Source organism: Beta vulgaris, chromosome 3 (genome assembly GCF_026745355.1).
Source record: "Beta vulgaris subsp. vulgaris cultivar EL10 chromosome 3, EL10.2, whole genome shotgun sequence".
NCBI lineage: Eukaryota > Viridiplantae > Streptophyta > Magnoliopsida > Caryophyllales > Amaranthaceae > Beta > Beta vulgaris.
The window spans coordinates 2,767,603-2,823,208 of NC_079204.1; the positions used below are offsets into that span (position 1 = coordinate 2,767,603).

The following is a 55,606-nucleotide window of genomic DNA, read 5'->3' on the forward strand; positions in this document are numbered from 1 at the left end:
CTCGTGNAAGGTGACAGGCCTAAAAGTACGTTTCTCTGGAAACGTACTAAAAAGACCTTCTTCTGGCCCCAAAAATGTACTTAGGCCCAGCAAGTCTGATTTACACCTTTATATGAAAGTGAGGTGTACTGACCAGTTAACAGCTGCCACGTGTCCCAAAACTTTGATTAGCCAATCAGATGCTCCCAAATTAGGGTGACATCAAGGCACAGCAGTCATTTCAAACAGTATAAATAGTCCTTGATTTCAGGGTGAAAGGTACGTTTTTCAGAGCATAGCACTGTTACTCTGTCATAAATTCTTCTCTCTCTCTCTCTCTTTTCTCTCTCTAAGAGTTCCTTTACATCCCTGACATCTGACTTAAGCTTCGGAGGGGGAAATACCACCCAAACCTCCAGGGTGGGTCCCTTTTGTGCAGGTTGCCTGGTCAGGAGTTTGCTTCGGGATTTGGACCAATCATTGTTGCACAAGTCTCCAGTTCTAAGAACCCATCTTTGGGAGTTGTGATATAAATTGCTAGTTTTACACTACATAACAATATACATATTCACTTGTTAAACATTTGAAAGAAATTATCTTTTCGATTTTGTCAAGTAGAATATAAAAGAAACATAAACAAGAATCGAAGTTAATGAGTGAAAAATATGCAACTTAATTTATCTTTGAGCAGGGACGAAGCCAGGCTTGATTTGAGAGGGGTTCAAGTTCAATTTACCTATGAAACAAGATATAATCATTGATTATCATTGATTTTTTTTCAAAGCTATATTAAGGCTGCAGGATTCGTGGACCTCTTAGGCCCCAACATAACTTCGTCCCCGTTTTTGAGGACTAATAATATGTTACAATGTACACAACGAGAGGTTGGAATAAACAAGATATAACTATCCTAGAGAGCCTCATGTTACGTACTATATAGAACTATAGAAGTATGTTAGTCATGTAACGTTACTTAGACATTAGTGACAAGTTTTCTTTGTTAATATACATTGGTTCTAAATGTGCAATAAATCAATTACAGAGGTTGGAACCAAGGTGGTAGAAGCAAGAATATGTGAGTCGCCAAGTTACAGATTCAGGGGAATTTGTGTGAGCAGGAACAACTGTGCTAATGTCTGCAAAACTGAAGGTTTTCCCGGTGGCCGTTGCCGCGGTTTCCGCCGTCGTTGCTTCTGTTACAAACACTGTGCCTAATTGTAGTACTCCTAGTAGTACACTATGCAATTCATATGTGTGTTACATAAATGAAGTGCCTTCTTTATCTACTATGGTTTTTGTTATATTTAAGAATAAGTTCATCAGTTGTAATCGTTGTCATTTGCATATCATATGATAGATCAATTTAGTTATGGTTAATTTTGATGTATGATATTTAATTTGAGTTGGTACTTTCTTATTATTGGTTTCTAATACTATACTGAAGTTTTTATTTGATGGGTATTTAATTTGCTCATATTTGCAGACTTTTTGCTTGATTTTTTCACAATATACCTTACATTGAAGATATGAAACAAAAATTTCATCAATCTTCAGTACTTTTGACTTTTGAGTCAGATTTCCACTACTTTTTATTTCATCCAATGAAGTATTAAAAGATACTTCCAGAAAAAGTATATAGCTAACAATCATCAATTTTATCTTGTACACAAACACAATGCTAATGTCTCACACGTACTTCCTAGTTCCTAACCAATCTGATTATGTTTCTGTGAATAGGTTTTTGCCCTATTCTCTCCGTCTGAAATAAAGTGATTATGTCTAAATTGTTTAAGATCTAATTTAATCTGGTGTAATCTTGTTTGGTATGGTCTATTGTTAAGGCTAAACTTTAACCAAATGTTGATGCTAATTTACAAGAAAAATTAGATTCATATAAAATCTTATTAGATTCATTTAGTTGTGTATTTTCAAAATAATATGATTTCATAATTTTTTATTAATAATAACACGTAGTCTAATACTCCCTCCGTCCCATTATATAGTGCTTATTTCATTTTTTGTGGGTCAAACTTTAAAATCTTTGACCGAATATTCTCATTTGTATATATAAAAAAACATATTTATGTGGGATCTTAGGCCTTGTTTGGTTGTATATAGGAAGTTATTTTTTCCATGTATTTGAAATTCCTAGGAAGTGTAAAATTGTGTTTGGTTGATAATGGGAAGTAGAACTTCATATGGGAAGCTCTACTTACATAGGGGGACCTAGGTAAGTAACTTCCTCCATTTTGGAGGAAGTAGAACTTCGTAGGAAATGCAAATTCCGATGGTTTTGTCAACCAAACAACTTCATATACTTCTACTTCCTAGGAATTTGCACTTCCCATGATTTGTTTTGTCAACCAAACAAGGCCTTATTAGATTCGTCTCAATGTATAGTTTCATAATATTAACTTTTTATATTTTTTATTAATACGAAATTGAAAATATTAAAGGTCAAAGTTATGTCTTGGAGACCGTATAAAAAAGAAACAAACACTATATTATAGGATCGGGGGAGTAATAACTAAGTGAAAATATGAAGATTTGGTCTGATATAATATATTGACAAATTTAGTTCTACAACTTAGGTAATAGACTAATAGTAATACCCCCAAAACTTTGCCAATCAAACTAGCTCACATCCATAAATTTGGTGAATAATATTGCTATGTAAAGAACGTACAATAGGGTCATATTGGTATAAATATATGCATATAAAGCTAAGTCCACATGACTTACGAAAACTATGGCTCATATATTGATAATTGATTATATATTGTACAAATTGCTAAAGGCCTAGCATTTACAGTTATGAAAACCAGAAAATGTCAAGCGTACAATTCATATACTCCATTCGATCTTTATTAGTTTATCCGTATTCCTTTTTAGGATGTCCCTTATCAGTTTATCCATTTATCTTATTTCTATTTTTGGAATGAGACCATTAACTTTCCATCACATATACATTCAACTTTAATATAAAATAGTACTTTCTCTATTTTTTTTATGTCTCACAACATTATTTCTCCTAAAACACTGTGAAAAAAATGGATAAACTAATAATTAATAAAGACAGGAGAAAATATATGTTTAAATATTGTTTGATCATCGCATCCCCAGTACGTAGTTGATATCCACTTCCTCGCCTTACAAAGACTTGTCCTATTGGTATAAATATCACCCTTTATAATCAAAATTTGACTTATTATATACATATATACCTATCTCCTAATTTGGTATTCTTCCATTATCCTTTACTCCACCGATTTTTCTTGCATTTTTATTTGTTAGTTTTTTCCAATGTATCAGTATATCAAGTAATGGAGAAATCGAAGCTCACCAATGTATTCCTTTGAAGCTTTTGTACCAAGTGAGTTCTTTTGAAGATCAATCTACAATCTACTACATGATCAATTCTTTTTGGTAAACTCCATCTCTTTACAATTTTAAACGAGACTACGAAAAACAACTATATAATATTTGCTAACAAATGGTCAGGTTATTAGTTGGGACACTTTTAAAAGGTGGCGTCTAACTTGTCTTATGTCCGACATAAACCTGATCATGAATCATAAAGAAAAAGATTTCTAGAATCTTTTTTTCTCTTCTCTATATATCGGAAGGTTGTACCTAACTTAAAATTTTAAATTTCTAAACAAAGATGAACAAGGGCGATATGATCTTATTTTAGTAAATTACTTATCACATATTTTCACTTAAGAAAGCTACATAACATATGAATATGGTTTCCAAGAATGATATAATCATAATCTTAATATTAATTGCAATACCTGTATTTCTACTAATTGTCTCATTATATTGTTACTATGGGGATTTATGTGAGAGGAGAACTCCTCAAGATGAAGAAAATAACCTTCACAGAGCCCAAACTTCGGTAAATCCAAATATATCATTTCCTGGGCCGGGCCAAAACTTTGAGTATTGGGTTCAGCTAATTCCAAGAGTTCGTAATGAGCAAATGATCAGATCCAACAACACATTCATGGGCCTTGATCAGCCCACAATAGATTCTTATCCAACTAGCCCATTTGGAGGTAGGATATGTGAGGATAATTTTGACGCAACTTGTGCAATATGCTTGGAGAAATACTTTCCTAACGACGTCGTAAAGAGATTACCATGTACTCACCCATTTCATGTTGATTGTATCGACCCATGGCTCAGAACTAAGGCCCAATGTCCTCTTTGTAAAGAAACATTACTTGTATTAGGTACATGTACATCATAGTTCAGATAAACAAGATATATGTCTTATTATTCCTACTTAACTTGTAAAAAAGAAATTGACATAATTTGGAAAATCAAAGTGTAACATGATATTTAGATATGATATACTTCATTATAAGGCCATTAGATTTTTCTTTCTCCTTATCCATTTTGTACATACTAGGAGTCTAGGTAGTGCTAGCTGAATAATACAAGTGACATTGTGTAACTTTGATTCGGTCGTCATTTTTTTTTCGTATTATATACGTAGCTTATTTTGACTATATACGTAACAGAAAACGTAATTATGTAGAATCTGATTGTAATCATTACGGTATAAATTTTCGTTGTATTATATACGTACATAGCTCACTTTTGACATTATGCATGTAAGGAGATATTGAGGTATGACTTATGAGATTCCAATTCAAAGTAAAGTGTTGGCTTTGTCCAAAAGAAGAGGGCCTAAATACCCACGTGTTGTTGTCTAATTAATGTAACGTTACTTGAGAACATAAGGTGACATGTATATTCATCTCTCTTCTTCCCTCAGATACGAGGCCCCTTATTTTCCAATTGGTCTAGAGCAAATTAAAAATCCCAACTGTGATGATATGGCAATACAGAGTGTAGCCTCTTTTGATTATAAAGTAAACTCATCTCTCTTTTTTTATATCAATGTGAGACACTCACATGTGTTGTGCGCTATACATCATAGCTTCAACACAGATCAAGTTAATTTGTAAGTGTAAAGATGGACCTCAAAATCTAGCTAGCAACACCATCTAGTAGAGAGAGTAACCAGCCATTCACGTATAGTACACACTAGGTGAAATTAGGGTCGAAAATTAATTAATTACTTCGAATAAGAGAAGAGAACGTTTCAACTTTCAAATTTTGATCCCTGATATTTTTGGACAAGTTCTAGAAGATGAATACACAGATTTTAAAAAGAAGTCGTCAAGACTCAATTGGCCAAGTGTTTACATGCAAAATAAATTGTATAATGCATACATATGGAAGCCATCCACACATCTATAGACGTTAGTTCATTATAGTGTTTAACTTGGATTAATTCATCAGAACAAAGGCATTGATTCAGTAAAACCCAAATGAATTTTTCTTCTAGTAATTTTCCTTCCATAAGAAGAAAGGTATAATTAGATCTTGATAAAGACGCATATCAGAGACTTTGTTGACTAAGTGCAGAGATGAATATCTATCTAATTTTTATATTTTCCTTGTGTCAATCAAGCCATACATTTATAATTTGATGTAAATATATAATTAATTTATAGGAGAACAAATACAACGCACAAATAAATAACTTTTACTCGATTTTCTAAGTGAATATATAATCAACCTATACATCATGTTAAGTGCTTGTTTGATTAATATAAAACATAATTATGTAAATGTAAAACGAAAAATTGTGAAAGTTTATTTAATTTCTTGTCGTAAACACGAAAACTGACACATCATGAGAAGTTTAATTATTCGCAAAATAGATAAATTAACTTACTACATATTCCCCTAGGTACATTTTCCATGAGATTTCTATATCAACCCAACAACATTTTTTACTGTCCATTAAATTCACTTTATTACCATTGGAATCACATGACAGCATACACACACTTCCTAGTTTCTACATTCAAGCAAAAGACTACTGATTTGCTAACTAGTGTTGATTATGAATGTATTGAACAAATTGTCAATAATCCGTGTATTAATTTTATGTTGAAAATGATAGAGTATAAATCTATTTCTTAGACCTCAACCATCAGTTTAAATTTTTGGTTGAGTTGGTCCCTTGACATGGTATCAGAGCTAGCGTGACAAAAAGGTCACGTGTTCGAATCTCATCCGCCCCTCCTTTCTCAGTGGAATATTTAGCGTCAGGTATGACGGAAGTCTGTCTTGCATCCACACTTCAGCCCAATTCCTAGGGTCTCAACCAGTCAACCATCAGTTTAACCTTTTGGTTGAGTTGGTCCGTTGGCAGAGAACATGTCAAATTGTACATTATTGCAAAAAATTATCGTTTACTTGATCTGTCTTATTATATCCACTTCCATAGTTGGGATCCACTTTCTCTCCTTATAATTCTTAATAATTTTGTGTATTTATTTGTATGTGGAAGTTTTCTCTGATGTCTTCACTTACAAATTAACAAAGTCTCATTGCTAAAATTGTGTCCTTATATATAACGTAAAATGATTTGTTAGTTTAATTAGCACCAGCAAGAAGCACTATAGTAGCGCCTTTCTTTCTCCCACATAAGACCTCCAATTAGACATAGCTTGCTAATCTTTGGCACAAGTAAGTTTCTGACCTGTAACCTTTTTTCATTTTATATTTACACTTTGTTGGAGATTTAATTTAATTATTCCTTGATTATAATTTATATATTAAATGAGTTGGATTAGGATTGAACTTTCAAATAGGATCGTGATATGATAATCGTTTAATTGGCATGCCCTGATCAATATTATTAAGGTGACTTATAATTGTTAAAGATTTCGTTATTTAATAGTTGAATCTAGATCACTTTGACATGAAATTTACACATTAAAAAAATAAATTAAGAAAGTTACCAAATTAATATGTTTAATTTATACATATGTGCATGCTTAATAAACGAATAGTTGGATAGAGATGACCTATTTAATAAATATGTTGAGTTATGATTTAGGATTGTTCACTCTCGTTTACTAAACAATTTGAGTTATGATTACGCGAATTCAACTTATTTACTAAAGAACTCGATATAACTCGACATGACATACTTTGCAAGTTGTACTGACTAATTGTACACGTACTACTAGTTGTACATTTTTCTTTAAGCTTATAATCTTATATTTTGTCTTGTCAATTGTCATAATGTTTCTAGATTCTTGAAGCTCAATCCTTTATTAAAAAGATGGATAATGATGATTATGAACGAGATGATGAAGAGATCAACGTTAAACTTCTTGAACGTTGGGTGAGAATTACCAAAGATTACAGCCCACGTTACCGCCGTTTACCAAGTGTAAACATTCATCCTAGTGACCCGGCCCATAAATTTAAATTCTTTTATCCCCAGCCCAATCAGAGATCGGGTCCAAGTATTGACCCGGATTCGGAAACGAATAGTCAAACTCTTGAATCTGTCTCAATACGATCCATGAGCTTTCAGAGTTACTTCAGTGGGACAACATTTGAGAGTCTACATGTTCCATCTCATGGCCAAACTGCTGAGTATAGGTTTAATATTGAAACCTATCCAGGAGTTCGTAGAGAACTTGTTTTGGATTTGGAGGATAACGCTATGACCAACGGATCCGCCTAAGTGTAACTAGGTCGGATTAACCTGTGTGAGATTTTTGATTTAAAAGGATAGTTCTCCTTATCAATATGTAAAATAAATTTATAGTGGATTATTCTATAAATAATGTAAAAATACGAGTGTATTATGACATTGAAGTTGTCTTGTTAATATGTGTTCATTGTAATATTGTTTACTTGAACGGTAATCTATTTAGTTATACTTAGTAAAATCTATACAAATATATTTAAAGGCACGCGAAAGAAAGCCTATGTACCATACAAATATATTGAACACGTGACCTTTGAAATGAAAAGTAAGAGTTTAACCATCAATACACTATGACTTTGTTGTTCATTGTTTCAAATAAAATATGATAAAGTCTTGTAATAATTGTAATTAACTTAAAAAAACCTAACAAGTATATATACTCTATCCGTTTTTTTATTGTTACATTGTTGTATGCATAATAATTTATGCAATATTACTTTCAAGCTTTTTGGAGTATATTTTTTGATCCATTTAATGTAAAATAATGAAAAAAAGTGAAAAGGTAGTATTCTTGGATGGAAAAAAAGAAGAACAAATATAAAAGTATTACTTTATGATGGGCAAGTACCCCAAATAAATAAAAATATAGCAATTAAAAAGAAACAATCATTTAAGGAAAATGTAGCAATTTTTTTAAAAAAAAAACAGAGCGAGTACATCTTTAACACTCTTATTAAGTAACTTACAACAGAATATTGATGTCATTTTCTCTTACCACAATCACTTTTTAGGTATTGTTTTCAAACTCAAAGCTTTCAAATATTTTTTACTTATCACGCGTGATGTGAATTTTTCAATTTATTCTTAATGAACAAAAAATACGAAAAGTAGCAAAATAAATTATCAAATAATAAAAAATAACAACATATTTATTTATTGTAACTGACTCGGGGAATCTCCCGGGCAAAAAAACTAGTTTACTTTTAAACTTTTAAAAATAGTGTAAATGCAAGGTATTGAATACGTGACCTTTGAAATGAGAAGTAATGGTTTAACCATCAATACACTATGACTTTGTTGTCTAATGTATCAAATAAAATATGATGAAGTCTTGTTATTAATAATTATAATTAACTAAAAAGTCTTAAACAAGTATAAACATCTCAACACTCTTAAATGAGAATATTTATAGTACACCTGGATGTACCATGCTCATGGTACACCCAAGACTATTTTCTCCAAATGAGCAACATGAGCGAATGAGCAAATGAGCAAATGAGCAAAATGAACAAATGAGCAGATGAACAAAAATTTCTACTCATTTAAGAAAATGAGCAAACATTTTTATTACAAAATGAGTAAAATGAGCAAATGAGTAAATGAGCAAAATGCTCATATGAGCAAATTTGGTGTCAAATGAGCACATGAAGTTCTAATTTATTACAAAAATACCCTTGGGTGTACCATGTTCAGGGTACACCCGGGTGTACCATGAGTGAACTCCTCTTATTATGCTTACAAGAAAATATTAATGTTATATTCTCTTTCCGCAATTTCTTTAAATTATTCTGCATCGTATCTATTAAAAAAAATTAGTAACATTTTTAAGCCAACATATTATAGTATCCTTAGTCCTTTTCAATAACTATATTCGGACCATACCAATCAAATTCTGCTCTAAACCCAACGGGCCACAATATTCACACTAACCAACCCATAAATCAGCCATATTATAGGCCCATTTACACGCCGCACAAGGGCAAAAGCCTGTATACCCAACTCTCTCTGATATAAAAACAGTATTCATAAACTTCGCATTCTAGGGTTTTAACGAGCTTTTGCTTCTGCAGTTTTCTCCTTCCTCCATTCTCTCTACTCCACTTTCTCTCTCCTCAATCTCAACAATGGCGGCGGCGGATGTAGCACCAGTTCCATTGCCAGTTGAATCTTCTGATTCATTGCAGAATGAAGTCAAGCTTTTCGGCCGATGGGGTTTCGACGATGTCACTGTTAGTAAAATCTTCTTCTCTAGTTTTTCTTCGTTTATCTGTTAAATTAGGTCTTATTTTCTTGATTTTGATTTTTTTTTTCAGTGATTTATCTTGTTATCTCGTATTATTATTTACATGTTTGTGGATAAATGTGATTTGTGTTTGTTAATATTGAAAAAAAGAGATCTTTGAGTTTTAGTAGCTTTTTTTTTGCTAATTAATTTGAAGATGATAAATTAATAATGGATTTTGACATAAAAAATTATTGAACCTGTCGTTTTGATTTTATGTGTGTAGTAAGAGTTGCGAATCTTAATTTATAAGGTTGCTTCATCGAGGAAAAGTGTTATTTATGTGATTTAATCATTTTTTTTTTATCTTCGTTGTAGTTTTGGTGTAGTGATATTTTTGTCAAATTTAAATCTAATTGTCATGGTTATGTTATGTTCTACCTTTGTTTTTTTGGATGCAACAATTTTTCGAGTATATTTTTGTTGATTATTTAAGCGTGCTGCATAATGTTCATGAGTGTATTGATGTTTATATGGGTGTGAAAGTGGCTACAGATGACACGCAGGTTTGTGGGTTGCAGACTATTGAACTAGTTTATATGCTTCCTTTGAACTATTTGAGGTATTGTGTTGATGATATGCTGTCAATTTGACATTTAGGTGCACGACATTGCTTTGGCCGATTACATTGGAGTGACTGCTGTTAAGCATGCCACATATGTGCCTCACACTGCTGGAAGATATCAAATGAAGCGTTTCAGGAAAGCTCAATGCCCAATTGTCGAGAGGCTGACCAACTCACTCATGATGCACGGGCGCAACAACGGGAAAAAGTTGATGGCTGTTCGTATTGTCAAGCATGCCATGGAAATCATCCATCTCTTGACTGACTTGAACCCTATTCAAGTCGTTGTTGATGCAATTATCAACAGGTAGTGCCTTCGAAGTTTCTTGATCCTAATACTATTGTTTGGTTGCTCATGTTCTTGTTGTATGGATTTAATTATATGATTCTCATTGTTTCCTTGAAACCATATTGTCTTATGCAGTGGACCACGAGAAGATGCTACCAGAATTGGTTCTGCTGGTGTTGTGAGGCGTCAAGCCGTTGATATCTCTCCTTTAAGGCGTGTTAATCAGGCAATCTATCTTCTTACCACCGGGGCTCGTGAGAGTGCTTTCAGGAACATCAAGACTATTGCTGAGTGCCTTGCTGATGAACTCATCAATGCTGCTAAGGGTTCATCTAACAGGTAATTTTATTCTACTTGAATCTGTTAAGCCACTAATTGGTAAATTGCTCTTCTATATCTAGAATTTGACATAATAGCTACTGCTTCATGGTATTGTTTGTGATCTGTCATGAAATTGAGAAAGAGTTGGTACTTTAATCATAATGCTATTACCGATCCCCAGTAAGAATGTATAGTTGTGATGAAATTCTCTCTTTGTTTTGTTTATTATAATTGCCTGTCCATCATCGAATACCGCTCTTCATATCTTTGCATTACCACCCTAGAGGTAGTATTGAACTGTACCGAGATTGTGTGTAGGAAAATACATTGTTGGGGATGGAGTTCATTTATCCATTACCATTAACACAATGTAATACATTGTTGGGGATGGAGTTCGTTTATCTATTACCATTAACACAATGTATTATAGCTACCAAACGGGCGATAAAAACTTGCAACATACCTGATCTTTGTTTTCTTGTAGCTGATCCGATGCAGACTCCAGTGGTTGATATGTATTATGATTTTGATTGTTGAATGTACACAAGCTTTGAATTTTGAAATAACTTGTAGCTGCTTAAATGCATTAAATGTCCATACTACTTTCATGGTTTGAAAGATTCTAATAGCTGTTTCAAGATTTCTGTGACTTATTTTTGTTTTGTGCTCTGTAGCTATGCCATCAAGAAGAAGGATGAGATTGAAAGAGTTGCAAAGGCTAATCGTTGATTTTGGGATTATGTTGAGGCTAGAGTGTTTATGTTGCTTCCTTCTCTGATTTTGGGATTATATGTATTTCATATAAGAATCAATATGTATTAGATTTTTGTTTCCAGCAACTTGTGCTTTACAATTAGATTTATATATTTCTATGAGAAGGGTGCTTAGTGTTGAAAGAACCTTCACATCAGTTTTGAATCTATGCTCCATTTCTCTTTATGCAATCGTTCATTTGCCTGTTGCCACAAGCCAACAAGGCATATTCGGGCTAGCAGTTCAGTAGCCCGAACTGATGGCTATGTGCTTGAGTTTCCGTGTCTATGAATGTGTTGCTCCATCTCATTCGTATAGGAGTTTTCTCCAACATTATGAATTGAAGTAATTTCCCCACAAGAATCAACGTTTAATCATTACTGCAGCTCACTTGGAGCTTGAATAATATTTACATTCACATGTAAATTGTTTGATAATGTTGAAAATGCACACAAATTCATACTACAGCATCCTTTTAGTGAACAATCTTTGCTTTCCATACAATTTTCTTTAGGTCCTTTTCTTTAAGTTCTAGCCGAAGGGAGCACAAACATAGCCTCCACAAAGATGAGGTCCACTGTTGTATGGAAACAATACAATAGGTCGATTTGGTGGCAACTCGGGTAGGATGCAGTCCATGGTCAAGAACGTTACTATTTCCTCCATTTTAGGCCTTCCATTGTTCTCGGGCAAGGTACAAAGCAAGGCAATGTCAATAACGCGCAAAGCTTGATTAGTGTCAACAATGGATCCCATTAATCGATCAACCATCTTAATTTTCTCACCCCTTTCATGCATTATCCATGCATAATCCAGCAAGTCCATTTCATCCATGGCTAACTCACTTTGACTGGAACCCGACCCTCTAGAATCTGTCTCGAGCTTCTCAGCAACCCATCTTTTTCTCCCGGACACGACTTCTAGCACGAGAATGCCAAAGTTGAACACGTCAACACTTCGACTAGATGTCGAATCAATCCCAAATGGATCACTCAGTCCAAAATCACCAAGCACGGCCTTGAAGCTCACGTCGAGGAAAACACTGCTTACTTGAACGTTGTTATGAGCAATTTGACGTGAATGAAGATGGCTTAACCCATTAGCAACATTTTTTACCACCTTAAACCGGCGACTCCAAGGTAAAACCCCAACACCAAACAACCACTTATCAACACATCCATTAAACATATACTCATAAACCACCATATAAACCCGTGTTTCATAACACCAACCTCGGATAGGCACCAAACTCGGGTGCCTAACCCGACTCAAAGACACGACTCGCTTCAAGAATTTCCTCCTATCCATGCTTAAAGAGCCCAGGAACTGACTCAGGAACCGCTTGACAGCCACATGACACCCGTTGGGCAAGGTGCCCCTGTACAAAACTCCGCTTGAATCACTCCCTATAACCTCCAAATCACTAAATCCCCTTGTGGCCAATGATAATTCTGACCTTGTAAACCTCCGTGCCTTGTTAGGCGGCGTTGGTCTCAGCTTCTTTTCCGGCATGAACATAAATGCTGACCCAACATAAGATTTTTTGGCTTTCTTGCCATTGAAATAAAGGTTGATGAAAATCAGAAAACAGAGCACCACAACACAAATGAAGATCAGAAATGGGGTAGATGACCTTTCCTTCTTAATGGGTACCTTGTTATTCTCACTAACTCTATTTTTACCAACTAAAATCTTACTATCACATGTTTCACTTGTTGGGTAACGGAGAAATGCAGGTGTTGTGAAGGTAAAGTTCCAGGACAAAATGTTGTGTATCTGTGTTTTGTTTCCTGTTGAAGCAGAGAATCCTACAAACATATACTCATTAAGAAATGGTGTGAGATCAATGTCATCAGAAAACACTGATCTTAGTGGAGTCTTTGGGTTTGATTCGACCCATATCTCCATCCTTTGGGTAGATCCATCATAAGTAATCCGTGCTAGATGGATTGACCCATCTTCAAAGGATAAGCCATAATCTGAGGCATTAATGGTGGACTTTGATACAATGCTACCTAAGTTTATACCAATGTGATTGTCATTCGGGTCACCATATTCCGGGTTTTGTCGTGTGTCGAACTCGACAGCAATAAACTTGTAGTTGTCATTGCAGGCGTCGTTAAGCATTCCTAGCCAAGGTCCAGGTCGGCCTACTGTGAACTCATCCGGGGCGATTAGGAAGGTGAGTCCACTTCCTGCATATAATTATGTTCCTGATTGTTGTTAGTAATCAGTAACACATAATTGCACATTTGACTATCAGTCTATCAGTCCATAATCTACAAATATATTGCTCCTATTATTAAGTCAGTCATTATGATTTAGGAGTGAAATTTCCTGTAAAAGAGAGGCTGATCTAATCTCTAAATTAAGAACATTTCTTCTAAACAAATTTGTTTGAGACTGCTTCAGACTTTTGAGAGTAATGACTTTATGAAGTTCCTAATATCAGTGAACAATGATAGTATATAAAACTAATTAGATACATCAACTGTGCAAATTCCATTTGTACTTTGTAGTGCCTTCGTGGCTCATATGGATCAAAAAAAAAGAAACTGCGCAAATTCCAAAACAAGACCAGTGGATAAGCATGCAGCCTAGACTTTTGTCCATTTCACTGAATCACTCAGAATGCTTATCACAAGAAAGTTTCTTGGAATGCTGCCTAGGAAGCAAAATACTAGTTATAATTATAACTCAGACCTCTTAATTAATCAGAAATCATGAAAGTTTTAAAAATGTTGAACTATTTATATAGCTGTAAAGTTCTATATTATCAAGAAAAAAGAACCATATCCATGGCATTATAATCTTCTCAATTAGTCCTAGATAAAACCAAGTAGATAACGAAATTTTCTTACCTCCATGAGCTTCTTCTGAAGTACTATTAGAGGGTAAGGGTGAAGTATGGTTATTGAGTTGGAAGGAGAATGTAGTTTCAAATGAAGCCGGTGTTTGGCTATTAGGATCAAACACCCTGATAGGTGAAGAGTAGATTGCTCGGCCTGCTTGATGCCTAAGATCATCCAATTCTGAAATATCCGGGATTTGGATGCTTTGCTTGTCACTAGAGAGCTTAGCACTTCCTAGTAGCTTAATATCATGCTCAATCCTTGGGTTAATAGATGTGCTAAATTTTGGAAAAGAATGGGATTTGGTCATAGTAATCATATGAGTACTCTTTAGACCATCTTCGCCACCCAACACCACGCGTAAAACCAACACTAGAGCTAACCACACGAGAAACCTTCTAAAGAAGGCGGTGCAAGACATAGGACAGGGTAGCAAAACTCGGTTTTGGTGGTGGTAGTGGTGGAGGAACAATGATGAAAATGAAGCATATAGTAGTGTTTAATTTGCAAGTTTTGTCATGTAAGTTTAATTCAAGTAGAATATGTTAATGGACGTGGCACAATATAGAGCATTGGTGCAACATAAGTAGATTATCTAGGTTGGATTTTGTCTAGTTGTGTGTAAAATATGAAAAAGAAAGCCTATAAGTTGAGGGAGGAGGATGATAATATTGATAAGAACAAAAGCCACTATCGTTTCATAACAATGGATGGGGCACCAACTGGTGAAGGTTAACTAAGATTTGTGCTTTCTTTTGGTCGTTTTCTAAGGACCCTCTTTGTTTTTTGGCACTTTGTTTACTTGTATTAACACTTAACAGAATGTACATGCAATATCAATAATGCAATTAGGTGTAGTACACTAGTACTGAATACTGAATATTTTGAGGCCTTGTTTGGTTGTATATAGGAAGTCATACTTCCTAGGAAGTTATTTTTTTCATGTATTTGAAATTCCTAGGAAGTGTAAAATTGTGTTTGGTTGATAATGGGAAGTAGAACTTCCTATGGGAAGCTCTACTTACCTAGGGGGACCTAGGTAAGTAACTTCCTCCATTTTGGAGGAAGTAGAACTTCGTAGGAAGTGCAAATTCCCATGGTTTTGCCAACCAAACAACTTCATATACTTCTACTTCTTAGGAATTCGCACTTCTCATGATTTGTTTTGTCAACCAAACAAGACCTGAAATGTATCACATGATTAGTCTTTTGAACTCGTCCTAACTACTCAGCACGTAAAATTGTTCTGAGTTATCCCATGATTAGTCTATACTTCCTCTATTTTTTTTATCTTTCTCACTTTCCTGTGCATATCTCCTAATGCATATCAACTTAAATATCTTTCATTATATATTAGTAAAGATTATAATGATTGAATATTAATAATGTACTAATTGAGACAAATCAAACAAGATTCTACGTGACTATATTTTTTCCTTATAAATTGAAAAAAATTGAGAAGATTCTAAATGAGAACGATAAAAAAAAAAACAAAGAGAGTAATCCTTAATATCTAAAAATGATTTTCAGGGTGGGAAAGGAGGGTTTACAATGATTTAGGAAGTAATGAGTCAAATGATTAGGGGGTCTAAAAAGTAAAAACAAGGGCGATACATTTTAGGAGGAGTATATAGTTCCTAGTTTCTTTAATAATCAATAAAAAATTCCAACAATATAGATCTTTCCAGCATGTTGTTCTTTTTCGGAACTTGTATGGCTAACAATCAGTTTCATTATAATTATTGATATTTTTACAGGAATTATTGAAATTTTTTGATCAAGAAGAATGCTAAATATAGCTTTGTATTCAGTAGTGGAGCTTAGGGCCAGGTTTCAACTACATAACCTATAATCTATATATAGATTAACTAGGTTTTGACCCGTGCAAAATGCACGGAATTTTTTATATTTATAAATTTTATGATTTTATGATGTTTCTCCCAAAATCATGGGGTGAATATTAGATCATGATTTAAACTTTTTATAATCATATCATTTATGAGGAATATTTTAAAACTGACGCATAACCCGTGCGTTCAATGACTGATGTAATTAATATTATCGTGCGACGTTGACTGAAAAAGTATTTTCTTTACCCATTGCTTCACATTGAGGACCAAATAAAATCACAGTTCGCTCTATTGTTGGGATTCAATCATGCAACCACTTCTTTTCCCACTTTTTGCCATCCCTACTTTCCACTGCCCCTCTCACCCCCACTCTTTTGTCGTCTTGAGATCCCGTGATCTTTATCACATATAAAATTTCAAACCCTAATGCTGGTAACTCTTGATATGGCTAACTAACCCGTGCAACTTACAAACCAAAAATGGAGATTTAAAACATAGCTAGAATTGTTATATTTAATTGAACCTTTCTCCTGAATTTGGGCAATATCATATTTAAATAAAATGGAGATTTATTCGAAAAACTGCTACATTCGATCAATCGAATCTTATGTTATTAAAGAAAAAAGTTCTCATTCAATACCAGATTATTCGAAAAAAGTTATCCAAAAGTTTGACCACAGATTCATCGAACACATTTGATATTTTCGAAAATGGAGAAAAAATGAATTTGATTGTGTTTTTATTCATTGACGTTGGATGTGTGAGATTTAGATGTTATCTACATAAGTTTTTTATATGAAGATGATGATTCACTTTCTATATGTTCAAATTGAGATGGAAAAAGATAGAATTTGTATGGCAGTGAAAACTGAGAGTTCTAAGCAAGGGTTTGTTACAGTTTGGAACTTTATTAGCAAATTAACTTTTGTTGAGATTTTGTTATATTTTCTTATCTATTTATATATTGGCTAATCCGTTTTTTAGTTGATAGTTTAATATTAGGTGTTAGTACATAAGATGTTTATTCTTTTGTGCAAGCTAAGTGTTAGTACATAAGATGTTTATTCTTTTATGCAAGCTAAGTGTTAATACATAAGATGTTTCTTTTTTGTGTTATAGATGAGGTGTTAATATCAATTATTATTGATTTTATCGTGGATCGTGTTTTGTATTGCTAATCACATTGTAACTCACTAATAATAATCATCGTTTTATGGGATACACCGTAGTCTTCGTAATATGACGACCCACTATTTTATAGTTTGCAATGAACTTATAATTTTGATGGTATGGATATGTGGTCAATGATCTTATAATTTGAACTTTTTAAATAACCTATAATACAACTTATTGTATGATTAATACGTCCCTTGGTAAACTTTAAGTTTAATATTATAATATGTTAAGACTTTTATTTTAATTTGGGTTTAAGAGAGTACAACATGTTCATTTAAATAGTTGTAATACCTTAAGTAGTACCTAAAATATCAGCTTCTTTCTATAAATTTATTTCTTAATTAGTGCCAAAATATATGATTAATAACTAATATACGAATTTAGGGGATATGAATTTTTAATTAGTTTCTAAAATACTGTATTTAGGGAATATGATTTTTTTAATTAGTGCCTAAAATATCGGATTTAGGAGATATATTATTTTTGGTAGTTTTATGATGCATAAGTAATTACTAATTAATAGCAATCAATTCCTAAAATTTAGTTGATTTACATTCCATAACTGAAAACTTTCTTAAAAATTACCTGATATACCTAAAAAATATTTAGAGACAAATACACGTGGCAAAAAATTGTAAAGATATTACAAAGGATTGACACATCAACAATTCAATTTGCTCTTGACACATAAGCAAATCCTTATTGCTTTATAGTATTATATAGATAGTTGAACATTTGGGCTCCGATTGTTTTCTCGGAAAACGATTTGCTCTAATTTCCGTTGTTTGGTTCGACAAGAGTTTCAAAAGGAACAGTAAAGTGGAAAAGAGTTTACCATCTCTTTATAAACATTTTTCTCCAAAACTTGAAAGAAAAATTGTTGCTAAAAATAAGTCAACTTTTTGATTATTCTTGAATTAGTCGACCTTTAATACCAATCTGTTTATAACAAGTCGTTGCCTGTTATTAACTTATTTAACTGTGATATGTGTAACTTTTCAAAGGAATGAGACAAAAAAAAAACTACAAATTAAAAAAAAAAAGAAAAAAGTCAGATTATTTGTAATAATATTGATAACTACTAAAGATAGACTTATTCAGGAAATAATCAAAAGACTTATTTTTAGCAAATGGGACAAAGGTTAACTTATTATTGACAATTATTCCTTTCTTTTTTGTTGCACCATTTGATATTTGGGCACTATTAATCAACCAACTTTGACAAGCTTTCTTTCACCGTTACATAAGGAAAAATATAGTTGTTCCGGTTAAGAAACGGTGGCGGACCTAAGAGGCCAGTAATTGGGGGCTATCCGGGAGTGGTGATCTACACAAGAACAAACGTGAGCTACTCTCGGGGTGGTTGTGAGGAAACCCCCTTCGATGCTCAAGTCAGCTAATGTCCGATAAGGATTACAGAGAGAGATAAGCTATTTTAAGTATGAGAGAGAATGTACATGCAGAAATAGTACCATTGGACTATTTATAGATGAACTATTCATCTGACAGGAGAGGTAATCCTTTGACACGTGTATGACTGTGATGAATCTGTCAGAGGAAAGATTCCCTATCTTTTGTCCTTTTCGGTAGCCGTGACGGCAGTCCCGATTTCAGATTGAGGAACATTTATTTCCTTCTCATGAGTTCGCGTCCTGGACATTTCCTGTCGGACTTAATTCATGTCCGCCAGCAGACTTGGGTAGTACCCATACAATAGTCAACTGATGATCTTATTAAATTCGTCTCAATGCGAGAATTTCAAATATTAACTTTTTATAATTTTTACTTATACACAATTAAAAATATTAACGTTCAAATAAGAGTTTTTTTTTTTAAAAGTAGGTATTAGATGCAAATGCAATTACCTCATCTACGAATTAATTTCTTCTTCTAATAGCTAGGTTAGTCTGAGCTGACAACTAACTTGGGCTTTGGCAAAACTGTTCGGGTAGGGGAATTGGTATTTGGATGGACACTCAAACTCTACTTGGCTTTGGACCAGAAATATTCAGGCCCAGTGGAGGTCCAAGTTTATCTTGTAAAAGTACATTTATTACCTTGTTCTCAATATTCTCATGCTATCTGTAATATATTCTTTTCGGGCTTTTATGTTGTTCTCGACACATTTTTTCAGATGGAAAACTTATCACATATGGTTATGTGGATTGTAATCAAGTCAATGACCTAAGGATAAGGGCATGTAATCAAGTCATTTGGCTCATACTTTGGCAACGGAGAAACTGAAAAACATGGGAGAAAGATTGTCCACTACTTTGACGATAGGGCCTTTTGTAGGCAACACAAACAACCTTTTTACTACAAGGTGATCAGGATCGGGATTCTACTCAAGATCGATGAAGGGGTAGATGTAATATGTTTTTTAAAAGGAGATCTTATATTAGTGTTAATCTCTATTTGCTTTTTTTTTAATTTGATATATTTCTATTTTGGGAAATCAAACCACCAATTTTGATTGATTATATTGAATTTTTTATAAGTAAAAATATAGTCATGTATATTAAATTTACTTGAAAGGCGTCAGAGATGTTAAGAGTTAAAAAAACGTCTTGAAAACTGTCCAAAAACAATATAGCAAATTAAATAAAAGAAAGCGGAGGGAGTACATTAGATTCTATTAGCACTATGTTAGCAATTTACTATAAGCATTATATAGCTACGTAAAGATCTACAATGTTTGCATTGGATATTTCATACTTGTTAGAGAGGAGCCACAAACTAATCAATACAACAATCTTATGCAAATTGTTGAGTAAATCCAACACTAAATATTCTTTGTTTGACTGACTAGATTTGATTACAGTCTACAGACAAACCATTACCTTGTTTTATTGAGCAAACTCAAGTGACTAGTAATTGATCAAAAAGACTTCTTCTATGACAATGAAACCATAAGAGAAGGACTAGTAAAGTTTCCTATAGCTAACAGCTAATCTTTACGTATTTCTTACTTGAAAACGATGATATACAACTTAGCTTATATATACTAATTAATCTTATGAGTTAGTCTCCTACATCCCACAAACACAAATTGTCCAATCTTTTTCTAAATTTAACAATGACTAGAGTTTATTCACTAGCACTCTTTCTTACTTACATGCTCATGCTCATTGTGCAGCAAATGTGCTTCGTCGTAGGCTGCCATGAGGTCGAAAGAGAGGCTCTCATAAACTTCAAACGAAACGTTATCGAAAGAGAGCCTCTCTTTAACTTCAATCTAAGTGTTACTGAACCAACAAATCGTCTCTCTTCATGGAAGGGGGAGGATTGTTGTCAATGGCAAGGAGTAACTTGTCATAATGTTACTCGTTTCGTGCTTAAACTCGATTTACACACTGATATATCTCCATGTCTTGCACATAGTTTTAACACTGAGGAGAGTTTCATGTATGGTTCAATACAAGGTGAGGTCATGAAGTGTGAGATTGTTAGTGCTTCTAAGCTAATTTTCCCTCATTTTGATAGTTCTTTGCTCGAACTAAGACAGTTGAGGTACTTAGATTTGAGTGGGAATTCTTTCGGTTATAGCAGTATTCCAGAGTTTATAGGGTCAATGAAGCATTTAAGGTACCTTAACCTCTCGGATGCAGAGTTTAGTGGGGTTGTTCCTTCACAACTTGGCAATCTAACTAGCTTACAAGTCCTAGATCTTCATTGCTCTCAGTGTTTTGGTTTTGGTTCATCACTCAAAATACCTGATCTTCATTGGGTTTCTTCACTTGCTAATTTGCAGTATTTGGACATAAGCCACAATGTTCTGACTGGCAAAGCATTGCAAGCACTACGCGATCTTCCATTGTTACACCTCCGACTCTCAGGGGTTGGAATTGGTAATCCTCACTTATCTTACATATTCTCTAATTCAACTTTCCTTTCTATACTCGAACATCTCGATCTTTCGAGGAACCTCTTGGAAGGTCCAATCCCACATGTTTTAGCCAATATGAGTTCTCTAAGAGTCCTTGATCTTTCACTTAACTACTTGAATGGCTCTGTCCCTCTTTGGCTTAGGAACATTAGAGGACTTGAATTTCTTAGCCTTAGAGGAGGAGATTCTTATGATAGTATACATAAATCTAGATGGAATTCTTTTAGTCATATTGAGGGAGGGACAATTATAGGCATTGTGGGAAATCTATGCAATCTCAAAGTACTAGATTTGTCCCATAACTATGTTCTTGGAGGAGATGTACTAAGCTCTTATGAGAATTTTTCAAAGTGCATCACATATGATTTGGAAATATTTGACTTATCCTTCAATAATGTCACATCTACTTTGCCTTATTGGTTAGGAGAGTTCAAAAAATTAAAAGTTTTGGACCTTGATAGCAATAGGCTAGATGGTCCAATTCCCTCTTTTATTGGGAACTTACCATTATTACAAGAATTACATTTGAGAGATTGTGGTTTAAATGGTTCCATTCCCTCCTCCATAGGAAAATTATCTTCCTTGAAAATTCTAGATTTAGGAGATAACTCATTGCATGGATCCTTTCCCTTATCTTTAGGGGCACTATCATCCTTGACAAGCTTAGATCTTTCGTCGAATTTTCTTGATGGTGTAGTCTCTGATTCACATATTGGCAACCTCTCGAGTTTAGAGCTCTTAGACTTGAGCTTTAATCTACTAAACTTGAACCTTACCTTCAATAAGCTACCCATGTTTCAACTTAAGGAACTTCATATGAGGTCTTGTAGAATAAAAGGTCAATTTCCACAATGGATAAAGATGCAAAGTGAGCTCTTTGTGTTAGACCTTTCCAATAATGAGATCTCTGGGGAATTGGTGGGATGGTTTCCAAACATGAATTTACGCTACTTGAATCTCTCCAACAATCATATTATAGGTCCAATTCCGGATTTCCCTTCTTCTTCAATCCTTTTATCCTTAGACCTCTCAAACAACTCTTTTTCAGGGACTCTTCTACATGCTACATCCCCTAAAAATGAGCTAGTAAAAAAAGCTTCATTGTGCAATTTGAGGTACTTAGATATACTCCTCCTTAAGGGGAACGAACTCACCGGTACAATTCCTGATTGTTGGGGGGACTCAACATACTTAAGCTTTGTTGATCTCGCTTCCAATAAACTCTCAGGAACTATCCCCTTAAGTTTTGGATTACTTCCATGGTTAGTGAATCTTCAACTAAACAACAACTCTCTTGAAGGTGAAATACCTTCAACTTTTAAGGCTCGACGTTCAGGATTGGTGATCTTGGATCTTGGTGAAAATAAGTTAACAGGGAAGATACCTAGTTGGGGTAAAGAAAGCCTTCCTTCTCTTTCGATTCTAAGATTACGAGCAAATCAACTTGAAGGTGTTATTCCTACACAATTATGTTCGATTTCTTACCTTAAAATCATTGATCTCGCGAATAACAATTTGACAGGAAGCATCCCTCGTTGTTTTGGCCACTTTATCAACATGAAATCTCATGGTGAAACAGGGTACTTTGTTGGTGCACCTCCTAGTACAAGGGATAATGCAATGGTGGTTTTAAAAGGTGATGAACTAGAGTATACTACAACATTGAAGTTTGTAGTAAACTTAGACCTTTCGTCTAATAACTTAGTGGGATCAATACCTGATGAGCTTACAAATCTAACAGGACTCATCGGTATGAACTTGTCATACAATCATTTGACAGGAAGTATTCCAAAGAAGATAGGTGCAATGAGCTCACTTGAGTCTCTTGATTTATCTAATAATAATCTCTCAGGAACAATCCCATCTAGCTTGTCTGCCTTAACATCATTGATTGGCTTGAATTTGTCCTACAACAAACTTCATGGAGAAATACCTACAGGAAACCAACTCCAAACTCTCAATGATCCATCCATATATGGCAACAATGCAGGTTTATGTGGAGATCCATTGCCAAATAAATGCGAAAGCAAACAACGCAAACCACATGAAGAACAAGAACAAGAACAAGCTGCTGAAGAAGAGAATAATAGGGAAGATGACCTTGATATGATGGTGTTCTACATTGTTGTAGTGCTTGGCTTTGCTACTGGATTTTGGGGAGTTGTAGGAAGTTTAGTGATAAAGAAAACATGGAGACATGCTTTGTTTCGACGTGTGGATTGTGTCATGGATTACTTGAATGTGCAATTTGTGGGAAGGATCAAAGGGTTGAAGAAATAATAGTAGAAGTTTTAGATACCATGGAACAAATTAAAGATCATGAATGTGTAACATGGATTTTGGTAGATCACTATTAGTATTTTTTTCATACATGTTTTCTTTTCTTCATTTGACAGTCTTGGGTTTGCAGTATTGGTGTGTAGTTGTAAACTTGTAATATAGCTTACTTTGTATTCTAAGATGAAAGAAACCAAAAATTCCAAAGAAAGCATAGGTTTTTTCTTCCAATATAGATAATGTTGCATAGCCATAAAATAGTACTAGTAGTTTTTGCTATCTTATTCTTATGGATAAAACGAAGCATACTCTTACGCCCAATGTCCTTTTTATATTGCGAGTCACGAGCATCCCAGCAACAATTACCAAGTAGAGGAAACGCGAATGTGAGGGTAATGTGAAAATTATCGCATAGTGTGAAGTGTAAACTAGTAGTCCAAACTTTCGACAACAATCTATGATTACCATTTCAAAAATAAACAAGAATTTTTCTTTTCTTGATGACATGATTGACTCGTACTACTTGTCTACTTCAATTGCTTTTAGCTGTTGAGAGGGGAGACATCTAAACTTTTTCCCCGTAATATGTGCAACATCTTTTTCATATTAGTGAAATGTAAGTAGGGTGAAAGTTCGGTATACAATTTGGATTAGGGCCTAATCTAATCCTATCCGAATAAAATTTGAATCTCAATTTTACAATCCGAATCCAAACCAATTAGAGTTCGAATCTGATCCAATCCAATCCGAATTTTCATACTCTAGATTGGATCTGATCCGATCTGAAAATCCGATTTTTTAAAATTCTAGTTTTTCGATGAAATAAATTAAGTATAACAACAGCCTAGTAGGTTTAGAAAATGAGGAATTAAGTGATGTTAAGGTTTTAGGGGGATAGGTTGAAGTGCTACGCCTAACGAGCTATGGACTAGGCATTTTATATATAAAAAAAAATTCAGTAAAGCACTTAAGCCCAATCCAGCTCCATAATACAAGGCATATTACTATTCGGTTATATTGGACTTTTGGATCCAATTACCCTCAATCCAATCTGATTAGAAAATCCAATTTTTCAAAAAATCTCAATCCGAATCCAATCCAAACACATTTCGAATCCGATTCGACTTACTAATTCGGATATCGAATTGGATTTCGTATTTTATCCGAATAACTTCACCCCTAAATGTAAGAAAAACACTTTAGGATTTGCTCCTCACAACGAGTAGTATATATACCTAATGGTCCCGTGCATCGTATATGTGTCATCAAATTGTAGAAGTTAAAATATATATTTCCTCCATTTTTTTACATGTTACACTTTGACATTTTATATTATTTACAAATTTCACTTCGACCATTGTTTGTGATTTATATGTGAATAAAAAGTCATGTGGGAATTGGGATCCTGTTAGATTTGTCTCAATATGTACTTTTAATAATTTTTACAAATACAAAATTAGAGATATATGTTCTCAAAATTTTGCGTTGTCATACGTCAAAAGTTAAAGTGTAACATATATATAAAGACAGAGGAAGTAATAAAAATGAGGAAGTTGGCAGGAGAAAGCAAAAGAAACTGATTCATTACCTTAATACATTGCATAATAACATGAACTACAAGAATGTATAAGCACAAAAAAAAAAAACAATCTAAAGCCAAGAAAATAGGAACATGATCTTATTCTTATATTGTCTAACTGAACATGACCACTACTTCCTATCACTAACCTGTGCTAATAAAAAAAAAACTTAAATGAACCAAGTTCACAATAACTTATTGTGCATCGAAGATTATATGACCTAATCAATTTTCGTTTGAAACAACCATTTTTTGTTTGTTACAATCACCTTTTATGTAGTCTATTTTTGTATGATATAGTCAGTTTTCGTATAATATAATCAATTCATTACATTGCATAAAAACTTAAAAGAACTACAAGAATAAATAAGGAAATCAAATAACAACTAAAGTAAGACATAGACACATAATCCCATGATCTTATCTTGCCTAACTAATCATGACTACTATTTTATATCACTAATTAACCCATGCTAATATTTTTGACCAATTCAACTAACTTAATTTTACTGACATTCCATAACTATAGGACTTGAGTTGAACACTTATCATTCCACATAGTTTGAACTTTGAAGCATAACACCTAACACAAACCACAGTCCACAAGCCTTGTTTGTAGAATACCACATGGGCCATGGCTTCTTTAATAGTTCATATTTGCAACTCAACAACGTAACATCACATAAAAATTTCTGAACCAATTTGAGCGTGCTCTTAGTTTTACAACCCGTTAGTTTGGATTGTTACCAAAACGGTTTCACCAAATATCCCCGACAACGGACAAATTAAAAAATACACTATATACCCTCACGGCCCATTTGGTAGTCGTTAATAAATTGCGGTAATGAGAATGAATTTTAAGTGTAATTTTATTAGAAAAGCACCCCCTAAAATCTCTATGGGGAGGTATTTTTTCTCCATGGGCAAGCAATCTCACCCATAAACTTGTGTTTTTGTCTTCAAGGGGAAGCAATTTTCATTACCACTCATTACCACCTACAAGGTGGTATTGGATGGGAATGAAAATTCAAGAAGGAAAGTGGACACTTTAGGATAAATTAGCATTACCATGGAAATGGACAATGATATTTCTCACAAATTTACACACAAATTCATTCCCATTACCACCATTTATGGCCAACAACCAAACGGGCCGTCAATGTTTTAAAATTTCACCATATACCCTTGAGTTTTCGAAAATTTGCATCAGAAGCCCTTTTTCTAACTTCCGTTAACTCACCGTTAGCTTTACTTACCATTTTTCCATTATTAACCCTAAAAAAGTTGATAATCGTTAATCATTAAGGGCATATAGTGAATTATTAAGAAATTGAGGGGTATACGATGAATTTCGAAAACATCGAAGGTATATGGTGAATAAATTTTTTTATCAGGGATATATGGTGAAAGATCCGAAACATTTTTGTAAGCATATATGGAGATAGGATAGCACAATCAATCTTAAATTCGGGAAGGTATAATAAATTGTGATTATAACTAGTTAACTACTACCTTTGAAAATCTAGATATTCGGCTTTAATGACGGTCATAATGTGCCATGTATAAATAATCAATTGTCATACATAGTGTTTTAGGTTATCTCGAGTTATCTTATATATGAGGGGTAAGGACAATGTGACAACTATGTTCGGAAAATTTCCTATTCGAACAAACACGTTCCATCAGTAATGTTTCACTCTCATTTTAATTGCCTACTTCATTTTCAGTAATTGAATTCAGACTGTTATTTCTGAATTCTACTACAAGTCAGACTACCCTTTGCTTGAGGATAAGGGTACAGAATTACCTTTGAACTTTTACTTCTATATAACACACTATAAGTCTATAACCTACAACATCCATATTCATCCAAGATATACAATATAAAGAAACCTCCAAAAAGAGAACCTGGTTTAACAATGAAAAAATCATTTGTAATAGTTTGTCTACTTTTCATATCCCTACACTTTAGCAAAGTCTTGTGCTGCCATAAGCCAGAACAAGAGGCTCTCTCCATGTTCAAGCTGAGTTTTAGCGACCCTTCGAACCGTCTTTCTTCATGGATTGGTGAAGATTGCTGTCACTGGAAAGGAGTGATCTGTAACAATGTTACAGGTTACATAAACCAGCTTGATCTACGAGCTAAACCAGTGTGGAATTTCGCCGAACCATTAAGCTTTAAAGTGGCTTCATATCAATTACAAGCCAAAGAGCTAGACCCTTGTTTGGTTGAATTGAGGCACTTGAACTACTTGGATCTAAGTGGCAATGACTTTCAACGAACTCAAATCCCGGAGTTCATTGGCTCGTTCAAACACCTACGATATCTAAACTTGTCTATGGCATCATTTTGGGGGGTTTTACCTCCCCAACTAGGCAATCTTACAAGTCTTGAAGCACTCGATCTTGATAGCTCGAACCTTTATGGTTCGCGTATCAATAGTGATCTTGGATGGATTTCTCGACTTGTGAACTTGCAATCTCTTGATTTGAGTGGCATCTATCTGACTCCTGCAAACAAGGCTATGCCAACACTCGGAAGGCTTCCTTCTTTGGTGAAGTTGCGGCTTCAAGATTGTGGACTTGGTAAAACTCACTTGTCTAATGCTTTTTACAATTTAACATTGCTTTCGAAGATACAATTCCTCGATCTTTCGATGAATGTGCTAGAAAGCCCCATTCCGCGATTTTTCACCAACATGAGCTCCCTTAAATTCCTTGACCTCTCATTTAATATGTTCAACGGTTATATTCCTTTGTGGCTAAAAGATATAATAGTACTTGAATTTCTAAGTCTTAGGGGGAATTTCTTTAGCCGTATAGAGGGAAAGGAAGTCATGGGAATCATAGGAAATCCATGCAAATTCAAAGGATTGGATTTGTCATGGAATAATGTTCTTGAAGCAAAACTAGAAAACCCTCCTGAAAACTTCTCCAAATGCATTACATATGATTTGAAGATGTTGGATTTGAGCAATAACAAACTCGCGGGCGCTTTGCCTAGTTGGTTAGGGGACCTAAAAAATATAAGACGCTTGAACACTGGGGGTAATGGATTTGTTGGTCTGATTCCACCATCAATTGGAAGCTTACCATACTTGGAAGAGTTAAGCCTGTTTAGAAATGGTCTCAATGGAACCATACCATCTTCGTTACAAAAACTCTCATCTTTGGAAATACTAGACTTGTCACATAATTCATTGAATGGAACTGTCCCTTCCTTTCTCGGAAAGCTGCATTCTCTGGCTCATTTGGAACTGTCAAACAATCATTTGAAGGGAACGTTCCCAGAAGTCTTGGGTCAGCACAAGACACTGATGAGAATAAGCCTCTCATCGAATTTAATGGAAGGTGTAGTGTCTGACTTGCACCTCGCGAACCTCTCTAGTTTAAAGAGTTTAGACTTACGCTTCAACTCTTTGATCCTGAATCTTACTCCAGAGTGGAAGCCTCCCTTTCAGCTTGTGGAACTTCAGTTGAGTTTTTGTAGAATAGAAAGTCGGTTTCCTCAATGGATTCGAACACAAAAACAGCTCACTTTGATGGATCTTTCTAATACGGGGATTTCAGGGGAAGTGCCAGAATGGTTTTGGAAGAGAAATTTAGCTGGAGTAAATCTATCCCACAATCATCTTACAGGTCCAATCACAAACTTTTCCTTTGAAACCTCTTATGCAGATCTCTCATATAACTTATTTTCGGGTTCTCTTCCACAAGGTCAATTGCTTAGCAATGGTCTAGTTCGAACTTCTTTGTGCCATATGAAGAACCTGCATTTGTTGGACCTTCAGCAGAACAAGCTCTCCGGAACAATCCCGGACTGTTGGAGTGCAGATGGAATCTATGCTATCAACTTGTCCTCAAACAAGCTATCAGGGTTAATCCCCAACTCAATGGGATCACTTTCAAGTTTATCATTTCTAAATCTGAACAACAATTCTCTTGAAGGTAAAATTCCTCAGACTTTCAGCAGGTTAAGAGGGTTGATAATTCTAGATCTTGGGGAAAATAAGCTATCAGGCGAGATACCAAGTTATAGTGCACAAAGCCATCCTTCTCTGCAAATTCTCAGGCTACGAAGAAATCAACTCGATGGTGTTATTCCAACGGAACTATGCTCGCTACAATGCCTTCAAATCCTAGACCTTGCAAGCAACAATCTGAGTGGAAACATCCCACATTGTATTGGTCGCTTAAATGGCATGAAGTCGCTCCCTTCTGCTAAAAATACAAGTTCTACTGAGATCGCGTCACCTAAGCCTCCCCCATTTCCTATTGAACAAACTACCATGGAGTTATTGAAAGGGGTAGAACTACAATACACCACAACACTTATGTTTGTAGTGAATTTAGATGTTTCAAGCAACAGCTTAGTAGGCTCAATACCCGTGGATCTTGCAAATTTGTCAGGACTCATTGGGCTAAACTTGTCCAACAATCATTTGGCAGGAAGTATACCTAAGAAGATAGGTGAAATGAGATCATTAGAATCTCTTGACCTATCTAACAATATGCTCTCAGGGACTATACCTCCAAGCATATCCGAGTTAACTTTCTTAAGCCACTTGAACTTGTCCTACAACAAGCTTCATGGAGAAATACCCACAGGAAACCAACTCCAAACTCTCGAAGATCAATCGATGATATATGCAGGCAATTCGGGGTTGTGTGGAGATCCATTGCCACATAAATGCAGAAGCAACAACAGTAACGTTCAACAAGCGAAGGAAGACAAAGAGCAGGATGATAGCCGTGACAAGGTGGAGTTATATGTTGTCATAATACTCGGTTTAGCCACCGGATTTTGGGGAGTGGTCGGAAGTTTAGTGCTTTTGAAGAGGTGGAGACGTGCATTTTATCAGTCTGTAGATTCTGTCATGTATTTCTTGTATGATCATGTAGTGACAAGGATCAAGAGAACACTGAGAATATAACTAGTACTTACAAGCCTTACACCAGAAAAAGTATCTATATCCTTAGATAGCACTGCAGTTTCTACTTGTTAGGGGAAGTTTCTTTTTTCCTCAAAGTATCTATCTGTTAGCAGTGAACTTAGTAATGTCTTTTTAGTTGTGATGTTCATCAGAGATACGCCAGATATCTAATGTCAAATAAAGATGCTGGGAGTAAAATTACTAAAAAAAATAAAAATAAATATCTAGCAATTATATTTGTGGCCTTTCTTTATGCATTATAATAACTAGTTTTGCCAAAATAATTTATCAACTTAGACAAATAATTTTGCCGAACATCCAGTTACCCTGTCAATTTAAACATCTTATCAATTTCAGCTATACCTTATCAGTTTTAGGTAACTTATCTTTCAGTTTATTTTCAACCAGTCTTGCCATACAGAGTCATTTTATTAATATTTATTGTAAATTATGATGATCACATGGAAATATGAAGAAAAAAAATAGTCCATAATGATTTCAGATTCTAAAATGTGAGCTTAGATACATCTTAAATTACCAGAATAACACAGTCATATTATGGCCATTGGCCATCGAAAACATGTTCTTAATGTAATATTTAAGTTATTGTCAATGGAGAATATAAGCCACTTCAATGAGACAAAAAATTTCACTAGTTACTCTAGATCGACTTCAAAAACACGATTTAAGTGAGATCAAATAAAGCTCGACTCGAGATATCGACAACTTGACTTGAATTTCTATTATATATGGAAATTTTTGAGATAATTGGTTTCAAAAAAATTAAAAAAGCACTAACTTAACTTTTAGATTATTTTTTTGAGATAAGGTAACTTTCAGATTTGAAAAAAAAAAAAAAGAAACATGTAATTCTGAAATAAATAATTGAAATTTTCTACTCCCTCCATCTCATAAAATAATACTTGTTACTCTCTATTTAGATAAAATTTTAAAATCACAAATATATATATAATAAAACATATTCATGTGGTTAATAAAGAATTAAAAATATTAAAGGTCAAAGATCCATTTTGAAGACCTTGTCAAAAAACAAACACTATATTAGTTATATCTTACTAATAGGTTTTCACAAAAAATCATCACATAACAAGCACACATGTGATGCCATATACTAATTTAAAAGTTTATCAAGCTTTTATTTATACATATATAGTTATTCACTTATGTATAATTACATATATAGTTATTCACTAATTTATACATATATAGTTATTCACTTATGTATAATTACATATACGCAAATTTTTAACGCAAATAATGTAACGATTAAATTGAAAATTCCCACAAAATCACACGCGGTGTCACGCATCGTGTGCAAAAGCGATACTCTCAACCCAAAACTTGTAAAAAACTTGAATAGCAATTTTAAAGTACACCTAAAGTAAAATGCGTATGCTTAAATTTATGTTAAGTAAATATTGAAAACTACCCACAAAAATCACATACAAACGCAGAACACGACATTGTTATCGCAATAATGCGCGAACAGTAAACGTCTTCGAGCCAAATTATAACCTTACACAGATCACTAGATCTTTAACCATTGAACCTCCAAGAAATAGTTCGAAAAACAAATGACTAGAGTTATATAATCAACTTGCCAAAAGAAAATTTAAAACAATTTAAGTTCTTCAAAAAACAAAAAAAGTCAGAAGTTGCTTAACAATTAAATTGACAATCACAATATATGTGGGCGTGTGTGTGTTTAAGGACCATAACAATGCTTAGCCTCACGAAGAAACAAGCTAGTAAGTGGTACAAACATATATGAATAATTACCTAAAAACATATTCTTTCCATTTAGCATCCTCAACACAAAATTGTAATATAGAAACTTCAAACAATCTGTTGAATGTTGTACGACAAGTTGAGCGCAAAATCTTTGACACTAGGCGATACGAAGAAAAGTAAAAAAAACACCAGAGAGTTTTAAGAGAACAAAATCCTACACGCTCATTGAAGCTTTTACTCTTCCTCTGCGATCCTTCCCTTTTCACTGACATAGATACCGTCAAGGAACTTTCTGATATCCTTGTTCTTCACATGACATTTCTGCTCGATAGAAATGCAACAGTTAGGAAACATAATTACCACATAACAAGCACAGCAGCTAAAGCTAAAACGATGTAACATACCTGGTTAATCAGAGCAGCAGATCTAGAGACAAGTTCAATATCGTTGCCATCCAAGACAAGTTCATCTTTAACCTTCTCAGATCGCAAAATGCTTACCCCATCCAACATGTCAACTTTCCTCACCTGAAAAAACATAATATTATCATTGATCAGCTAACACAACACGCAGCATGTTTCATTTCCAATAAGATATATAATACAGGAATGGATACCAAACTGTACAACTGTTATGTCGTAAGACATGTTGTGAGATGCACAACCTAGCATGTTCTTGAACAGGATCGATAAGTTAAGGACGTACAAGATAAATACACAGACGGTTCTCTTCATGAGTTTCAATGATGAAACTAAAGCTCGGACAAGATAATAACAAAATTACAGTAAACAGAACCTCAAGTGAAGAGACTGCCAAGAAAAATCCAGAGAATCATACAACATATTCTTTAGATTCACTGAAAAGGAACACGAACTTTCTGAGAATACATTGTACAACATGCAAGTAAAACAAGAGCACAAGTGCCTTACATTCATTATACAAAGGTAACAACATTGCAACATTAAAACATAATAGAAAAGAAGTGCCTTCATAATTGATATGTATTACATTCTAGACAAACAACATGACATCAAGAATTACAATCAATCTCATAAGAACGACACCTCGTATCGAATGATACAACCACAAGCAGAAATAGTAACAAAAGATATAACAAATTCTATAATCAAGATCACCACAAATCAACAAACAAGTAATAACTCTCTACACCTCCCACAATACCCCTCTTCAAAAAATGCAATGCAAAACAAAAAAATTCCACTTTCTATTAATCAGAATACTACAATTACTACTCAATTAACCATCCAGGAAAACATCAAAAATCAAAATCTTAAACTTCACAAAACATTCAACAAGCTAGTGCCAAACTAAAATGCAACATTTCCACAATACAATAACCTCTTAGTGACCCATATAATTAAGTTAAATTAAAATAAGATACAATTGTAATGCTACGCCAAAAAACTATATGATACACTTCTACAATAATAACATAGCTTCTTCTATTTCCCCAGTAATATTAATATTCAACCAAGTGACACATATAAATTAAATTCAACATACAAATTAAACACTTCACAGAAAACTATATGATAAACTTTCACAAGAAAAACATAGCCTCTTCTATTTTCCAGTAATATTTTTACGCATTTCAATGACCCATTAAAATCAAACTTTACATACATATCAAACACTACAAAAATACTAGAAATGCAACATTATAAATTCCATATAAACAGAACATTACTAAAATCAAATAATATCACCCCAACAAAACAGATCCCAAAAATTAAATCAACAGCAAATCACATTCAACAAATAAAATCACAAAAAACATCATCACAACATAAAATCCAACAAAAACATAAAATTAAAGTGGAAGAAAAAACAGAAAGTTACCCTCTTTTCACCAAGGAAATTACGGATCTCAATACTTTTATTAGTATTAGTAATACTAGCATTGATAGGAAAATGAGCGTACACCATCCTCATTTTGTAACGATAACCTTTAGTAACACCAGTAATAAGATTCTCGATATGAGAAATAGCAGTACGAATAGCAGCAGAAGTTTTCCTTGTTCCAAACCATGAATCAATCTTCAAAATCTTCTTTCCATCTTCATTAGTTGTGATCTGGAAATCGAGATTGAGATGTTTGAAGTTACGAGTAAGAGTACCTCTTGGTCCAGAAACTACGATGATTTTGGCATCGACTTTAAGCTCAATTCCTTCTGGAATTTCCATGAAATCGGAAGATAAAACTTGCTTCATTGTTGATTGATTTGGATTTTCTCTCTCCTAGGGTTAGAATTGGGGGTTAGGGTTTTCAGGAGGAAGAAGAAGGGGCGATGAAAGAGAGTGAGAAATGATGGTTATATATTAAGGGTTTGGGGGCCGCGGAAAATGAGAAATTGGGTGTGTGCTAAAACCCTAGTGTGTTAGAGGAATTGTATGTAATTGGGTTTTTGGGTTTTTGGGCTTTTGTTTTATGGGGTTTTGGATTTTATTTAGATGTGTTATTTTCTTTTGGTTTCGAAGTTGGGTTTTGGTGGGAGTAAAATTGTGTTGCTAGTACAAACCCAAAAGACTTTTATATAAGTTTAAGTTTAAGTTTCATAAGAATATGTTGTTTTGGACTTATTTTCAGTTCAGTTTCTCTCATTTTAGTTCAATTCAGTTCAGTTTAAATTCTTTTAATACAAAAGAAACAGAGTATGAAGTGGAAGTGAAATCATCTAAGACTTTTATATAGATGCTAGATAGTCGATTGGTTAAACGTAGGAAGTATAATTTTTAAGAAGTTTTAGGCCCTAACGTTTGAGGTAGCGGTTAGCGGTTGGAGAAGATTAAAACGCTACGTAAGAAAATTATGAGTGGTTGTAGTAGCGGGTAGCAGTTGGAGTAGATTATGAGTAGCGGTTGTGGAACGTTACTACAAGTTACGTTTGAGATTTAGAGGTAGTGATCTAGCAAATATACAATATATATATAATAGCATAAGGTAAAATTATTAACCAATGTTTTTTATTTCTTTTTCCTTTTACTGTTTATTAATTAATTTCTTTTATCGCAATTCAGTGTTTATTTTAAAATAGTAGAGATGTAATTTAAATATATATTTCAATAATAAGATATTTTACAAGTATTTTAGTTAAAACTGGTAATATAATTTTTTTGAGGGTTGAATATTTTCTTAGATTTTATACATTTCTTTAAACAGCTAAAAAATCGTGTACTCCTTTTTGTGTAACTTCTTTGAAAAAATAAATATTGAATTTAATTATTGAACGAACATATGAAATTGTTGTAGTTCATTTCATATTAGAATAAATGTCATTTATTGTGTTTTACAATTTCAACATCTACTTTTGCCAAACACTTCTAATTAAACAACTAATCTAATAGTTGATCGCTGACAACTACAAATAGACAGCTAGCAACTTCCCAAAAACTACATCTACGACAACCGCTAACAACTACTAGAACGGCCTCCGATTTTCCTTTAACAGCCTCTGATTGCTATATTCAATATTTTGATAGACAAAGGATAATTGAGTGCATCTACGGTTTAAGATTTAAAATTTAATTTGTTCGTAGTGGTTTATCTCATTTAAATTTTAATTATTATATTAAAATCCTAATATGTACCTAATTTGTTCAAGTAGGCCTATTAAATGTATGTATATCATCTCTCTTTGTGCTGCACTAGAATTTTGGCGTTGGATCTTGGATGAGATGTTGTTGGAGTCAGATCATAAAAATAAATGAAGCAAGGCGGGTGATTAATGATAACACCAATTACTTGTTCATCTCATGTATCACAACTAACCAAGCCCAAATACAAGGCCCAAAATTTCGCTAAAGAGAAAGATTTGTTTGTTCTTTGGAGAAGACAATACAAAGAAAGCTTCGGACGTTCTTTGGAAAGACTGATGTATTTCTGGTATTGGTTATGTTTGGAGAAGCATTTTAAGTACCTTAGAATAAAGTGGCGGATCCAAAAGAATATATTAGCGTATGTAAAATATTTTTTTCATTATCTTTATGAGTGTAAATGGTCCAATTTTACAAAAATAATACTAAAATTTTGACAAAAAAAAAACTAAAGATCAAGATTGAAGTGGGGTCAAATGACCCCGCACCTCAAAGGGCAGCTCCGTCCTGCCTTAAACGATAAGATGTTTTTACGTGTTAAAATAATTAGTAGTATTTAGTGATTAAAGTGACTCTAATTTTAACTTATCAAAATCAGGTGACTGAAATTTTTGAAAATCTTCCTAGCTCTGGGCTCTAAGAACAGCCACGCCTCCTCTCTTCTTAGCCCTTTTGGGACATGAATAGCTCTTTAATCCTTGCATAAATGAAATATCCAGTTGAATAATAAATGTAGCTAATCCTCCTTTTCTTCCACCTTTCCTCTCCAATCCTCGATCAAACTTGCGTTCTCCAGGCGCTCTGAAATGACCTGTAATAGAAGAGAAGACTTCCTTAAACTCGAGATTATACGTTAATAAGAGGGTAAGTCAATCAAGAAGGATTTAGATCGACAACTTGAAGTTAACCCGCTCTGAAGTCTGAAGTAAAGGCTTTTCAGAAGCTGTCCTGCTAAAATTCCGACAGCTACTAATTTTGCCAAAGTAATTTAATCAACCTAAGCAATCAATTTTGCCAAATATTTAAGCTAATTAGCTATCTCATCCGTTTCAGCACCTCATTAGTTTTAGCTACTACCTTATCAATTTTAGCTTACTTATCGAGTTCATTTTCAACTAGTATCGCCAAACAGACATATTGTACGTTTTACCCGTTAGGCTTATTAGATGGCCGTTAAAATGAAAATTTTAAATTATGTAATTTCCCAAATATTTTCTTCATACACATATACATAATATATATACATATACATAATATATATACATAATATATATACATAATATATATACATAATATATATATATATATATATATATATATATAATATATATATATATATATATATATATATATATATATATATATTATATATATATATTATATATATATAGGGGCAATGTCACATGAGAATGCTCTTTACATGATAAATGAGATGAATGTCAACCACATGATTGGACTAGAGTTACAATACTTGTTCATTAGAGTCATGCACTCATACCCCCCCCCCCCCAAAAATAAAAAATTACTATAATTTCTTTTTTCTAATATAATATTTTTTGAGTTACATCACTTTTTCATTAGAGTTACATCACTTATTCATGAGAGTTATCGCGCGTAAAGTTTATTCTCATTTCTCATGTAAGTATACATTCTCATATTAACTCACTTCTCTCTCTCTCTCTCTCTAAATATATATATTTATAATACTATACATTGTGGTACTTTAATGAAAAATTCTAATAATAATATAATCAACTAATAGTAATATGAATAATAAAATAATAGGCAATAATACAAATATTTAATAAGATAATAGACACTAATACAAGTATAATACTATATAATCATTGTGGTACTTTAATTAAAATTTTAATAATAACATAATGGACAATAATACAAATGTTTATTGAACATTGACTATTTGGACCTTATTAGACCTTATTGGAACTCATTGGACCTTATTAGACCTGATTAGAACTTATTGTACTTAATTGGAACTTATTGCACCTGATTGAAACTTATTGGACCTTATTAGACCTGATTAGAACTTATTGCCCTTATTGGACCTTATTGGACCTTATTATAATTTATCTGAACTTATTGGACCTGAAACTTAATTTTTTAAGTTGAGGAGAACGCACCCTCAGGGGGTGGATTTTGATGAGAAAAAATAGACAGGGTTTTGGAAGATAATATATGAGCTATTGATTTTTTATTCAATGGTTGATATTGCTCAAACTCTACGTTGTAGAGTTCTTTTAATACTCTAGAGGATCCAAATATCAGGCTTACTCAACTGAACCAAAACAATTTTAGTATTCCAACAAAATTTATTAAGGAAATTTTGTAATCACAACAAAAATTAAAATATATAGCGATAAAGTTATATATATGAATTAGAGTTTTGAATGAAAAATAGAGTATGATTTTAAAAAACAACCCTAGAATATTATTGAGAGCTCCACCTAAGCATGACATGTCATTCTATTTAATTTTTTTTCAAAAAAATATTTAATATAGATAATAATACATATAAGGTGTTTCTGATAAGTGAAGATTACACTCTGATTTTAAATAAACAACCTAAATTATTCAATTATGTAAATTATATATAACTTGCTACATAATTCGCAACATTATATTTTTTTACCATGGGAGAATGCTCAAAATATGTTCCAAAAGTTTTCAATATACAATATAGTTTTACAGCTTATAAAACTATATCTCCTCCGTTTCACAATAAGTGAAACATAGAGAAAATGGGGAGTTATCAAGGAATTTAGAGAGAGAAATTTGGGACCACAATAAAGTAGAGTGAAGAAGTATTGAAGTTGTGGTCCCCTTTTACTTTTTGATGGTACTAGCCTTTGTGCACGCGATGCATGCGAGGATACATCCAAATGAATCATGATGGGTTGATTTGGGTTATTTTTATTTTGAGCAATAAAACTTGTGCACTGCCTGTCTGATTTAATTTAGGAGGATTTTTTTTAAAAAAAATCTTGCTTGTTAACCAGAAACAGTTGGTCCATATACTTATTTGCCACTTAAATCGGTGAAGATTAATCTTCTCCTTTTCTAAATGTTCACACTTTGAGTTTTAATTATATTTGAAATGATATTTAAATTTTACATATACAATCTGATTTTGCATGAAATGGTTTTTAATTTTTCTCCTTTTCTAAATTTTAACACTTTGAGTTTCAATTATAATTGAAATGAAATTTTAAGTTTTTCATACATAATCTGATTTCGCATGAAATGGGCATTTTTAATTTTCTCCTTTTCTAAATTTTAACACTTTGAGTTCAATTATATGTGAAATGAAATTTTAATATTTTCATACACAATCTGATTTCGCATGAAATGGTTTTCGCAAATTAATGTAATTTTTTTTTCTGAAAATGGATTGTTGCAAAAGTTGTTAAAAAGGTTTGATATTGTTTTGTTTTTCAAAATTTATTTCTGAACATGGATATTTTGCAAAAGTTTTGGGCAAAAATTTTATATTGGAAGTTTTAGAAAAAAAGAACTAAATGTGTCATAAATGATTCAAATTTCATACACATCTTGTTTCTGATTTTATATGAAAATGAATCAAATTTAATTTATATAAAAGCCCTCTTCAACCAATTGCTATTATCTCCATTTTTTCAACTACATAACAGTCGACTAATGTGAAATAACTTTGAAGATTAAAAGAATTATGTACCTGTTTGAAAGTTTGCAAATCGCCGATGGACGAATGTGTGATATCACTGTCAAAATCTTATGTTTTTCTCAGATTTGTGTTTATAGGTAATATTTATGAGTATGTAATTGTGAATGGTTATTGAGAACAATGATTTATAAGTGAATTTTGTGAATGTTTTTGTATGTATTGACATCCTAGTATATTTGTTTTGCTTGTAAGTTAATTTTTAGTTTTTGTAAAGTTTCCTGATCATTTGAGTGATTTGCGTGATTTTTACAACGTGATTTTCTCAATTCTATGAGTGATTTGTAAAGTTTCCTCATATAAGTGATTTCTGAGTAATTGTTGAAAATTAATTTCCGATATATATATATATATATATATATATACACACACTTTATACATCATGTTACATCTTTTAATGAGTTTGTGTAACACCTCAACCCATCCGGGGTCGAGTTAATCGTCACCAATGCACATCCAAGGCCAACAACTGTTCTCTATAAGTCTATAACACAAGTTTTTTCGACGTATTTTATCTCCACTCATGCGAACCCCAAGAAACTTCCCTAGAGGTCACCCATCCCCAGAATACTCCACAGTCAACCACGCTTAACTATGGAGTAACTAAGGAATCAAACTCCCTAAAAGAAAGATGCATATTGTTTGAATGAGTAACCTGTTAAATCCCTTAAAGCAATCATGATGGGGTATTACATACACCCCCACTTGAGAACAACAACTCCCTCGTTGTGCCTGAGGACTCCACATATTCGGCATACTGACTGTGGGGCACCCCATCCTAGAAGCTAATCACATATTCGACACGCATCCGGTGATATAGCGCTAGAATCCCCCCTCCCCCCACCAGGGGGCTAACCTTGGATTAATTATCCACACGATCAGCATGCTGTCGTAGAATTGCTCTAATACCATTTGTAACACCCTGACCCTTCCGGGGTCGAGTCTATCATCACCAATGTGCATTATGGGCCAACAACTGTCTTCAATAACCAATACAATGTTCTTTGACGCATTTTGTTCTCACTCATGCGCACCACGAGAATTCTCCCCCACTAAGGGGCTAACCTTGGATTAATTATCCATACAATCAGTACACGGTTGTATGATTGTTCTAATACCATTTGTAACACCCTGACCCTTACGGGGTTGAGCCTATCGTCACCAATGTGCATCCAGGGCCAACAACTGTCTTCAATAACCAACACAATATTTTCTGACGCATTTTGTTCTCACTCATGCGCACCACGAGAAACTTCCCAAAATCTCACCCATCCCTAGATTACTTCTAGTCAAGCACCCTTAACTCTAGAGTAACTAAGGAATTAAGCTCCCTAAAAGAAAGATTAATTTTGTTGGAATGAGTAGCTTGCTAAATCCCTTAAAGCAATTATGAGGGGTATTATAGTTACAATCGCATATATATTTTATAAAGTGGCTGACATCTAATTTAGTTAGTAAAATTTTACGAGGGTGGTTTTTAAAACTTGTGATCAAATTTCATATACTTCCTCCGTTTCTTTTTACTCGCTACACTTTCTATTATGGGAAGTTTCACATTACTTGCTACACTTCTTTTTTTGGCAATAAACTCTCTCTATCTCTCTCCTCCCACATGGGTCCCTTTTCTTTTTACTTCCAACTCTCTCTTCTCCAAAAATTACCTAGGAGTCCGTGAAATGAGAAGTGTAGCGAGTAAAAAGAAACGGAGGAAGTATATTACCATGTGTAGTCACTCATTTATACAAAAAAATAAAAATAATATTTGACAAAGAAAATATTAAAATTTCCATATTTAATTTTTTTTTCTTGAAACCCACCTCATATTTTTCTAAAAATTGGGAGAGGGTCGCATGTGATACTTTGCAGTTTGCACACTTGCTTAGTGACAGTAGACAGTACTCACAGTAGGTAGTGCAATACATATTACAGCCTTAGATTCTTAGAGGAGTGTGGAAGAGTTGCTATTCTAAACAACTCCAATCAAAACTGTGCTCAAAGGACAGAAAAACTAAACCTTTTAATTTTAGTATTTTTTTAAACATATATCTGAATTCTGAAACATGAAAAGCTCATGTTGGATTTGTTTAATCAAAGAAAGATAAAGACACAGACAATGGGCGGCTCTGCGCACACAATTTCCCTTTACAAATGTGCACTTAGAGTCTTAGACAGACCCAAGTAAATTGGTGCACTTCTCCAGTTCTCCTCATGTGTTTATAAATTTATATACATATACTAATATACCCATAATACACTACATTTACCACATTCACACATACAAACAATTATATGAGTGGAGCACACTACATTAAAAACTTTCCTTTTCTTAATGTAATCTAACTAGTTATTAGGTCCGAGCTATGCCCCGAGTAAGAAAATATTTCATTTATTAATATAATACTCCCTCTATTTTTTCTTATCTTTCTCACTTAGAATCTTGGCACTATTCATACTTAGAGAGAATCTTATCATTGTTTCACAATTTATAAGAAAAAAACATAGTCATGTGGGATCTTGTTTGATTCGTCTCAATTAGTACATTATTAATATTCAATCGTTATAATTTTTACTAATATATAATGAAAGATATTTAAGCTTAAAGAAGTGCATTGGGAGACGTGCATAGGAAAGTGGGAATGATAAAAAAAAAACAGAGGGAGTACTTTATAGTAACAACACTAAATACAACTTTGGTTAAAAGTTTAATATACAACCTCTGTTTTTATTTAGTTGCAACATTTTGACTTTCACGCTTGCCAATGTACAATTTCAAATCGTTTTATCTCTAATTGTATGTAAGTAAAAATTATAAAAATTTGTATTATGAAAGCTTACATCGAAACGAATCAAACAAGACCCCACATGACTATATTTTGTTTAACATATAAATCAATAAATGTGGTCAAATAAGAGAACATGAATAGTGCAATTTGTCAAACGTTGCAACTAAAAAAGAACGGAGGTAGTATGTACTTGAGGTCTTGTGATCAAACCCTATACTATGCAATTTACTAAAACTTTCTAGGGAGAGTGCCACGTGGAGAGTTTCTTGTTTTCGCACGCCTTTTAATATATTTGTATAAATAATCTTCTAATAGTTATTCATCTTCCTCCCCATTTTTTTAATATGTTCGCAACATCTGTTAATGCAACCCACCTATAACAGTCAGCTGACAAGTCTTCCCCACATTTTCTTATATTCTCTCTAATCAATTATTTTGATACTTTAATTCTCCACTTTATACCAGAATCCCTTTTCTTTATATGTATATATATAGTGAAGTTAATGATGCTACTTAGGGTAGTAAGTAAAATGCCCTTTTTCCTTGCGTTTCTTTCCTTCTTCCATTAGAATACAAAGAAAGAAAAAAAAGAGTGTGTGACAAAGAATTAAAGATGGAATGTAGAAAATTGCTCAAAGGTTCAGGTCCATTAGTAGGTATGATAATGGTGCAAGTAATATCAACTGGGTTGCAAATACTTTCAAGGGTTATTTTAACACAAGGAACCTTCATTTTTGCTCTCATGGCTTATCGCCATCTTCTTGCTGCTCTTTGCATTGCTCCTTTCGCATTTTTTCTTGAAAGGTACTCCCTCTGTTTTATTTTATCGTTCTCACTTAGAATCTTAACACTATTTATACTTAGAGACAATCTTCTTCTCAATTTTTTTCTATTAATTTCTTTTGTAATCTTCTATTTTTTCTTAAATTAATTTCTTTGTGTTTTCCGATTTTTTAAGAATTATCATTTTGTTACATTACCATTGATATAATTTATAGATTAGGCATATATAAAATTCTTCTAGGAAAAAATTATATTTGAAGAAAATATCTCTACAAAAAGGTACTTCGTATGATCTTGTGTTTTTTACTAGAATGATGAACATTGAACAATTACATTGTTTTGCTTTATGTTGTACATATATATTTTTTTAAGTTTTTTTGCTTTGTATATCATATTACATACCAAAATTGTTTAATACTTCCTCTGTTTAGAAATAGTTGCACCATTTCTACTTTTCACGCATGCCGATGTATGATTTCAACCATTAATATCTTTAATTATCAATAAGTAAAAATTATAAAAAGTTTATATTAAAAAAAATTATATCGAGACGAATCTAACAAGATCCCACATGACTATGTTTTTCCTAAAATATAAATCACTAAAGACAATCTAAGTGTAAGATGTGAATAGTGCACAAAATAGAAATGGTGCAACTATTTCTAAACGGAGGAAGTATTACTTATGTGACTTAAAAGATTACATGCAAACGTATTCAAACTTATTATTCCAACGTTGAACAGTTACATTTTTTGCTTCTTTGATTTTGTTATTAAAATGAGGATGTTGTAAATGGTTTACTTAAAGTACCCTCATTTTGGGGAACTTGATTTAGTTTACTAAACGTTTCAAAAAACATTATTCCAAGCTTTTGAACTTTTTTCCCCAATTTTAGTCTACAAGTTGAAACTAAATTTGTTTTTAATGTATTTTGATTAATTGGATCAAATTTACCATAGTAATACTAATGTGTTAGTAATAAAAACTAAAGTTTAATGAGTATTAACTATTAATATGTACGTTGGAAATATGCTAATCTTGGGTAAATATTCAGTTAATCTATTGACTTTAATTTACTATGTAATCTGAAAAGTGAGATTTTGTGAATGATATGATGGCTGCAGGGGAAATGGAACAAAGTTGACCTTAATGGTGGGAGTTTGGGTCTTTCTTAGCTCTTTATCCGGGTAAGTTAATTAAACTTTGTCTTTTACAGTATTTAAGATGTTTGATTATTAATATTTTAATTGAAAATCATCAATATATAGTAACCTTAAAAATCTAGATTAGTAATGTTCTCCCCAACTTATTTTCAGTTCAGTTCAATTCTGATTAATTCAGTTCAGTTCAATTCAGCTCTGAACAATACTTTTACTCTCACACATCACTATTCATTTCAGTTCAGTTTAATTCAGTTCAGCTGTTTTATGCCGGAGAAAACATGCCCTTATGGTAATTGATTAATCTAAATAAAGTTATTATATAAAATGACCTTTTAGTTATTCAGAAGGTTATTCATGACATTCATGAAATAATTTCCGTTAGGCCTAGGTGATTTTCGCTTAATAGGTAACTAACTTAGGTTAAATTTAACCTAAAGACTTAAACTTAACAAAAATTACAAATCAAGATAAATTATTGAAGTGGTACTATATATTGGTAAAAGAAAACACTGAGTATTTATTTTATATAAAAAAAAAGTTAATTATATTCTTTTTCACATAATAGTAAAAGAAAGAAAGTTAAAGTTTATACACTTTGAAAATAAAGAATAAATAATTACTCTTTTATGATAAAGGTAGTAATATTATTTTTTCACCACTAACTTGTTAACTGATTCATTGTACTAAATTGTCAGTGATTAAAAAGAAGCTAAATTATTTTGACTTTCTCTATTTGGAGCAGCCACTAACAAAACTTATAGGCAACCAACCTAAATGTTTTTTTTTGGGTATCAGTCTAAGATAACTGTATAAGGTACAAAAGTCCTTTACGTTAAAACTTAGGGCACTTGGCAATTGCTAAGGTCAAAAGAAAATTCTCAAAAAATCATATGCCACACGTTATATTTGTCTTTCCAACTAATTATGTTGATTTTCTTTTTGATTCTCAAACATAAAATGATGATTGATGACTTGGTTTCTTTGGACATATTCGTGCATCCCTTTAGTCCTTAGGTTAGCTTAGCTTTAGAAATTCTAGGGTGGTATATCAACGTTTATTTTCTTTGTATAGGGTACGGAATATGCACCTTTAGAAAATATGCATGATATTTTATTTGGATACTTCCTCTGTTTTTTTTTTTTTTTTTATCGTTGTCACTTAGAATTTTAACACTATTTATATCTGGAGAAAATCTTCTCAATTTATAAGAAAAAATATAGTCATGTGGGGTCTTATTTAATTCGTCTCATTAGTACATTATTAATATTCAATCGTTATAATTTGTACTAATATATAATAAAAAATATTTAAGTTCAAAGATGTGCATTAGAAGATGCGCATAAGAAAGTGAGAAAGATTAAAAAAAAAAACAGAGTTTTTTTTTTTTTTGACATCATAGGATAATACACGATTGAGAAGATAAACAAAATATTGAAAAACAGAGTGAGTACTTCATAATTGCTTGATGGAGTAAACATATTGCAATATACTACTTTGCTTGTATCCGGCCATCTTCTAGTAGATCTTAATTTTACCAAATAAATACTTTTGAAAAATACTATAACAAACATTTAATTTGTAGCCTGATAACTATACTTTTTGTGTGAAAAAAAAATTAAACCTAATTTTTTCGATATATCTAATCATTTTAGTTAAGTTTTGGCATGATATTGTTTGTTCAAGTTATACTATCAAAGGCGACACTAACTTCGTACGGATGGAACAAAACGTAATCCTTGAACAAAACAAGTTCAATTGTCACACTAAGTTGATAATTATTCTCCTCCTAATTTATCTGATCTTCTAGAGCTTGTTTTGGTCCAAGAAAAAGGGCAACGCGTACTCTTAATTACAATTTTCAAAAATTATTAAAAGAGATCGTCTAATTTTAATATAAAAGTAGATCTAGTCACTAAATGGATTAAACTACTCACTGAAAGAAATTAACCTAAGCTAGTCATCACAATTGAGCTAATAAATGTATTCTTTATTTGATTTCTCTTTGCAAAAATATTGATAATTAATGCTTTATATACACTGAACGAGTACAAAGTAAGTGAATATTATTTTCATTAAGCTACTCCCAATCACTCACAAAACCATTTCCCTTCTACATAATTTTAATAACTATAATCATCTTGTCAAAATATCTTAATTAACCATAAGTCTATAACCAAATTTTAAGTGTTTATTATTAAAACTCTTACAATCTTAGCCTTAAGAGTTAAGAGTAGTAAATCATTTTTGGGTGCAAGAGTAGTATGTACTTAGTACTCTTTTTAGAGATCTTAATATTTGTAATTACTTTACGCAAAAAAAGTGACGAATATTTTCTTATAAAATAAAATAAAATGGACAACCAAAATAATAGTTTTTGAACTACTTGGCAACCACACGATTCTTACTTGTGAAGTAATTATACTCCATTTGGTACACTCCTATCCTGGCTTAGCATTCATTCTTTAAGTAGCTTGTCCTAATTGCTAATTATTTTTTTAGAAAAAATTATTTTAAATAAATCAACATTTGCACGGTTTTTATATGTTAAGTCTACTTTTTGATTATTCCTGATTGAGTTAGGCTTGTATGTATGTTTTTTTCTATTGAGTTTTAACCTGTTTGTGACTTGTTTAGTAGGTTACTTATGATAAGTGTTACATACAATAATGTCCCTTCTTCTAAAGCAGGCGAGGGTGGAGGTGGGACATTGTAACACGTATCATAAATAACCTACTAAGCAAGTCACAAACATTTTAAAATTCAATAAAAGAAAATAGACATACAAACCTAACTCGATAAGAGATAATCAAAAGATAAACTTAAAATAGGAAGATCGCACAAAGATGGACTTATTTAAAACAATTTTTTCTTATCTTTAATTCGGTCAAAAATGTTGACTTAAGATTGATCGTTTATTTTAAACTTATTCATATTCTCTTACCAAATATGTTCATGCATGATTAGTTTGATTTGAAGTGCATCAATTTTCCTTTTAGAATATACCTCTTGCTGGCGTATACTCGTCTTTGAGGGCCTGCTACTTTGCTAGTAGTCGTAGCAAATAGACAAATATTATGCTTTCATACATAGCATAGCTTTTGTTTCTATTTAAATCATTAACAACAGCACGAACATTTTGCAATATTTTTGCTTTGGTCTCCCACTCATTGCAATTGATCTTGCCACCACTAAAGATCCAAAAGGAGGAAGAAAATATATTGCTTTGTTTGCTACATGCCTAAATGGTACTACTATGTAGTAGTATATTATTTTTGGGTTGAGTGCTGGCTTTTCTTGAAAATATATTAAATTTTGATGTGATGATCAAACACCTAAAAATAAAATGATTGTTTATTGAGCTGAAAATGGGGCTTTCTAGCTAAATATAGAAAGTAGTTTAGAGTAACATATATACTTTAATTAGTTTTTTGGCTCTTGGAATATAACAACTATTTTACTAAATATTTTTATCAACGACTACTATCGTTGGCTCAACCAGTACTATCGCTTGATTAAACAAGCCAAATAAAAAACTAATAGTTGATTCAAACATCCAATGCAAATCATTAGTATCGACAACTAGTTAATTAGACACAAAAAGCAGCCAATTAGCGAATGTCAAACAAGGTCTTTTTATGTAATAGCTTAATGTTGATCATACTAGTCGAAAGTCGCATATATTATGTTGATTTAGAGGTTCTGGCCTTGGTGTTAAAGGCCCTATCTATTATATATCTTATATAGGGATTTCTTAATTCTTATTATACTTATTTCATGGCCTGCTCCATATCTTGCCGCCCTTGCTTTCTGGCGGAAGGCGAGGAGCTTGCGATGTCCTACGTAAAAAGGGGCTTAACCAGAGGCAAAGAAAGAGTTTTCTTTCTTTGCTATTCAGTTTCTTATATATATATTGGCAGGATACTTTTATTATTATTTTCGAACTTGGTACATAGAGAAACTGTTAGTATACCCTTATTTCAAGAGAAAGATGCTTATATTCTATAATTACATATGGCAATATCTAAACATAAAGCAAGAGATGAAGCAAAGATGGTTGCTTCCATGTTCCATCTTTTCTCTAGACATTAGGTCTTACCGTCACGTCTTAGGAGTCCAATAAGTACATTACCAAACTTTCAAAATAAATATAGATAAATAAAGTAGGAATATATATATTTTTGGATTTTTTAACTTATATAAATTTCTGTCACTTCTCTCGCAATAATACAAATTTTCGATTATTTTTTAATAATAAAAACTTTACATTAAAATTCCTCCAATAGGTCAAGTTGACTTGTAACCGGTAAAACAGGTAAAAAAAATTTTACAAAATGATCTTTTTTCTTTCTCCCTCCTCCCTTAACCTCCACCCACCTGAACCACCTCAGCTTGTTATCTCATACAACAAGTTAACAACCGGCATTGCCCTACTGAAGGAATTTTGATCAAAAGTTTGTATTATTAAAAAATAATCAAAAGTTTGTATTATTGCGAGAGAACGAACAAAAATCTATATTATTCTTGTTAAAAAATCCTATATTCTTCATCTATTCATCCTTTTTATTATGTTTTGAGTGAAAAATAGACTATTTGAATCTGCTAATTGAGTTTTTAACAAACTAAATGCAGGATAACCATGGGTATGGGAATGTTCTATTATGGACTTCGCGACACCACAGCGACATATGCCACCAATTTCCTCAACTTAATTCCAATTGTTACCTTTATGTTTTCCATCATTACAAGGTAGGCAACTAGTCAAGCAGTCATACACCTTTATTTTAAATGCATGCATGACTTTTGCATGGATATACTATAAAACTAAGCATGCTTGTTGATACGTTATGTCAAGTAAATCATTAAGCACGTTTTGTCAAGGATTAAATTATATCTACATTTTATCAAGAGATCATAAATATGTTTTAAGGGTTGCAAGATTTGACTTCTCTCATTTGGTTTGTATTTTATTCTAAACAAACATTTGAAATCATATCTTGTAATTTGGTGCTTATTAGGTCAATGATGACTCCATATGTCATACCAATATTTTATCTATTTACTTTCATAATGACAAATTTTGTTAATGTTGACTATTTTTTTTACCATATTATTTTTACTAATAAGAAAAAAAAAATTATCGTGTGAGAGATTCTTTATTTCGTATTAATTTATATTTTTAAATTCTCAACTTTTATAAAAAAATTTATCTATATGTGAATGAAAATATTTGTAGTTAATATATTTGTCTGATAGTTTTCAGTAAATATAATCATAGTCTACAAATTTATCAATTATTTAGATTAAATTTAATATTTTTATCAAGATCTTTTATGGATTTGAATTGTATATTGTTGTTTCATGCAGTGCTTTTGAGCGTTTTTCTATCCGATTAATTATAAAAATATTATAATTATTTTGTACTGATTAGTATAAACTTCATTTTTGTAATTCAAAGAGAACATCGCTAAAGATGAGTACAATCTTACGAGGTACATCTAAGTTCTAACATTTTATATTATATATCTGTTGATCTCAATGATGATCACATGTGAGTGTTCCACATTAGAGAAAGAAGAGAGATTAATCCACTTTATAAGCTTTAAAGTTCCTCCTCTATCACCTATTGGTTTTAGGAGGGAACCTCCTCGAGCTTGCAAGTAGGGCTAAACTTTTTCTGTAATCTAAAAATTATTTTTTTTGGACGAAATGATGCTTAATCTTTGTAGTTAATATACTTATATACAAATATGTGCTTAGTTGAAACCTTTAGCTTTGATCATTTTCAATTGTTACATTAATGCATGCGAGTAGTTTTCTTGTTTGTTTTCATGAAATAATAACGATCAATAAGTGACTATGTATAACTAACTTGTTCCTATATTCTGTAGAATAGAGAAGTTAAATTTGAGGACAACCAAAGGAAAAGTAAGGGTGGCAGGAACAATCCTCTGCTTGGCTGGAGCTCTTATTATCAGTCTCTACGCAGGAAGTGTTGTTATTTCTGGATCTCATCATGCTCATCTCCCAACTTTGATGATTGCCAAAATCGTCAAGCCAGATTGGACACGTGGCACTATTATACTTGTTGCAAGTGTTTTATCCTATGCTACATGGTTCATAGTGCAGGTATATTACATCATCCGTTCTTTTTTAATTGCAATATCTTGACTTTTCCATAGTTTCAGAATATCAGTATTTACAATTTATTTTTTTGACGTTCGATAATGATTTATACATAAATAGAAATATAGTTATATGAGATCTTATTTGATTAGTATCAATGTGTATTTTTAAATATGTCATTTGCTTAATTTTTGCAAACATATAACTAAAGATATTAATGATTAAAGTTTTGTCTTAACAAGTATGAAAATACAAATATTGCAATTAAAAAAGAACAGAGGAAGTATCTAACTAGTAACCAATTAACCATGTTTAGAGGTGATCAAGGTTACCCCGGCCCGGCCTGATTTTGGGTATGTTTTTCCGGCCACCCGACCCGATTTTTTTTGAAAAAAATCCGGGCTACGGGAATCTAGATTTGGGAAAATAGGCCAAATGTCGTCCTGACTCGAAAATGGCCTGAAAATCCCGGCCCGAAATACCATGCTTTGGCGCGGATTTTTTTTTGCCCGGCCAGCGACTTTTGCCCGAAACAGGCCACTTTTTTGGGTCAAAGCCCGACATGGCCCATGATCACACACCTGACACCTCTAACCATGTTGTAAGCTCATACTTCATATAACATGATGGACCAAGGATTATGGCCCAGTGGGCCAATACTATACATATGAGCATTACTTCTTGAAAATTAAAGAAATTGATATGCATTTCAGGTGAAGTTGCTAAATGCATTTCCATCAAAGTACTGGGCAACAATGTTAACGTGTATATCAGCATCAATTCAAACAGCAGTTGTTGGCCTTTGCTTAGACAGAAGAAAGACTTCATGGCAGCTACGATGGAATCTTCAGCTAATTACCATTGTTTACTCGGTAACTCAAAACATCTCTTTCCTTCTATTCACAAACCTAACTTATGTCGTGTCCTCATGAATTGTCACTTATATGTCCAACCAACTAGGTTTTGGATACCTCGTCATCTATAATACTGTAAAGATATGTACAGACGAGTTATTAAAAATCAAAATTGACCTAGTGGTTGTAAGATCTCTTTCACCTTTATGACAGGGGTTCTCCTCACTCCTTGTGTAGACAAATAAGACAATCTATATATTCAATAGGCGGGAGACTAGGACTATTACATTGCCCCTTATTTTCTATCAACACCTCGAAAAATATCTCTTTACAATTTCACAAACTCAAAAGTCAATATAAGTGATAGTTGTTTGATAACAAACAGTTTGTCATCTGATCTTTTCTACATGTTGTTTGGTGAATATAATTTATAATTATACACCTTTTCAATCAAACTATCATAGTACATAGTTATATCATGGTCGGTGATGTGATTGTTGACTCCCTTGTCAATCATAGCTACTATGTTCAAACCTTTTGATTAGTAGCCAATATTGGCAAGAAAGTCCAAATGAAAGCACATTCAGCAATAATGATATTTTTGTGTTCCAATTCATGCACCAAATCTAATGCAAGAAAATGACTGTAACGTGGATTTCATTGCCAAATGTGAATAATGAACCTAATGTACAGTCGATTTTGTGGGCAGTGACCTAAATTTCAGTCTATAAATTAATTTTAACAAACATAAATATTGTTAATTATAGTCAATAAATTAATTTAAACAAACATAATCATTGTTTAATTTCAGGGAGTATTGGCATCAGCAGCATCATTTTACTTAATCTCATGGGCAGTTGCAAGCAGAGGTCCTACTTATCCAGCCATGTTTAATCCATTATCTCTCATATTTGTAGCCATCATAGAAGTCCTACTTCTTGGAGAAGATCTCAGAACTGGAAGGTAATTTGAACTTTTTTTTGTGTGAAACCATTACATGATCTATCTTTCATGTAGACGGGATTCAATTATAGGTTTCGGATATATTATATATAGTCGAGACAATTATAACATGATATATATGTTGAGTTGGTCTTGGGTATAATATGTTACACCATAACTTATCGTGTAACATGCATAATGACATGACCTGTACAAATAATGACATGAATCTCATTGCGAAAATGCAGTTTGCTTGGCATGCTGGCGATAATAGTGGGATTGTATTTCTTCCTATGGGGTAGTAGGAAAGAAAAGAAGATTGAATCACCCCTGCCTAAATCAGTAAAAGGTGAAATCCAAGTAATGAAAAGCTATGAACGAGAAGGGTCACAATTGTCAGCAACTGTTGTTCCAACTACATCGCCTGTTAGTCATAGCTCTGATGAACAACATGATGGGCTTTAGGCTAAACCAATAATTATTAAATCAGGGATTAGGATTATTACTTATTTATATAGCTACATTGTGCTTAGTTTGTTTTAGTATATATTGTATATTTTTCGTAATTATTTTAGAGTACATCTTGATGTACTTCAAGGAATTTTTACTATAGAAAGGGCATATATTTGAGCCTTTTGTGGTAGTCTAGCACATATGACGCCATTGTCTGAAAATAGTATAGCTCTACTTCAAATTATCTTCATTTACCTACCCTTCCTTGAGATAGTGGCTAAGGCACCTTCATTACTATGCGGGAAATTTTCTTGTACAATTGTTACGCCACGTAGATCTACGGCCTTTCAGGATCCTCGGCTAAGGATTTGGTTGTACCATGTATGATTTACAATAATGTACTGTTGAGGATATTTATGAAAACTATGGATTTTGTGCGTGACATAACTTGTATTTTCTTATAAACCTTGAGAAATGTATAAAAAGAAATAAAAAGGAAAAAAGTGAAAACAAAGTCACAAAGTTGCGTCTTCTTCATATTATTTTCATGTATATATTATTTTTTAAGTAATTTGATAGTACTATATGACTTTTTTTTGCATTGTCTATATATTTCTATCTTCAAGGTAGCAATTTTATATCTCTATATCGTGTCTATATCTGTTTATGTGTAATCTAGGTTGTATTGCTTCTACCTCTGACCCATATCATACAACTCTATGATTACTCTTAATACTCTACATTTTTGAGCTTTTACTGGGACTCATGATAAGATGAAAGGCCCTATCATATCGAAACTTCTCGTAGGTTAATCCAACTTGGGTTTGCGAGCAAACACTTTGAGAGTGGGTGATAGTAAATAAAGAACCTTCTTACCTCAAAATTGACGGTAATCATGGTACCTTAAGGCCCCACTTAGCCACTATCTTAAGGAAGGGTTTCCTTACTACTAGGCCTCAATGCTTTAGTGCTTTACCATAATACCATCTCCGCACAACGTAACATTAATAATTAATTGATTAACCTATAGTAAAAAGAATAAAAATTAAAGAAAAGAAGACATGAAGATCTGGTTTCTTTATTAATTCAGGCTGAATAATGTTAAGGGGAATGGGCCTCCATATTTCCTCAGTAGATCTAATAAGCCAATTGAAGATGAAAGGGGTCCATCTTGAACTTACATCCACGTTTATGTCCAAGAAAACGATTACTCTCCTAGTCTGTTAGCATCTTATGAAAAGAACGGCCCAACAAAGGCATGGAATTCACTTTTGACAGTTTGACTATTAAAAAAAGGCTTGTTAACAAGATTCTATTAGGTAGCACCAGTATATCATATACTTTCTCCCTTTTTTTATTGACTCTTTTCGACTTTTGACATTATTTATATGCATAACTTTGAATATCTTTTGTAATTTATACTTAAGGAAAAATATAGTCATGTGGGAGAATATTTATAGTACACCTGGGTGTACCATGAGCATGGTACACCCAAGACTATTTTCTCCAAATGAGCAAAATGAGCGAATGAGCAAATGAGCAAAATGAACAAATGAGCAAATGAGCTAACATTTCTACTCATTTAAGAAAATGAGAAAAGAATTTTATTACAAAATGAGCAAATGAATAAATGAGTACATGAGCAAAATGCCCATATGAGCAAATTTGGTGTCAAATGAGCACCTGAAGTTCTAATTTATTACAAAAATACCCCCGGGTGTACCATGCTCATGGTACACCCGGGTGTACCATGAGTGAACTCGTCATGTGGGATCTAGTTGGATTCGTCTCAATGTATATATTTTCATAATATTAACCTATGTCTAATTTTTGCTTATTGATAATCAGAGATATAAATATTTAAAATAGTGTATTGGCATGTGTGTTCAAGGAAAACGGGTCAACTAAAAAAAACGAAGGTAGTATATGCATCTAATGAGAGTAAGTTAAATAATTAATAGACAATGGTTAATCATATATAGTAATTCATGATAATTTTTTCCTTAAATTTATTTAAAAATTAACTAATATGACAACTTTTCGGGTTAGATTCGTATTCGGGTCATCCTTATCGGGCCAAGTTTGAGTTGAGTTGGGTTATTTCGGGTTTCGATTCTGTTTCGGGTTATTATATCGGTTAATGCATGTATGAGGCCACTGAGCATAAATCAAGTTAATTACTAAATACATAGAAATAGTGTATTACTCTTACTCATAATGTCGCGCCATTATTTGAGTGAGTGAGGCGTCATATTAGAGAGAGAGGTAATTTTCTTATTTATTAGGCAACATTTTTTAGAACTTTGATTTCACGAACATCACATTGTTGGATATTACAATCTTCATACGGTAGGTGTATGTTTTCATTCGGTAGGTGAGGGGTCCAAGAGATTTTAATGGGGGATGCAATTTAAAGGAAGTAAGTAACGGAGCAGTCAATTATAAGCACATGTTGTGCCTTAATTGCATGTAGGCATGTGCTAGATATTAGCTCTTGGGACCAACACAGAATACCGTGACCAAAGATGGCAAAGAGTCCTCTGCTTAAGAGATTATTTGGTAACGAACAAAGCCATTAGGTCAACAATGTGGTAGAAAAATGGAGTGAACAACAAGCGAAAAGTGACAGACTTTGAGGTCAATCTTGTGGGTCATCAATAAGATCATTCTTTCAATGCCAACAAACTTGGATGCTAATTGCGTATGATCACCTATAATAGTACATAAATACAGTCGATTCTTGAATTTTTTGGATGTAATTCATGATAGAATAAAAACATTATTAGTGACACTTTTTTTTGTTGAATAATGATGTTGTGTGGGAGGCGTCTTATTGCTTTCGAGAGGTAAATAGAGCAGTTGACTTTATGGCTCACGAGTGTCATTCTTGTCCTATATTATATGATGCTTCATTAGTTTTACTTTTATAGTATTGATTTTTCTCTCATCATCCGCAAAGATGTTTTAGGTTGGCCTTTTGATTGAGGAGATGCTCAAAAGTTTGTTCTCATTATAAAAAAAAATGACAGTTTTTTTGTGTTTATGTCTACTAACTTAGTTTGTTAAAGTCTTGAAAAGTGGTACTTAAGACGTGGGGATTAATTCTTGTCTATATTCGCCCTTGTGGTTCTCTTTGCACCAAAAATAAAGTACTTGTTTGTGAGAAATTAGGATCGTTTCTATTTCTTTTTTCTCCATTTTATATCTTTATATTCTTACACATAACTAGTAAAAAAAGGTAAATTCTCAAAATCTTCCTATCTTTTCCTTCACACATTCTTAATTATATTGTTGATCCGGGTCATGGAGATGATCTCATTTGCATGAATAGGTCTTTCAAACTACATTTGATATGCAGTGTTGGC

The 55,606-nt window shown here is 32.9% G+C and overlaps 7 protein-coding genes across 7 annotated transcripts; 5 read left to right on the plus strand and 2 right to left on the minus strand.

Moving 5' to 3' along the window:
* The first annotated feature begins 938 nt into the window (after positions 1-938).
* LOC125495804 (defensin Ec-AMP-D2-like) lies at positions 939-1,201 on the plus strand. Its single transcript, XM_048640634.2, has one exon. The coding sequence runs from the start codon at positions 1,000-1,002 to the stop codon at positions 1,192-1,194; it is 195 nt and encodes a 64-aa protein (XP_048496591.1). The 5' UTR covers positions 939-999; the 3' UTR covers positions 1,195-1,201.
* Positions 1,202-9,327: 8,126 nt separating this feature from the next.
* Positions 9,328-11,684, plus strand: LOC104888122 (40S ribosomal protein S5). The gene is made up of 4 exons (XM_010672990.4): positions 9,328-9,519; positions 10,173-10,444; positions 10,562-10,765; positions 11,422-11,684. The coding sequence occupies exons 1-4, from the start codon at positions 9,415-9,417 to the stop codon at positions 11,474-11,476; spliced, it is 636 nt and encodes a 211-aa protein (XP_010671292.2). The 5' UTR covers positions 9,328-9,414; the 3' UTR covers positions 11,477-11,684.
* Positions 11,685-11,946: 262 nt separating this feature from the next.
* Positions 11,947-15,055, minus strand: LOC104888123 (probable L-type lectin-domain containing receptor kinase S.7). The gene is made up of 2 exons (XM_010672991.4): positions 14,362-15,055; positions 11,947-13,695 (listed from the first exon to the last, which is right to left on the minus strand). Exons 1-2 carry the CDS (start codon positions 14,771-14,773, stop codon positions 12,032-12,034), a joined length of 2,076 nt encoding a protein of 691 aa, XP_010671293.2. The 5' UTR covers positions 14,774-15,055; the 3' UTR covers positions 11,947-12,031.
* Positions 15,056-20,415: 5,360 nt separating this feature from the next.
* On the plus strand, positions 20,416-23,774 carry LOC104888124 (receptor-like protein EIX2). The gene has a single exon (XM_048640835.2). The coding sequence runs from the start codon at positions 20,455-20,457 to the stop codon at positions 23,542-23,544; it is 3,090 nt and encodes a 1,029-aa protein (XP_048496792.1). The 5' UTR covers positions 20,416-20,454; the 3' UTR covers positions 23,545-23,774.
* A 3,169-nt stretch (positions 23,775-26,943) lies between these two features.
* Positions 26,944-30,189, plus strand: LOC104888125 (receptor-like protein EIX1). The gene has a single exon (XM_010672993.4). It carries the CDS (start codon positions 27,040-27,042, stop codon positions 30,052-30,054), a length of 3,015 nt encoding a protein of 1,004 aa, XP_010671295.2. The 5' UTR covers positions 26,944-27,039; the 3' UTR covers positions 30,055-30,189.
* A 1,639-nt stretch (positions 30,190-31,828) lies between these two features.
* Positions 31,829-34,149, minus strand: LOC104888126 (60S ribosomal protein L9). Its single transcript, XM_010672994.4, has 3 exons — positions 33,667-34,149; positions 32,211-32,333; positions 31,829-32,127 (listed from the first exon to the last, which is right to left on the minus strand). The coding sequence occupies exons 1-3, from the start codon at positions 34,036-34,038 to the stop codon at positions 32,041-32,043; spliced, it is 582 nt and encodes a 193-aa protein (XP_010671296.1). The 5' UTR covers positions 34,039-34,149; the 3' UTR covers positions 31,829-32,040.
* An 8,304-nt stretch (positions 34,150-42,453) lies between these two features.
* On the plus strand, positions 42,454-52,611 carry LOC104888127 (WAT1-related protein At1g43650). Its single transcript, XM_019248366.3, has 7 exons — positions 42,454-42,726; positions 43,830-43,892; positions 48,499-48,615; positions 49,758-49,995; positions 50,706-50,864; positions 51,658-51,809; positions 52,037-52,611. Exons 1-7 carry the CDS (start codon positions 42,536-42,538, stop codon positions 52,251-52,253), a joined length of 1,137 nt encoding a protein of 378 aa, XP_019103911.2. The 5' UTR covers positions 42,454-42,535; the 3' UTR covers positions 52,254-52,611.
* The last annotated feature ends 2,995 nt before the right edge of the window (positions 52,612-55,606 follow it).

Excerpts from the sequence above, each read along its gene's own strand:
- LOC125495804 (XM_048640634.2), top strand. The coding sequence starts at position 1,000 with ATGTGCAATAAATCAATTACAGAGGTTGGAACCAAGGTGGTAGAAGCA.
- LOC104888122 (XM_010672990.4), top strand. The coding sequence starts at position 9,415 with ATGGCGGCGGCGGATGTAGCACCAGTTCCATTGCCAGTTGAATCTTCT. Across the intron at positions 9,520-10,172 it reads GGGGTTTCGACGATGTCACT|GTGCACGACATTGCTTTGGC; the intron begins GTTAGTAAAATC and ends TTTGACATTTAG. Across the intron at positions 10,766-11,421 it reads GCTAAGGGTTCATCTAACAG|CTATGCCATCAAGAAGAAGG; the intron begins GTAATTTTATTC and ends TGTGCTCTGTAG.
- LOC104888123 (XM_010672991.4), bottom strand. The coding sequence starts at position 14,773 with ATGTCTTGCACCGCCTTCTTTAGAAGGTTTCTCGTGTGGTTAGCTCTA. Across the intron at positions 13,696-14,361 it reads TTCAGAAGAAGCTCATGGAG|GAAGTGGACTCACCTTCCTA; the intron begins GTAAGAAAATTT and ends AATTATATGCAG.
- LOC104888124 (XM_048640835.2), top strand. The coding sequence starts at position 20,455 with ATGACTAGAGTTTATTCACTAGCACTCTTTCTTACTTACATGCTCATG.
- LOC104888125 (XM_010672993.4), top strand. The coding sequence starts at position 27,040 with ATGAAAAAATCATTTGTAATAGTTTGTCTACTTTTCATATCCCTACAC.
- LOC104888126 (XM_010672994.4), bottom strand. The coding sequence starts at position 34,038 with ATGAAGCAAGTTTTATCTTCCGATTTCATGGAAATTCCAGAAGGAATT. Across the intron at positions 32,334-33,666 it reads ATTTCCTTGGTGAAAAGAGG|GTGAGGAAAGTTGACATGTT; the intron begins GTAACTTTCTGT and ends ATGTTTTTTCAG. Across the intron at positions 32,128-32,210 it reads CTGCTGCTCTGATTAACCAG|AAATGTCATGTGAAGAACAA; the intron begins GTATGTTACATC and ends TCTATCGAGCAG.
- LOC104888127 (XM_019248366.3), top strand. The coding sequence starts at position 42,536 with ATGGAATGTAGAAAATTGCTCAAAGGTTCAGGTCCATTAGTAGGTATG. Across the intron at positions 43,893-48,498 it reads TTTCTTAGCTCTTTATCCGG|GATAACCATGGGTATGGGAA; the intron begins GTAAGTTAATTA and ends AACTAAATGCAG. Across the intron at positions 49,996-50,705 it reads CTACATGGTTCATAGTGCAG|GTGAAGTTGCTAAATGCATT; the intron begins GTATATTACATC and ends TATGCATTTCAG.